Consider the following 71,439-nt stretch of genomic DNA (forward strand, 5'->3'; position numbering starts at 1 on the left):
AGAGCAGCAAGAGATGAAGCTGCAAGATCCCTTGAGGCCTAGGCTTAGAACTGGATCTCCTACTACTGTCACTCTACTACATGCTATTGGTCCAGGCAAGTCACAGGCCAGTCCAGGTGTAAGGGGTGGGGAAATAGGCTCTACCTCCTGATGAAAGGAGCCTTGGTGTATCGCGGCCTCCTCTGCAATCTGCCACACCTAGACAAATGGAATGCCTTCCCTGCCCTACGGTAGACGCTGCGATGTCCTATTCCAATATCCACTCTGCGCTTCTTCCTTAATAATGGAACCCTGATGTTTAGCTGGGCTCAAAATCATGACTACATTTCCCAGACTTCCCTGAAGCTGGGACAGGCTATATAACTAGATTCTGGCCAATGAGATGGTAAGAGAACCTGGCATACATCCTTTGTCCCTTTCTCTTTTTCTTCTTTCTTCCTGCTGCATGGATTCTGGATGCAGTGGCTGGAGCATGAGCAGGTATATTAGACCATCAGGTAATGCACTGAAGATGGCAGCGAAGCAAGACAGAAAGTGTCCACTTAACGTCTTTTATGTGAGAGTAAAATGAACTTGTGTCTTCTTTAAGCCATTGTTACTGTGACATTTTTGTTACTGACAATTGAACCAGATTCTAATGAAGAGACTTTCTTCCATATACTGATTGTCTTTCACCTTCTTTGTATTTCTTATAATTGTTCCCATCTTACAAAACCTTCCCTGATCACATGCATCTCCTCTTTTCTCGATTCTCAGAACACTGCCTGTTTGTATGAGTCCCTGACATCCTCCCACCAATCTGGCCTTGGTCTCTTGGTTCTCTGCTTTGTTCATCTTGGTGTCTTTTTTTGTTTGTTTGTTTGTTTGTTTGTTTTGCGGTACGAGGGCCTCTCACTGTTGTGGCCTCTCCCATTGCGGAGCACAGGCTCTGGACATGCAGGCCCAGCGGCCATGGCTCACGGGCCCAGCCGCTCTGCAGCATGTGGGATCTTCCCATACCGGGGCACGAATCTGTGTCCCCTGCATCAGCAGGCAGACTCTCAACCACTGCGCCACCAGGGAAGTATCTTGGTATCTTATATATATTATTGCTTTCATTTTATTGTAGAGCTGAGATCTGTAGTCTATTATACAGCTAGGAACTGTAATCTCCTTTGTATTTCCCTCAAATTAATTAATTAACTCAAAAATATTTCTGGAGTACTTACCATATGTCAGGTATTTCTAGAGTACTTACCATATGTCAGGCCCTGAGGACATAAAAGTGAACCAGACAAAATGAGAGTCCTTGCCATCATGGAACTGAAGTTTAGTGGGAGTGAATAGGCTTTGAACAAATAAACAAAGGACTATATAATTATAAAGTATGGTAAGTGCCCAAATGAAAAATACCAGGGGCATCTAGTTTCGATCAGGCACTCAGGGAAGGCCTCTTTGAAGAGACAGTACTTACAGTGAGATTGAAAGATAAGGAGAAACCATGTAGGTGTTGTAAAGAGTGTTCCCGCCAGAAGGATACCATGTGCAAAGGCCCTGAGGCAGAAAAGACCTCTGGGTATTTGAGGAGAAGAAAGAAGGTCCCTGTGAATGGAAAGCAAGGGAGGGAATGGAAGAAGAGCTCAGAAAGTTAGCCAGGTCACACAGGGCTGAGGGGGCCATGGCCTAGAATCCGGATTTTATTCCATACGCACCATATGGAAACCAGGAGGTTTCAGGCACCAATGTGGTCTCATTGTTAGGATTCGGTTCTACTGCCTGTAACTGAAAAACCAAGTATCATTGACTTCCACAGCCTGGAGGAAGGCAGTCTAGGGCTCGCAGGGAGGTTCCAGGGTGTCATTAGGGATCCAAGCTCTGTTAGCTTTCTTCTCCATATTCCTTATCATGTGACCCTATTCTCAAGTCTCTTCATGGCCCAAGATGGCTGCTGGAGCTCCAATCACATCCACATACCAGGCACGAGAAGGAGGGAGGTGGAGGAGGCCTCTGGGCTGGCTCAGTCCCCTGTAAAGAGCTTCCCAGAAGCCCTACCGAGTGGCTTTCATTGATGTCACATTGGTTACCCTGGGCTGCAAGGGACGTCTGGGAAATGTAGTCTTACAGTCGTGTTGCCACCCTATGTAAACTGGAGTTCTGCTAGTAAGAAAAAAAGGGAAAATGGATGTGTGACAGGTAACAAGAAGTCTTTGCCAGAATTGGGTTCACAGGAGCCTAATCATTAAAAACCTATTTGTTCCAGTAGCTGCACAAAACACGGATGTCTCACAGGCATAAGCTTGAGTGAATGAAGCCAACACTGAAAGATTTCTCTATGATTCCAGGCAAAACCAATCTGTGGTGATTATAGTCATCGAAAAGTGTTACTCCTGGGGCATCAGTGACTGGGAGGAGGCATTTGGGAGCTTTCTAGGGAGGTGGAAATATTCTAGTTCTTGACTGGGTGGCAGTTATAAGGTGGATCCTAATAGAAGAATTTAGTGAGCATCTACTTAGCATATATATGGTCTTTACTGCATACGTATTATGCTCCAGTCATTTTTTAGAAATCATGTTCGTTCCAGGATTTGTCCGTCTTCTGAGTATTAACCAGAACAGTTAGATATTTATTTTTATATTTTTGGCTTTCTGGAAGGCTCTAGCGTCAGAAAGCTTTGCTCTGTCCCTTTCCCTGGTCCTAGGTCTGAGCCTGTCTCCTGCAAACCTTTCTCCAATCTCCTGAGCTGCAAGTGCTACACCCACCTCAGAATTCCCCCAGCTCTACATCTCTTGATAGCATGTCAGACTTTCTCTCTGTCTGGAATGAGGCTCACTTTCCTTCCTCAGCACTATGCCTGGCACATGTTTGTTGAATGAATGGACAACTTTATGACCCACCCACGTAAGACTTGCACATTCCTTGTAACAAACCTTTATTCAGCCCTTTATTTATGACAGGCTGTATGTGCTGAGGGTAGAGAGAGAAAGACGCATGAACTGGGTCCATAATACGACCCTGTCTTGGAAACAATAGTGTTGAGGGAACAAAGACAGCAGGGAGGAAGAGGAGATTGATGTTATAGAAGCAAACCTGGGAAGGCTTCCTGGAGGAGGTGACACTGACCAGAATGTTGAAAATGAGTGGGAACTTGCTACTGGCAGGAAGGGGTTGGGGTGGGGGAAGAGGCAGTAGAGAAGATGATGGCGTGTGCATACAGGTGTGAAGGTCGAGTGGCTGGCTAGAAGCAGGTCAGAAGGGAGCAGCAAGTCTAAGACCATGGTGTGGTCTTCCTGCAACGTTGGTATCTGTCTGCTTGGGGAGAGTGGACCTTGGGGGATGCTGGGCTGGTGGCCTGTGTCCCAAGGCTGGCCAGGCTGGCCACTGGGTAGACCTTGTCCTGCTTTCTTTCCCGCTCCCCTATTCTCTGCTTCTCACAATGTGGTCCTGAAATGACACCAAGAGCAGCTGCTTAAGCAATTTTGCCAATTAATGGGTCTCTGAAATTAAACTGCCTACACAGTCTGGATGAGCCTTCTCCAGGAGGAATTTAGCAATTGTCTTCATGATAATCAGGCTTGACTTGCCTTCACACACATTAATAAAAAAGCGAAGGAGTCGGGAGAGGTGCCCTTTAGAGGGGAGTATCGACAATATCATAATGAGGCTGGGGGAGAAGGATGCTGAGGCATGGTGCTGCATGCTCAAAACCGCTCCCCTCTGCTAGCAAGAGCCAGCTCTGACTGGAAGCAGCTGGGCTTATAGTAAAGCATATCACCGCTCGGTAGCCAGTCAGGCTGCATCGGTCCAGAGAAAGGAAAGCAAAGGGCAGGAAATGCTTGGGAAAGGCAATCAGGAGGACCTCCTGGAGGAATAATCTAGGTGATGGCAGGGGGAGGAACAAGTCAGCTAAGTACCCAGCAACAAAAGCACCTAGGCTGCGGTCAGTCCTCTTCCCCCACACCCTACTAGACCCAACCACCCCATGTCTTCATTCGTGGACATCACCAGCTGACCAGGCATGCCCTCCGCCAAGCCAGAAGCGACCTCAGAATCCTCCTCAATGCAACATTCTTGACACAACACTCCCAGTACCCTCTACCGACTGGTTGGATTAGAACCAGAGTTAGAATACCCTTGCCATGCAGCCTAAGAATCCATATCTATAAGTTTGCTTTCAGCATCTTCCAGTCCCCCTTACTCTGTGCCCTTTCTACCAGGCACAGTCCCCCAGGTTTTCTCCCAATGGGCAATGTATTTTTACAAGGATCAAGGGCTTAAGAGATGAAGTTCTAATGGTGGAAATTCAAGAGCGGAGTACAGAAGCCAGGCTGCATGGCTACCCAGGTCCTTGAGAAATGATCACACGTGAGAAAAGGAAACTAACAGCTCTTTAATATCTACTAAGTCATCTTGCTTACCCCTTGCGTCAATTCTCCTGGCGGGTATGTCCTCCATTTGGCACGCAGGGATGTGAGTCTCCGGGAGGCTGCACAACTTGCACAAAGTTACGTTGAGTGAGTGGTAGAGTTGGGATTGGAACCTAGATCAGTGTGACTCCCAAGTCTGTGTCCTTTCCATCCAGTCAGGCTGAGGAGGGAAGACACACACACACACACACACACACACACACACACACACACACACCATTAGGCTCCTGTTGTGTTAGTGCCCTCAAATGAGTGCAGGAGAATTTGGTAAAGCAAAGAATACTCTTTACGAGTTGAGTGCCTCAGCTGCCTTGGTAGAGAGAGAAGAGGCAAAGGATGGGGCGGGGGGAAAACCCAGCAGCGTCACCCATGGCATTCAGTGATGTATTAGCCCTTACCGCGTGCCCAGCAGAGTCTGTAGAACACATGGGCCGCCCCTGAGAGCTTAATAGAGCGTCCTGTTCCTTTTGCATTAAGTGCGAGCTTCGTGTAGCTTGGGGTGGGCTGACCACTTGGGAGACCCTTGGATGTACCCTCTACACAGCTCAACTCAGATTCTTACAACCGTGATGGTCACACAGTTTTCAAGGGTCTCAGAAAGGATGGGAAAGCCAGCCTGTCTGAGGGGAAGCCAGGCTCATTTCACACCCCCACCAATGCGTCCCCACGCCCATGGCCAAGCAAAGGAGCCACAGAGGAAGAGTCAACTTGATGCCCTGGTAGGGGACCCAGCACAATGCCCTCTGTCCTCCCTTGGAGCCATCCCCCAGTGTGGTGCCCGTGTTTATTATCAGGACAGGGTTTCTTATTTAAATGACCCATACCAGGCTGTTCTTTCCCATGTCCCCACCGTCATCAGCAATTTGAGAGCTAGACAGCACATCTCTTATCTCTCTCTCTCTAAACTCCTAGCAGGGTAATTATTTGGGAATTGGTATACTTACTTAAACCTTCAAATAATGTAAGGCAGTATAAGATTATGCAAAACCTGCACTAAATATAGCACATTAGGCTTCCCTGGTGGTGCAGTGGTTAAGAGTCTGCCTGCAGATGCACGGGACATGGGTTCGTGGCCCGGTCCGGGAAGATCCCACATGCCACGGAGTGGCTAGGCCCGTGAGCCGTGGCCGCTGAACCTGCGCGTCCGGAGCCTGTGCTCCGCAACGGGAGAGGCCACAACAGTGAGAGGCCTGCTTACCACACACAAAAAATATACATATATATTATATATACATATACATATACATATATGTATATATATATATATATATAGCACATTACATCTATAGCTAAAACTGCATTTTTTTCTGAAAAACAAAGTCTCTGTTTCCTTCTGTCTGTGTGATTGTGTGCACACAGTCATTGTCTGAGGGAAGGTGTTTGGTGTCAGTTCAGTTTTGCTTGAGTGATTTTAAACCAAGAACACACACATGGTTCTAACTTACAAGGCCGTGGCCAGGCTCAGATGTAAAGACCACGGGCTTAGATTTGGGGACGTTTGTTAGGACAGAGGGCAGAGTAGACTATCTCCTTCCCACACCCACATTAACTGCCCCTTTCCCCGCTTCACTGACTCTAAGGGAGACCCCGCCCACCTTCATTAATTAACATTCATAGTGCAGGTATGTATGGTGGGCTGGGGGTGCTCACGTGTGTCATCTCATTTAACCCTCACTCAACCTGGGGAACTAAGTACTCTTAGAAATGCCATTTTCCAGTTGGAGAAACTGAGGCAGCCGAGAGCATCTGTGTGGAGTCACCCATCATTCTCCTTCCCTTCCCCCCCACCCCGGTGACAATGAAGCCTTCTGGTGGGGCAGATGCCAGGACTTGGGGCAGCCAAATTTAGCCCAATAAGATGGGGGCCTGAGACCTTGACTTCTTTGCTCATCCCTCCTATAGGCTGAGCTCCATAGCCCATGGCAGAGACGACGAGCTGTCTACCAGAAATTCATATCCCCCAGCTCATACTGAAGCCATTGCTTAGTCAAGGACTACATCTCCCAGGCTCCCTTGCAACACCATTGGGCCATATGACTAGTTCTCACCAATGGGGTGCAAGCCTGTCTTATCTCAGAGAACTCAGAGACCCTGGAGGAGGGCAAATCTACAAGATGGGTGGAGCCTGGATCCCAGAATCACCATGTGGAGGAGAGCTGCCCATCAATCAGCAACACACTGATGGAGCAAGAAACAAATTTATTTTGTGTTAAGCCCCTGATAATTTAAAGTTTATTTGGTATAGCAACTAGCATTTTTGCCTGACCAAAATGGCCAGAAAAGAGCCCAAGATTCCCAAAGGATTTGTCCTCACCTGCATTTGTCCAGTGCATACCTGGCCAAGGAAACCCTGTCCTCAGCACCTTAGAATCTGCTCATGGACTCAGAATGTCAGGACTGTGAGGGCCTCCATGTAATCTCTACCAAGGCCCAGAGAGAGCTGAAACATGCCTGTCACCACAGTTCCCTGTCCAGTGCTCATAATGTAAAAGGCATTCAACACACATGCATGCACACACATGCAACACACACTGCACTTGAACAGAAAGGAAATGATAAGGCTTCTTTATGCATCTAAGGTCTGTGCATGTTTCCTCCATACAAACCTTCCTCCCTGGCCAAGTGCCTCCACTATGCCTCCATCTCCTGATACCTCCTGAAAGAACCAGGAGGGGCTTGGGTGATGGAGGAAGTGGCCACTGGGGACCCCAGCCACCACGCCCTGCCAGTGTCACCGAGGGCCACACAAAGCAGCTGTGGCAATGGGACAAACCTGGGCTCTGAGACATAAAGACAGAAAACACAGTGTTTTATTAGTGCTCGAGACGTTTATTTCCCGAGTTAACAACAATAGTAAACTCATTTACTGCTGTGAGTTTCATTGCCTTCCCCGGTGGGGCTCCCACCTGCTGCCTCTGTTCAGATTCTGTGCAGCTCCTGAGCATACAGAGGCCAGCCTGGCAGCTGGCATGGGCGGGCACCGCCTCCTGGCAGCTGGGAGGGCCCAGGCAGGCGTCCCCGGAGTGCTGTACCATCAGCACGGGTCCTGCCTCGGTGCGGGAAGACAGGCTCGCTCCCCACGCAGGATCATCACAGCAGGTGTTAGCCTGAGGTTTCGGGGCCCTCACCTGTCTATTCTGCAGGTGGCTCTTCTCAATCAAAGAATAAAATGACTTAGAGACTTTGCACGTTCCCTGTGGCCCTTCTTAGGACAGGGAACCGAGAGGGGGTACACAGAGAAAGGGAGGTGTGTGAGAGGGGTTTTGTGAATTTATGAAGATACGACTCACCTTATGTTGTTGTTTTTTAAAAATTCACTCAAAATAACGATCCTCCTGTGGGTGCTAACTTCCCCCGTTTCTAATTGCTCCTTTGTGCCGCATCCTCTTGGCTCTTATAGATTTGCTTTACTGGTTGCTTCTTGCATGGAGTTTTGAAAAGTTCTGAAGTTTTATCTGAGTGAGGGGTGGGCAGGGGCGGTAGGGAAGTTGAGGGAGGGTCCTGCTGTATTTCCCCACACCGAGGTTTCTCAAGCTGGCGCACGGATCAGAATCCCCTGGAGGGCAGGCTGATCGCTGGGCCCACCCCCAGAGTTTCTGACTCAGTAGTAGATATGGGGTGGGGCTAGAGAATTGGCATTTCCAGTGATGCTGATACTGTTGGTCCCAGGACCACATCTTAGACCCTAAGGTGTTCTGGTAGACGAGCCCTAGAACTAGTCAGAACTGAGTTCAAATCCAGCTCTGCTGTTTATCAGCTGTGTGAGCTTGGGCAAGTCATTCATAACTCCCTGAGCTCATAATAATAACTCACATAATAATGTGCAAATGTGTTGATCTTGCGCCAGGAACGGTGCCCCAGTCTTTATTTGGCATCATCTCTTTTAATCCTCACAAGAACACAAAAAGAGGTTGGTGGTTTTAACAGCTCCATTTTATGGATGCAATGATGGGGGGCTCAGGAGTTAGGAAATGTTTCCAAGTTCACACCACTCAAAAGTGGTAGAGGCAAGGATTAACGATGTCTGACTGCAGAGGACACAGAGAGGGGGCAGGGATCGTAGATCTCTAGAGAGGTTACAAGGATTAAATAAGAAGATGGACTAAGCACCCAGCATGAGGCCTGGCACAGACTCTCTGCTCACGGAGGGTGAGCCCGATCTCCCTAAGCAAAGACCCTTGATGAGGCTGGAGGAGGCCAGGGGCTGTGCCCCACTGACGTTTTAGCCTCCTGGTGAGCCTAGGAAGGGAAGAAAACAGAAAACGGTGGGCTGAGTGTCTAGGGGCAAAGTGGAAAGAAGCAGACACAGCTCTGCTTGCCTCCCAGGGTGGGGTGGGGGGATTGGGGTCTGCTTCTGACACCTGGAGAAGAGAACAGCCCATCGTCATGGCAGGAACTGTATGTCCTTGTCAGGGTGCCCTTGACAAGGCAAGTGCTCTCCAGGTGGGAGACCTCACTGCAGCCTTTCGGGGTGCCCTTTGAGAACTCCCCTGGGAGATACATGGCCTCTGGAGATCTGTTATCCAGCCCTCCACCGGTGTCCTCTGTCCCAGGCAGCTGGCTCTAAAGCATTTTCCATAGAGATTGTCGACCCCGCATCAGCCCAGATGCGGAGACAGAGTCTCGTTATTCTTGCATCCTGTTTTCTCATCCCACTTCGCAAAAACACAATTATCATCTTGTTTGCCCCATACCTTTATTAGAGCCATTGTTCTGCAAAGTAAGCACCTCACATATACACATCTGGCGCCAGGCAGGCTTGTGTAAAATGGGGCGGTCCTGGGATACAACTTCCAAGCAGAGAAGCAGCAGGGCACTCCCAGCCCCGGAGCCTGGATTATCCCTCACAGAGCGCATTCAGGTCAGGCGCACAGGACTGGGGGAGCTGGGGAAAGACTCCTGTCTCCATACTCCTCCACCTTGTTAGGAGAAAGGGGTTCAGAGAGCAGCTCATCGGCCATGTGAAGAAGAACTGAATCTACCTGCTGGCCCACCGACTTGGGAATGAGTGGCAGGCCATGTTTTCTGTTTCTCCTCCGTGCCCCACCCCACCCCCGGAACCTTTGTGGAGCAGGTAGGTGTCAGGTGAACACATGTTGGTGGAAGGGCGGATGGGCAGACAGCTCTATAACACGGGGCATCACTGCCCGACTTCCCTGAGTTCGTTGCTTCTCCCACTGTTGCCTTCCTCCTTCTAACGGTCTCCATAGCATGTATAACAGCAGGCATTTTTAATCAGAACAAATTAAAATAAGTTGGGTTGAAAATGTCACTGCCCCTTTAAGACGCCTCAGGCATGATGCCACTGTCCGTGTAGAGAATCCTGGCTTCCGTTAAAGAAAGGCAAGACAGCAGGGATGGTTGAAGAGTAGTGGAAAGGGAATTTCTCTTAGAAGCACGTGAAACCCCGTCTCTCATTGATGGTATGACTTGGGCAGGTCGCTTATGTTTCCGTCTCCTTGTCTGTGAAATGGGAATGAGGATAGAGGGTCCCCCCCATGAGATGATATATGGCAAAGCTGCTGGCTTGGAGAGATGCTTGAGCAGTATTAGCGGGTAGAAGGAACACCTGTAATAATTATCTCCCATACTTGAATAGGGCTTTACAGTTTTCAAAGCAGTTTCTAGTATGTCACAGGGCTGAGTGACAATGATCACCAGATACATAAACAGAGGGACCCCCTGGCCCACCAACCATGGGGCGTAGGTTCTGTGGATCTCTGGGGAACAGGCGAAGCTGTGTGTGTCTGATTCCGGCACAAAATTTTCCTGACCATTGCCGTTCTTTTAGCCTTTCTGGTTCTATCAGGAATGGAAATCTAATTCAATGCTGCTTTGTCTTTAACAACTTTGGAACACCCTTTTCACTATGTGAGGTCAAAGCAGCTTGCCAGGAAATAGGAAGTTGCTTATCGGGGCACAGAGAAAATATTCCAAAGCACAGTTCTGGTTTTCTCTATTATTTAATCCTTGAGTCTCCTCTTCTCCAGCTCTGTGACACACACACACACACACACACACACACACACACACACACATACACACTCACACACACACACACCCCTACAAATATCAAGAGATAAAGACATAACTATGAGAAACACCCACACGTGGTCAAGTTCAAGAAAATGCCGCAGTCCTCCGGAACTATGTTCTGCACACTGGCAAAGCCGGAGATGATTTTTTTCTGACCACCAGACATCACTCCCACTATGAGTCTCTCAACACCATAAGCAGTTCCCAGACCCACTGTCAGACGTGCTGACTCAGGAAGTCAGAGTGGGGCTAGGAGTCTGAGTTTTAATAAACCTCCCCAGTTTTGCTAACGTTAGGGGTGACGCACCGTAACTTTCGAGAGCATTCTAGCCTCGGCCATCCAGGTATTGATGAATGTATGCACCAAGCCAGTCCCGGTAAATCACTTTCCCCTCCCCCACAATTGAATCCCTCAGGATTCACACCTTGGAGGAAGCAGAGCGTTTCCTTGACAACAGATGACTAATTTAGAAGTCCCTGTGAACAGGTGGGAGACAGGAAGGGACAAGAGAAGCAACATGGGCAGGTGCCAATTTGAAACAACAGGCTCTTGGCAGTCCCAGGAGGCTGGAGGGGAGGATCCTTGGGGTTCAAGCACAGAAGGCCACTGGCCAAGGGAGCCCACTTCTCCATCTGGAAGGAGGGGGGCCCCAATGAACTCTCATGCACAGGCCCTTGGAAATCATCCTGAAAGCTAATTTTTGGAATTAAACTATATTGAAAGAAGTTGTGGTCGGAAGGAAAATTTGGTTTCAAATAACTCGTTTGAATAGGAAACTCAAATGGAGAAGGCAGTACCTGAGGCCGGCAGCTGGCTAGATGCAAGGCTCCCAGCAAGAGGGCTTGGCAGGCAGAAAAATCTGGAGAGAGCTCACACCTGGTAGGACCTGGCCCCAGGTTCACGACCTCAGTTCTTAGCAATTCTTCTCGGGACCACGTGGGCCTGGTCCCAGGCCATCTCTGGTTTCCTCTCCCACATTCCCCTCTGGGGCCTCTGCTCCAGCCAGCCTCCAGCCGCTGCCCACATCTCATGACACGCTACCTTGTCTTATGCATGGTAATCTGTCCAAACTCTGCCCATCAACCCCAGGCCCAGCTTAGATCTGTCTCTGTGGGATCTGGCAATACCCTAACCCTCACCCCCGCCCAGATCTCATGTCCTTGTATCTTTGCCTTATGTCACCAGCTGAGCTTCCTGCACCTCCCACATGAGGACTAGAGCCTTCAGATGGCTTTCGAGGAACAGGATTTCATGATGCAGCCTAAGTCAGGGCTCCATGCTCCTTCTTCAGTTGGGCTTACAGTCGGCACAAATGTGCTTACCTTGACTGCCCATCAGAATCGCCTGGGGAGCTTTCGACAACGCTGCTACCTGACCCAATCCAGGATCAACTGAAACCAAATCTCTGTGGGGCAGCCATGTCCTTTCAAAAGCTCCCGGGTTAGGCTTCCCTGGTGGCGCAGTGGTTGAGAGTCCGCCTGCTGATGCAGGGGACACGGGTTCGTGCCCCAGTCCGGGAAGATCCCACATGCCGCGGAGCGGCTGGGCCCGTGAGCCATGGCCGCTGAGCCTGGGCGTCCGGAGCCTGTGCTCCGCGATGGGAGAGGCCACAAAAAAAAAGCTCCTGGGTTATTCTGATGCACAGTGAAGGCTGAGAACCACTGCAATAGGCCGTTACTCCTCCTTAGCCATGGAAGGGCAATTAGAGAAGAAAGCCACTTCCCCTGCATTCTAAGACTATAGGAGTTCAGTGTGTGGTAGCTTCTGTTGCTCTTGCCTGCTCTCTACTCCTTTTGGAATGGGGAAAAATAATCCAAGACTCCATGAAGGCTTCAACTAGCCAAAGACCCAGAGACAATTGCCAAGGATGGCAAATACCTATGTATCCACTCCGCCCGACCATGTCCTTGACAGGCATTGGTAATCAATCATGGCACATTTCCCCTCTGAACCAGAAGTGTCCTCACAGTGTTTCACCACCCTGTGTTCTAGGCAGCTCCAGTGAATTGGAGCCGGCATCCTAGTCGAAACCTATTTGTTATACGTGGTTTAGAGAGGTAATACCATAGGGTTAAGGAGAAGCAGGGTTAGTAAATATTATGCCCTGATCTTTTAAGATTACATCAGGGAGGCCAACCATAGTCTTCCCCTAAATGTCCTTTGAGGTCCTCAGGGTGTAACCTGAAATGAGAAAGGCAATTCAGAGTTTCTCTGAAGTGAGTTAATTTATTCATCTTTCTTATAAATTGAGTGTGGTTTCTCATGAGCTCTCTTGGCTGGCCTAGGGCGAGGAAGGCTGAGTAGAGAGAGTAGGGTATCAGATAAGGAGGGCCTAAGCATACTTTTAAACAAAATTGACAGCATTGTCAATTTCCTACCACTTGAGCGTGTTCTGGAAATAATCAGGCCTAATTCCTTCTTCTCTGGATGTATTGGCATCCTTATGGACTTTCTTCTCCAAAGGCCTAACTGCCAACTTGCTAACGTTAGCAGCACCTTTCAAACTGTATTCCAAATGCCTTTTCGTGTACTTCTCACCCTGGCATTCGAGGATCCCTAGTACCTGGCCCCAGCCTAACTTTCCAACCTGATCTCCCTCTTCACCCCATCCCAGGTTCTGACTCTCTCCTGAATGTGTCTTGTCCTCCATGCATTTATCTATACCTGAAATGTCCTGGCTTCCGTTTCTGTCTGCTTATGTCTTACTGCACATTAAGACACGCTCAAATCACGCCTCCTGAATGAGGTTCCCGTCTCACTGATTTTCCTCATCTCTCCTCCTATTCTCCCAGTATGCTCTCTTATCCTTCCATTTTAGCCAAGGGAATGGTGTGACAATTTCTTAGGCATCTACCACGTGCCAGGCACCATCCCAGATAGCAGTTTTAGGACTCTGATTTTATTTAATCTTACCAACATTTCTGTTTCGTAGATCTCACCGTCTGATTTTATTTATGAGAAAATCGGTAACCTTCGCAGTTCAGCGATTTGGCCGAGGTAGGAGCATTAGTAAGTGGCAAAGCTAGGAGAAGATCCCTCATCTCCTGGGCCTTTCCAGGCTCTGATTTTTATTCTGTCCTCCTTTGTCTCCAGGGGAGAATTTCCCCTTGTCTGCCTTGTACATAGGATTTGGAGTCAGATAATATAGGTTCAAGGCCCATATCACCTAATTAGTTGCTGTGTTGTTTTCGCAGTTGACTTAATCTCTTTGGCCTTGTGTTTTCATCTGTCAAGGAGGATTAAAATAATACCTGCCCTACCTAGCTCACAGAGGAGAGCTCCTCTCTCCAAGGACAGTGAGCCTCTTGGGCTGAGGCCCCCTCACACTCATCTTTGGGCCTCCACAGCACTTGGTGGGCACTGGGCCAACACACCAACACTCAACAGATCCTTCTCATTCAATTGCATGAGATTAAATGAAATGAGTCAATAGGTTAGGGGAAAAACCCAAACACCTCGTTTTGGGGTCCAGAATTGATTGTTCCCAACAGCATCCCTGGAGTGGGTTGTGATCACATTCACTTGTAACTTGTTTGCTATTTGCTTTGTTTAGCAAATTCCTTCACAGAGAGACAGGGAAGGAGCCTGGGAAGGCAGGGGAAGGGTGTGGGAAGATGCTGGAATCCGAGAGGGAGCTCAGACTGTTGGTTGAACATATTGCTGTCTGTGTGGAAAATGTTCACAGCAGTTACAACTTTGGATGAATATGCATTAGCGGCCGTGCTGCAATTTGCCGACGTGTGCCACGCTGCACTCAGAGATTTGGCAAGGTGGGTAATTATCTCCACATTATGTGCCTTGTCTCTTTCTCTTCTTAATTAAGTAACTAATCTGGTGGAGGAGAGCTCTGTTTGTGTTTGTTTGGCAGGTGCAGCCTCGTGACAGTTGTCTGGAGAAGTTTCTTGGAAATTTATGAGACTTTTCAAAAAACAAACTGCTCGGAGCTGAGCCGACCTCCTGGAGGCTGGGAGGATCAGAGTTGGGCTCTGCCGGAGCACAAGGCAGTGTGGCAGTCGCTGCTTCTCCTAGACAGCGGGCTTCCTGCTGCAAGGCCCATCAGGGGCTCTGAGCTTCCAGGGTGGCAGGAAGCAGGGTGATCCAAAGGGTGGGCACTCCCCGTAGAAAAGAGGGAGAGGTTAGAGGCCAGAATTAGAACATCAGTGTTCTCCCTTCTACCTTGTTTCCCTCTGGATTTCTCTGTTTGAGCAGATTTTCCCTCTCAGCTCTTCCAAGCTCTCTGTAAAGGAATTGATGAAACGAGCTAAGTGACAATCATTTATTGAAGACTGACCACGTGGCTCACAGGCAAACCTGCTGACATAAAGGTGCTTGGCTGGGTTGGATGGGACCCAAGGTGAAACTCCTGGGTCCCTGGTAGATGGTGCAGGCCAGTGACCCAGTAGGTGTTGGGTCCCATAGTGCTGCAGCACGGTCACCAGCCAAGTGCACAGACCACCACTCTGATGCCTCCTCCAGGCTGTCTGCAAAGCAGAGCAGGTTGCTCAGGAGGGCGGGGGATAGAGCATCTTCTTTTGAGGTTCCTAGTTGGTTGCAAGAGAGGGTTGGAAGGGGCCAGGCCACAAATGGTAGGAATTGCCACTGGCTGCACTGAATTTTACAGGCACGCCTGAGTGGGTCACAGTGTGTCAATAGTGAGGAGATTCCACTGAACAACACAGGTGCGCAACCCAGACGCAGGGTGGGCTGCTCTTTTCAGAAGGCTGTGCTGGCCACTGGGCACTTGCTTTGACCCATAAGCTCTGTTTTCTTATTTGAGATGATGGGCTTGCCTTCTGTATATGTATGTTTCCTCCCAATACACATACACACACATGCACATACACCCCAATTCAGTGAAATAAGCTGTTAGACACCCCTCATGAGTGGCTCATCCTAGGGGTCACTGTGGTATTGTGGGGATAGAATTCAGAGGTGACCCCCTAGATTACTGGACCCTACTGTACACATAACCTCTCTCCATCAACCTCTAATCTTAGTACTGTTGTGAAGGGATTTTTCAGATGTAATTAAGATCCCTAATCAGTTGACCTTAAAATGGAGATTATTGGGTGGGGTTGACCTAATCACACCGGCCCTTTAAAAGTAGAGAGTTTTCTCCAGCTGGTTGCAGAAGAGAAAGTCAGAGATCTGAAGCATGGGAAGGATTCAACACACCATTTATGGCTTAAAAATGGAGGAGCCACATAGCAAAAACTTGGGGTGACATTTAGAAGCTGAGAGCAGCCCTCCAGTGACAGCCAGCTAGAAAGCAGGGTCCTCAGTCCAACAACCACAAGGAACTGAATTCTGCCAGCAGCAAGAATGAGCTTGAAAGTAGACTTTTCCTCAACACCTCTAGATGAGAACTCAGCCTGACCAATACCTGATTCTGGTTGTATCATACCTTGAGCAGAGAACCCGGCCATGCTGTGCCAGACCTCTGACCTACAGAGCCCTGAGCTAATATATGGGTGCTGTTGGAAGCTACTATGTTTGTGCTAATTTGTTATGCAACAATGGAAAACTGATACATGTGTTAAGCCTCCTACCTGGCGTATAAGAAAAGCTGCACAGAGAGACTCTGCCATTTCTTTTACAATCTAGGCAGGTGGGGACTCAGACCTTAGTCCAGGTTTTGCCACTGGCTTGTTTAGTGATGATCTCAAGAAAAACATATACCCTCTCTGGGCCTCAATTTCCTCTTCTGTAAAAGTTGGAATGGGACTCCATGCTTTTTAAGATCCCTCATAGAGTGCTCATTCTGATTGTGACTATAGACACTGACATAAAAGAATGCATGGGGGTGACCACCTGGGAGATGTAGCTTCCTTTGTATGAGATTTCTGGCTTCAAGGTCAGAGCAATCCTCCCATGAGACGGTTTCTGTATTGACATATTCTGCTCAAACACTGTTCAAGGATCTCTATTGTCTATAGGAAAAAAGAAGACCCTCCTCTTTGCTATTTAGGGTCTAGATAACTTGGGCCCAACCTAACCTCTGACCCTAGGTCTCACTGCTCCTCTCTGCACTCCTGCACATCCCCACATACTGCATACCACCATTGGTACCTGCATTCATTTTTCTCTCCTCAAATTTATATGTTCTCCATCTCTGTTAACCAAAAACTTAAGCAAATAGACTTCCATTTTCCAAGGGTTAGCTCCAGACCTACCTTCTCCAGGTAAACTTCCTGGCATTTCTATATAAGTAATTTTCTCCTTTGATGGTAATGATAAGAAACTCATCTCAAAGTAGCTTGAGAAGAAAAAATGGAAACTAGTGATTCATGTCACTGTGAAATCTAAGGTTAACTTTAGACACAGATGGATCCAGGGGAACAATTTGTGCCTTTGGAATTTTGCCTCCATCTATCTCTTTTCTTTGTTTCTCTCTGTAAGTCAGGGCCCTTCCTCATATGGGGTAAAAATGTATGGCCCCCGGCAGCCCCAAACCTGGTTCTTTATAGCTTGAAATTTAAAAGCAATATGTATCCATTTCCCCTGCAGCATCTTTATATTAAAGATCAGAGAAGACTGATTGGTCCTCTGTGGGTCAGTATCCACCCTGAGCCAATCACTGCATTCAAGTTGATAGACACTTCTCTGATTGGTCAGGGGAGTATCTGCCTAAGCCTTGGTTGGAGCAGGGGGGCTGTGACTGATAACCTCACCCTGACCACATGGACTGGGGGACGTGTAGTCCTTCAAGGAAAATCAGGATGACCAGAGGAACTGAGAAAGGGGAGTTGGTCAGAGAGAAACAAGAAATGCCCATCCTATCCTTGCCTTATTCTGTTCTGGACTCCCAGTAGCTTCCCATCTTTCCACTTATTTGGCCATAATCCCACTCTGCCCTGCATAGGAGATGTGTATATAGCTGATCCGATTACTCGCAGAGCAATATATGTATGCGGATAAAGTATAACCAGTTGGTTCTTTCCCTGTGCCTAACCAGATTTCCCTCCCAATCTTGATGAGCAGTGGGGAAAAAAAAAAACTAATTGTCTAACATGATTGAAGATAGTTGGCTCTGATCATTTTAAAAGGTTCCATTAGGAACATTTTTACTTATTTGAGTAAAAATACTTAGCCACTGCACTTGCTAAGATGGGGTCCAGGTGTATATATAGACAGGGGCTTATAACATCTTTATAAATCTATGTGCGTGTGAGGGATGAGTCCAAGTCCCTGGGCAGAATTTCTTCTGTGCTCCCTGCCTGGGAGCATTCACTGCCAGAGCCTGTGGCAGTGGGAGATCTTGGCTTGGCCTTGGCGGGGGGCTCAAGGACATCCCTGGCTGACTCAGCCTCTCTTTAACTCTCACGGATGCAGTCTTAATGGGGGAGGCGGAGGGACAGCCAGATCTGTGTCCAGACCGCTGGTCCTACAGTCTCCTCCTAGCCTTGCTGATGGGCTCACTGCTCCCTGCTGCAGTGGGCCATATAGTGTGGGTGGGTGGGGGGGAGGGGGACAGTAAGGGGCTCCACTCATATCTACCCCTTTCTAACTCCAAATCTTTGCTGAGCCTTAATGGCAAACTGGGCCCATGATTTGTCCACGCATTAGGGGGACTCTGTGAACTGAGGCAATTGGTTTGCAAATGAAGGAGATAAAGGAATTTAGAAATCCTCTTTGAGACAATAGCTTGGCTTACAAAACTATTGCCCCAATGCATAATCCTATTTTGTGGGTCAATAACTGAATATTGCCTCAATCTTTCTTTCCGAGTCCCTTTTGAAACAAAGACTAAGCTCCTTCCAGGCACATGGTTCCCTGGGATGGACAAGGAAGGTCACCCTCCAAACAGGCAAAAGAGGAAGTACGGGGCTTCCCTGGTGGCGCAGTGGTTGAGAGTCCGCCTGCCGATGCAGGGGACGCGGGTTCGTGCCCCGGTCCGGGAAGATCCCACATGCCGCGGAGCGGCTGGGCCCGTGAGCCATGGCCGCTGAGCCTGCGCGTCCGGAGCCTGTGCTCCGCAACGAGAGAGGCCACAGCAGTGAGAGGTCCGCATACCGGAAAAAAGAAAAAAAAAAAAAAAAAGGAAGTACGTTAAAAATTTAAAACCTCAGCCACACCGAGTGTGTGCCACTTGTGTCCTCTGTCAAATCACCTGCTGTCGAAGGCAGGAGCCCAGTGGCACCCTTCCGCACCCTGCGCAATGCCCCTTGCCGAGCTGTCACTCAGTAAGTGTCCTCTGGTTGGCTACAGCTTCATTCTTGAGCAAAACTTGGATCACTTTATTTTGTGAAGTGCCTTATGCCATTAACCCCATTATTAATTCCCTCATCAGACAGCCACTGGGTACCTGCTGTGTGGCAGGCACTGTGCTAGGCGCTGTAGGAATACAAAGATGGATGGAAGCTGGGAGGCGTGCTATTTGCTGAAACACCCACGATTCAAGTAACCACCTCAAATTGGAGGGGCTACTGGCTAATGGAGTGGACGTTAAAAATCCCCGTGGGAGCTTCCCACGCTGCCCTCCAGGTCTTTGAAGGCTGCTTGAAATGTTCTGCAGATCTCCCATGCTCCATTTTCTTCATCCTCCCCTGTTGATGTTGAGCATGGAAAGACCTCTGTGTCTTAGAACATCCTTAACGTGTCATTGCTTGACCCGATCTATAAATATTGGTGCCCGGGGTGCCAACTCCCCGATGCTTGGTGGGGAGGCCACCCTGGAAGTGTGGCTCAGTTGAGCACCTGATTTATTTCCTGGGTTACAGATGAGTGAGAATTCTTAATGGAAGTAGCTTCTCTAGTGACCCAGGAAATGTGGAGAGGGCAGAAGCTCGCTAAATCCTTTCCTCCTTGATTTTTTTGGCCGTAACTGGTCTGTACTTCATGGCCTCCACTCAAAGACAGGCGCACCTGGTGATAGAGTCTGGCTTGGAGAAGCTCACACAGAGCGAGTGTAAATTTCAGACCCACTGTAGCTAAAATAAGCAAACGAGACTGCAGTAATTTTAAGACCCCGAGTGGACAATTGCAAAGGGGACTAGAAGAGTGCTGTTTTTAAAGACAAAGGAAGGGTGAAAGTTTGCCAAAGGGCTTTGCCAGAGATGACAAAACTGCTGAGCGATTTGGTATGGGAAACGTTCTCCAGCGTCGTGGAATGGGAGGAACACCACACCTGGAGAATCAACTTTAAACTCTAGGTCTGGATCTGCCACTGACTAGCTGTGTGACCTTGAGAAAGTCACTGTCCATCTCTGGGGTTTTCTTCATGGGCAAAACAAGGTAACTGGACTTAACAATTTCCAAAATTCTTTCCAGATCCAGAAGGACATGGTTTTGTGTCTGGATGAGAAATCCTTGTCTTGGCACATTTGCAGAGCTTCCTGGTCCTCTAACTGGCTCATTGTCATGGTCCCTTGAAGTACTGTATCATCAGTCTTATGCCTAGAGAGAGGAAAGGGCTATTGCTCAGGAGTGAGTGGTGGGGAAAAGTAGAGCTCTACCTGGTCCTGTGTCCAATGGGCCTTTTTAAAGGCACTTTCTAGAGATGTGACTGGGTTAAAGCATTATGTTCGGGGGTGGGTGGGCCTGGGCAGGTTGCTGACCAATCCAAAGGGAAGAGGAGACAGGCTTTTGTAACCGAATCTCTTCCTTGACGTACTGGTCACTAGCTGTGTGATCTTGGACAACCTGTTCCGAACTCGGCATCCTCATCCAATGAGGAAACTCTCTAGAATCCTTTCCCATACTCACGTGCTACCGCACCACGATGGTGCCAGGAAGTGCCTCCCTCTTTAATACAAAGCATAAAGGCTTGAAATCTCCAGGGCTTGAGTAGAGCAAAGGCTGCTGCAGGAGACTTGACATCTCTCTGGGCAGCAGAAATCAAAGTGCACCCTGCAGGGAGGCAACACTAAGTGAGAACAGCTGAGAACTTGTCACCACTGCCACCCCTTCCCATGGGGAGTCTTCCCTGGGCGGGGGAGGGGGGGCTTTACTTTGCTTTAATGAGGGCTGCTGTTCCTTCCAGAAATCCACTGGTCAGTCACATACGAGGTATGAGAACGGGACAGGCTTCAGAATGGTGTAGAGAAAGTCAGAGTGATAACTTCATCAGGCGCCACGAACTGCTGGTCATCGAGCACCTACCAAGCGTCAGCCTTTGCACTGGGCACATTTCACACGTTGTCAGGTAGTGGTTGTTCTTCATTCTTTGGGCTGCCTGATCCCAAATTCCTCTGGGTGAGTCTTAGTGGGAGGCAAAGCCCTACATTTCACCTAGGAAAGCAAATAAGGCAAGATGCTTCCTCCTAGTATCTAGTTGTCCTGGAATATTGGCCCAGGTCCCATCAGTCAAGATGCTCCTGTCTGGCCTCTGAATCATGAACAAATAATCAAAGACAAAGATACCATTTGGATGGACTCATGACAGAGTCCAGTGGCCCTGGCCACGGGGCCTGTATCCTAGGCAGTCTGTTCTTACAAAAACTGGTTATGCCTTCTGCTCTTTGTCCATCTGCAGCTACCTTCGTTTTTCTTCTTTTTCCCCCCGCTTTCTAAGTCTTACTCTTCAGATTCCTGTTGGCTCTGAGAGTCCTTTCTGCTTGTGGTAACCAGAGCTGGTTTCTGTTGCTTGCAGCTCAGTTTCCAGGGTGAAACTCTGTTCTTATCCTGTAATTCCTATAATGACCCTCTGGGGAACTCTATCAATCCATACTTTTTGGTATCACTGAAAATCTTTGTCTCCGTCGTGCTCCAGTCACTGTGATGATTAGTTCTGAGCAGGTTTTACTGGCTTGACTCCGGACCTCTCACTTCCTACCCTGGGGCTTCTGTGATGCCAAAGCATGAGGCATCCAGGGAAGCCAGTGTGTAGGAAGGCAGCCGTGGAGCTGCCCTTGACCAGTGATGAGTAGAAGCCAGTGGAGGAATGTTCTCTCTGTTCCTCCCCCCAGGGCAACTGTTGTACAGATGTATTTCATAAGGCTGCTCAGACAGTCGCACCTGTCAGTGGCTGACAATAATACGGGATTATACAGGATTATATGGGATTCCACCCTGTTCCACTGGCTGGTCCTTTGCTCCAGTTCCATCATTCCTTCCAAAGTAAATGACCTGCGGGCCAGCCTGTTTCCTGGGCTCTGCTTCTGGGGGGACTGAGGCTCAGATGGGAACCGAGATGTGGAGATGTTAGGGAGCTTGTTCTCGGCTCCCCCAGAGCACAGAACCATGGCTTGAACATGAGACCCTCGGACTCTGAACTCTTTGCTCTTTTCCTTCCTGTAGTGGTTAGTATTAATGATAGGTGGGGAGCATAGCGGGCTGATCTCTATGAGTCTGTGCCCTGGGAGGGGGTGCAGAGGAGGACTCTGGTTGGCCCAGGGAAGGGGGCGGTTCTGGAGTCCTTACCGTGGTGCTATCAGCTTCACATTGAAGACTCTCTTCTGGATATGTCTTCTTGCCTAAGGAAGTTTATCTTTTATTTTGCTCTTGGATTTTTTTTTTTTCCTGCTTTTCTTTGCACCTGGCCCTGCTTTGAGAGCATACTACCACTATATAGACTGTGAGGCAAGAGACCCAGCATTCTCAAGCCCAACACCAACTTGCTGTTTGATCATGGAGCAAGGCACCTCCTCTGACCCTCTGGGTTCCCATTTGGCCACTTGAGTGGTCCCCAAGTGTTCATCTAGGTAGGCTGTGCCAGTCACCTACGAGGGTGGGGGGGGTGGAGCTCACTAAAAATGCAGATTCCCCAGCTCCACCTCCCGGCATTCGGATCCGGCGTACCAGGTGCGGGCCGGACTTCTGTATTTTTAACACGTTTCTCACATTTTCACAGGTTTCTCTCTCTCCTTGTCTATCTTGATCTCTCTCTCTCTCTCTCAACAGATTGATCTGGGAATGAGTAAGGAATCCCCAAAGGCCATTCCACTTCCAAGTATCTCCCCTGTTAACTGTGACAGGCCTGCATGCAGTTCCACTTTTCAGAGTAGATATCATCTCCAGGAGGCCTCTGTTAAAACACCAACGAGTTATTCCAGAGGGAGACATGTTATCACTTTAGCATCCGTAACATCACACAGATCACGTTACCGTATCAGAGAGCAAATCACCTTCAGAGATCGGGGGCTGAGTTTGTTAGCACTAAGGAGCCCAAGTAATGAGGGTGTTTTCTGAGCCATGCGGGGACACTGAAGGCCAGAGTCTGGGCGCTAAAAGGGAGAGGCCCGCATGAAGAGAGGGGAAGGGGGCTGATGAGAAGTTCCGCTTACCTCACACAGACCAAAGATGGGCAGGGATCCAGGAGGATATCAACGAGGAGGCTGAGGCTTGTACTGGGCACCTCTGGGTTCAAATCCTGGGGCCACCACTGTGTGATCTTCGGCAAGTTACTGTACTACTTCCCTTTCTCTGAGGACACCTCTCTCTTTCTGTCTCTGCCTCTCTCACCCTGCCACGCACCAGAGTGAGTTCCCCGTAGGCATGGCTGTTCTACATGCTCTGACTCCCATAGCTGATTGGATCGAGTGGTCACCGTCCAAATAGATCCAGGGTCTCTCACCTTGCATTTGGAATTTGGCCTCAGAGACAAAGTCTCTAGGTGGCTGGCAGTATTCTGTGTCCCTGGGTATCGCTGGGCAGGCAGCTGCAATTTCTGCAACCACTAGAGGCAGAGAGAGCTGGTTTGCCGAGAGCATGAAGCAGAGACTGGAGAGAAGCAGAAGAATGAGGGGGCGGGGGAATCCTGGGGGTTGTCAGACCATAGCCCAGTGCTTTCCTGAAGCAGCATCCGTCTGTGGGGTCTGGGAGGCTCTCTGTAAATTTATGAAAAACAAACAAGCGAATAACTCACCTTTTTTGCTTAGACTAGTCTAATTTCTGTTGCTTTCCATTCAGCAGTCCCACCAGGCCCTCCCTTACACTCAGGACACAGTGCAAGGGGGCACAGCAGCAGACAGGCCCCGCTGAGTGGACTGCGTATGCATGCTTCACTTACCAGCGATGTGCCCTGTGGTCCTGGTTGAAACTTTGCAGCAGATGTTCCCCACCTAGCGACTCGTCCCAAAGCAACTTTTTCAAAGCATTTCTTACAGAGCTTTACCTTGAAAAATGATAATGGCTCTTCCCCCCTCTTCATCCATTTGCCAACTTGCCTAGGAAATTTTACAGGGTCCAAACTACACAAATCAGCGCTTCTCAAACTCTCCCTCAGATGAATGTTAAAACGCAGATCCCGATGCAGCAGGTGTTGGGCCTCCCGCATGACGTGGCTTTGGACTAGCATGTATTTAGACTCCCTATGCGGGGAATTACAAGTGAGTGGCCAGTGAGAACCCCTGAATCAGCGAGCAGGGTTGAAACCAAGTAACTACTCCAAGTAGGGTCAAAGAACTCACTAGTTTTAATTAATGAAAAGAAAAGTCTAAATAGAGCATTCTTGCTAAGAAATACCGTCTTATTTCTTCCAACAGTACATCGGGGAATATTTGGCCTCTCTTGAAAAGAAGGAACAGATAAGCGCACGTTGTAATTAGCATATCAATGACTAATAATTAAAAAGAGGTTTCTAAAGAGCTGGAGGAGATTTGAACGGTTTTTTCTCTCCCTCTCAAATCCACCTTCCTTCGACTTGCTTATGTTTATCCTGTGTGTAGAGCCTCTTGTACCAAACAGAGCGATACTAAACTTCCATGTATCCCTAACGCAACGTTCGCAGATTCCTCAGTAATGCAGCCCCACTGGCGGTGCCAACCTCCTTACCGAAGACATTGCTTTTGTTTTATTTTTCTCTTTCAAGAAACTGACATCTTAGCGCCTCATATCCATCTTAGTTTAAACAAATGTTTTGATTACATCCAAGCGAGAGCCCAACAAAAGCTGTTGGGACTGAACTGAAGCATTTGTTATTAGTTTTAGACAATTTGTTCTAATATTGTCTGGAATCATTCGTTTATACACCCATACAGATTTGATTACTTTATTTGTTTCATTAATCTTTATTTGTTTAATCATCTGTTTCATCTGTTTAATCATTGGTTTAAGTGGAAAGATTACATGAAGATGTTTAGCGTTGGCTCATACAGGCATTCTGACATGGGGCTCAGCATTCCTTTTCGACTATTGCATTCTTTTATGGGACTTCATGAGCTACTTGAAAGCCTGTAGGATGCTTCAGGGAATTCAATAATTTAGTAGTTCTTCACCACTGAACATGATATATTTTTTAAAATGTTATTTAAGTAGGCAATATTTGTGGAATAATTTGACTTCCATTCTGGGTTTGTGGCTCCTCCTCTCCTAACCAAATGCAATATTTAAGGTGGAACCGAGGCCATTCTTGAAGAGATTGGGAAGGTCTGGGAGACTGGGCATGCTCTCAAAGTTGAGGGAGCAGTTTCTTCTCTTTAGGCTTGTTTGCTCTGAGAATCCAAGTTGGTTCTTGTTTGAAAGTGTAAAGCAGTGCCCGAGGTCTGATATCATACTGTAACTATCAGGGATGCTGTGTCCCCCCCATCCGCCTCCATGCTGGAGGTGTCTATCAGATGTGGAGGCTCTAACTCCGACTGGGACACCCCTTGGGAGCTGTTTAAACATGAATAGCTTCCTTTCATCTGATCCATTTAATAAAACGGTCACCACTCTCTGTGGTGGCAGTTTTTTATGTTATTCTCCAATTTGGCTTGAGGATGGGAGTTGTGTGTGCTGGATAGACCTTGTGCATCATGGTCAGTACAATAGGTGTTACTTCAACAAGAGTCAATCAATGAACATCTCGGGTAAGTGCGTAAACTCTAGTGGGGGATGACGCCACTGCAGACAGTGTTGTAGGCACAGCTCATCTACTTCTGAGAATGGAGACCCTTGCTTTCAATGGAGAGGTCTGCCCACCTCCAGACCTTGTCCTTGGCAGCCCTCTACCCCATCTTCCCCAAATCCTGCCATCTTCCAAGGCTCAGGTTATGTTTCACCTCCTTTCTTGGACCCCAAAGCCACACATAGAGCAGGTGAGAGCAGAATTGAGATTGGAATTCACTTTTCTGAAATTCTGTTGGAAAAGAACCCGTTACCCCAACCCAAAATGTTCTGAACTTTTGGTCCCTTACGACAAGAAGCTGAAAAGAGAATAAAAATGATACTGCTCTGTGCTGCTGTTGCCATCCTAATTAAGTACCATCCTTTCATGCTTTCCAAGTACATTGATTTTAATGCCCCTCAAACCTTGCTGGCGTGTAGCTGGGTTGTTAACCTGGCCATTTGTACCCTTGGATGGATTGAACCTCATGGGATCTCCGACGCCTCATCCAGGGCTTCCTCGGACGCGATTCTTGGGAGAGCATGGCACCCAACATACCTGAACACGTCTGGGTTCACGCCGCCTCTTTCATGGGGTACGTGACCTTGGGCAACTCCTTTAACATTCTGAGCCCTGTTTCTGGTCATGACAATGAGGATGATAATGGTCTTTACCCCACAGGTTGTGGTGAGCACAAAATGACAAAACAAGCGTCAGTGCCTGTCCAGCCTGGTGCCTGGTGAGAGTGAGCCCCAGGGTCTGCTGTTGTGGGGGAACCCCCGCAGGGGTCTCTTCTGTGGATCCGTGTGCAGAGGTCTTCAGAAGGGAGAGTGGGCTGCCAGAGGGGACGGATTCCGAGAGGAGGAGGCACTCGTCCCCTGTGTGTCTTTCTGTCTGTTCCAACGTCACCTGGAGGGTTTGAGTTGTGCTGTTTGTTTTCTGTGGCTGAAACAGTGCCAGCCCCCAACACAAGTGCCTTGTTCCTTCTCTGAGGGATACCTCGCTCTGGATTCCCTCTGTCGAGCTTACAGCCTGAGGCTTCTCTTTGATTGGCCCTAAGCATCCTAGACCCTGGGAGCCCCCTACCCACACGTCCGAAGGAATCACTTCTTTAAATAAAATCCTGGATGGTATTTGAAAGAGACGTTTTCATTAAGAGGCTCCCTCCTGGGCCTCCAGATTTCAGTGTCCGTAAACTGCCATTGCCTGAAACGACTTACTCACTCTTGCCTCTATCTGGGAACTTCCTTGATGCTCCTCCCTTTCATCCTCTTTCTTTGCATTCCCCGAAGAGCTGCCCAAGCAGGTTTGGAAGAGTCTGGGAGAAGCTGGCCGCCAGCCTAGCTCAAGACACCATTCCCAATTGGGCATCCTCAGTCTATTGTTGGGCTGTGGGCATCATGCAGTGGCATGCTTAGTAGAGCTGCCTGGTTAACTCATAGCTTTTTGACTGAGGACAGGGCCTCCACACTCTGAAGGGTTTACCTTCTTCCATCAGGCTTTGGGCTCCGTGCTCAGGGAGAAATGTGGGAAGTGGGACAACTGTTCAGTCAACCAGTGCAGCTAACTTAATCCTGGTGCTCAGTGGTGTGAGCTGCTGTGGTCAGACACACTTGTGTCCACGGGAATATGGGAGAATGGAGTTCGCCCTGTGCAAAGAGCCCACCTCCCACCCCTACCACCCTACCCACGTGAGTCCCAATAACTAGGGGACTCATTCCCCTAGTTAAGGATGTGTCTTGGTTAACAACCTTTCTTCTAGATCCCGGATTTGATAGCAGGCTTTGGAGAAGAGGAATGGAAGGTTCTGATGGTTCCTGGTATTTAAGGAAAGGAGGAACAGGTTGACACCCAGTCAACATCCCAAGGACCATGGGAACAGGGAGAAGGTCTTCAGCAATGAGAGGAACTCAAGGAAGAGGGAAGAAGCCAAGATGAACTTGGAAGTTCTGTCCCACTTGTTCCAGGTCATCTTGGTGCTACCCTTGGCATCCTGGCCATACTTTGCAGATGCCTGTGGTAGAGTGGCCTGGCCGTGAGGCCAGACCTCCAGCTTTGCTCTCCACAGCCACAAGGAGGGACTTTGACTTCACCTTTGCATCCCAGTCCTTCTACTTGCTCTTTCACCTGAGGCCACATTTCTCATAGGGTGGGCACATCATAAAGGTGAGATAGATTGAGACTTGATATAGGTCATAGAAGAAGGTGTTCAGGCAACTTTCTATGAATATTTATTGAACACCCACCGTGTGCCAGACACTACGCCAGGTCCTGTGAGTCCAGCAGTGGACCTGCTGGACCCAACTTCCTAGGGCTATCGGAAAGATTAAATGAGAGAATGTGCATCAAAAAATACTGCTGATGCTGTAATATTGAACCAGAGTGTAGAGGGTTTGGCTGCCAGGCTAAGGACTATATACTTTCAAAAACAATGATGAGTCATCAGGTGGTTTGGGACAAAAGAGTGGGATGAACTGATTTTGTTATGAAATTTTCCATTATAAAAATACTCACGTTTGTAAAATGATGATGTGTATTAGAGTATTGCTTCCAAATACCCCAGAAAACACTGTGTTTTATAAATCTTGTTAATATTTGTAAATCTAGTGGGTGAGAAATGATGGCTTTATTTTATGTGTTTTTAATTATAAGTAAGGTTGAGCATCTTTTCACATATTTATTTGTACTTCATTGACTTATTTTCATTTGCTGGTTCACATCTGCTTCCCAATGATCTAAGAGGTTGATTTTTTTTAAATTATTGATTTGTAAGAGATCTTTTTATTCTAAGAAAAATAGTTCTTATTATCCATCATATGTATTATAATTATATTTCCAAGTTTATTATTTTTTTACAAAATTATATTCAATACTTTTATTGAGGTACATGTTCCATTCAATAAAATTCACACATTCTGTTTTAAATATAAAAGCTGTTGACTTGACAAATGTCTGTACCCACATAACCATTGTTATCACAGCCAAGATATAAAACATTTCCATCTCTCCCCAAATTTCCTTGTACCCCTTTACTGTCAATCTCCCCAAACCCCATCACAATAATTATTTTGATCTGTTCTTAAACTTCATATATATGGAATAATAAAGCCTGTATATTCTTTCATATATGACTTCTGCTCAGCATAATGTCTGTGAGATTTATCCACGTTGTTGTGTTTATTAAGAGTTTATTCCTTTTTATTGCTGGTTGTGTCCCATTGCATGAAAATATCACAATTTGTTGAACTGCTTACCTATTAACAGACAGTTGGATTGTCTTCAGTTTGGGGCTATTCCAGATAAAGCTGCTATGAACATGCTTGCACAAAATCCTTATGTGGACATATGTTTTCATTTCTCTTGTGTAATTACCTAGTGTTGGAATGACGAGATCATATAATAGATGTATGTTCAGCTTTCTGAGCAACTGCCACAGTGTTTTCCAAAGTGGTTGTGTTATTTGACACTTCCACCAACAGTGGATGAGAGTTCTACTTGGTCCTTGCCAACACTTGGTGTTGTCGGTCTTTTTTATCTTAGACATTCTAGGGATATAAAGTGCTATCTCCTTGTGGTTATAATTTGCATTTCCCTATAACTAATGAGGATGAGCATTTTTCATGTGCTTATATGAGTTTTCATATATCTTCTTTGGTAAAGGGTCTTTTCAAATATTAGCTCATTTTAAATTTGGTTGTCTTTTATTATTGAGTCATAAGTATTCTTTTTATATTCTAGATACAAATCGTTTGTCATATATTCATATTGAGTGTATTTTCTCCCATTCTGTGTTGCCCCTTTTCATTTCTAAACCTTTGCTTGCTCTTATCTAATAAAACTTTGCAACAGGTTGCAAATATGTTCTCCTATGCTCTGTTTTAGAACTTTGAAGTTTTCCCTCTTAGGTTTGGGTCTATGACGGATTGTGTGCTAACTTTTGGTTTTGGTGTACCTTTTTGGGGGGAGGGAGGCTTTATACATGAATGGAAATTTTGCTTGGGCATAAAATTTGGGGGTTACTCCCCCATTTCCAAACTCTGTAGATATTTTTACATGGTTTTCTGGCATACGGTATTTCTGTGAAGACTTCTGTGAAGTCATCTGACTTTGCTTCTTAGAAGTGATTTGTATTTTTAGTCCGAATAACCTTACAATTTTGTTATACTCTTATCATTTCGTAACTTCATCAAGATATGTGTGGTGTTTTTTTTTTTTAAAGGTGTCTTTCTCCTTCTTGACCAGTGACTTTTTTAAAAATAAATTTATTTATTTATTTATTTGGCTGTGCTGGGTCTTCATTGCTGCGCTCGGGCTTTCTCTAGTTGTGGCGAGAGGGGGACTACTCTTCGTTGTGGTGCGTAGGCTTCTCACTGCGGTGGCTTCTCTTGTTGCGGAGCATGGGCTCTAGGCGTGCAGGCTTCAGTAGTTGTGGCTCGTGGGCTCTAGAGGGCAGGCTCAGTAGTTGTGGTGCACGGGCTTAGTTGCTCCGCAGCATGTGGGATCTTCCCAGACCAGGGATCAAAGCCATGTCGCCTGCACTGGCAGACGGATTCTTAACCACTGAGCTACCAGGGAAGTCCTGTTGTGGTATTATTTGTTCCGCATTTTTTCCCCTTTAAAATATAGACTTATAACTTTTAATTTCACGATAGTTTTCTTCTAAAATTTTATGAAGTATTTTTCTGATTTTTCTTTTTGCTGTTTTATTTTGTCACTTAATTAATAAGGTTTTGGAAGAGATTTTGTGATTCTCACATCTATCCGGGTATATTCCTTAGGAGACTAAGAAACTAATTTAGGATAATAATAAATTCTTCCCTGGAATAAAGAAGTTCCCCAAAGAATGTAAATTGGAAATAAAAGTAGATGTAGGTCCTATACTCACACAAGCACACACACCTGCCTGAAATGTATACACTGGGGCGCTAAGTGGTTACCTTGCCTGTATGTGTCTCACCTATATGTATTTTTGTTTTCTTTTTTTGTCATGCTTCCTTATTTCTATTTTGTCTGCAATGAGCAGGTATTGCTTTTGTAATAACTCACAACACTCCAGAGCAGAGTTCTGGGAGCAGAAAGGATGAACCTGGTTCAAAAGCTCATTTACCAAACATTTCCTGGGTACCGACTTCTCTTCAATCAGGAATGTAATACCTTTCCTCCCATTTAGGCTGGAATGGTTATTCCAAAGTGAAAATTTAGGGATGAAGATTTGGCTGCGGGTGTAAACAATCTCTCCAAAATGAGGAAAGTGTCCCTTATCTATCTGTCCTGGGGGCCAAGGCCCTGGACATTCTCCCATGGATTAGGGAACTGGCTGCCAGGGGGCCAGTTTTGGCTGGCAGATATGTTTTGACCGACCAATGCAGTGGTTACTTTTTTTTCTGAACCTTTAAGTGGGGTATGTGCTCCCCAGTTTTCACAACCCCTCTCTAGGGTGCCCTAGGCCCGTTCCGCTCACTTATGTAATCTGCCTGGTCCCTACAGGCATTTGAATTTGTGACCTTCTGGTCCAGGAGTTGATAGACAAGTATCCAACAGGTACCAAAACAAGCTCCTACTTACTTAATTTTTCTTTATCCGTATTTACGTACCTACAAGGCAGAAAGGGGAGATGAAGGTTAGTATACACAGCATATACCATAACGTTGCTTATTGGAAATGGCAAATTTGGCCCTGAGTTTCCCAGTAGCTCAAGCAAAGAAGTTACCGCAATCAGTTTTACAATTCATATTGCCACTAAGTCTAAAATTAAGCTACTTGCTCAAGAGAAACAAGGTTTTAGTTGAAATCAAGCTTATAAGATGAAAACTGCCTTTGTATCCTTCTAGACTTGGGAACTCAGAATCCTAAAATGATCCCAGTAGAAGCTATACAAATATATTAAATGCAGAACGTATGCCCAGCAAGCTTGATGTCTACACAAGCTAATTGAGAAGAAAAAGGATTTTGCATGTAGCATATAAGAACATCCTTCCCACATTATAGATAGCATTGCTATTTTCCAAGTAAAAACTGAAATATTTCATCTGTGCATGCAAATTACCCTGGACTCTCTGTCCAGGACTAAAATAAAGAGGATCATGAATATATATTTAAAGTAATTCATGCTACCTCTTTTATTTTTTTTTCTGCCTAGTTTAGTGGCACTGTATAAATGGGTGTGTGTGAGATCATATTTGGTAATTGGGAACTGGGGCATAAAATCAGGGAGACTATTCTAGTATTGTCATTTCTGAGTGTTTCTCAAACCTGGCTACTCACTGGAAACACCTGGAAATCTTTTAACACATACCAGTAACCTGGGTCTCATCCCGGATCAGTTGAATCTGTATCTCTGGGGTGAGGCCTAGGGAGCTAGTTTTGTTCACAAGGTCTTCTGGTGATTCTAGAGTGCAGCCAGGGCTTTGAGCTCTGATCTCTCTGGGCCCGTGATTCTCAAAATGGAGTGAGTGAGACTCACCTAGCAAGCTGGTTAAATGCAGATTCCTGGGCCCACCCCCCTTCCTGAGATTCTAATTTAATAAGCCTTCGGGGTGAGGCCAGTGCTGAGAAAAGGTGACCTAGTCTTTCTTCCCACCTAATATCACAAAGTACGTGATGTGGCTTAAAATATGGACTCAAATGAAGAATAGAACAATTAGTACAAATGGCATCAGAAACTAGAAGGAAAAAGAATTGCAGTAGAAACCTGAGAGAAGAATGATCGATCATTATAACTAAACCCAAAATTTGACTTGGCTTTTCCTGCAACCGGGACCTCTGTCCCTGCTACCCTTGAGACATCAATCTTACTCTTAAACTTGGCCAACCACAAGTTTCCTTGCCTGTCCAATGGGGATGGTACTATCTGATACACAGGGATGGGTTTCTCCTATCGCCACAGAATGGAATTCCTGGGAAGGGGCAGGGGGCCTCGACATTTCAAAAAGAGCCCAGGGTAAGCATTGGAGATCTCAGCTCTCTTGTGTCCTGCCATCGTCCCACACAAGCCATCACACCTGCCAAGCCAGGAGCTACGTTTCTAGTGGAAACCTCCAAGCTGCTTCTTGCCAATGCTTGACAACCCATTTTGTACGGGAGGTTAAAGAACACTTCCGTCTCAAGCAGGCCAAGGATGGGGATGGGAAATGTCTGCTGATACCACTGGGTGTCTAGGGAGCCAGCTGGGGCGGCGGGAGCAACGTCAGATGCCCTGGTCCCTCCGCCTGCTTCCCCAGCCAGCCTGGCTGCCCACAGCCCAGTTGCAGGATGAATTTTCATGTGATGTTGTGTTTTCACTCGGAGAGACCCGATAGAAGTGGCTGCAATATTTCACCAGCTCCTCTGTTGTCGGCTCTACTAATCATCAGCCTCGATCACTGGTGCGATATTTTATGAATTAATAAAAATGATCATGGGCAGTCCAGGGGGACCCGGGAAGAGACGCGCGCAGTAGAATTTTAATGAGCACCGTGGGGAATTTCAACCTTTTCTCGCCTTTTATTTTATTTTTTATCATCCTTTCTCTCTTCCACGCCCCCTCCCTGAAATTTTTCTTGCTCCCCCCCAAACCCCTTTTAGCAAAATCATAGCTTGAGCTGCTTTAAATCACTGTCACGCAAATTAGGTGTTTTCCCTCAGCCCATTTTTCTGGCCCACAACAATGCCGTCCTAGGCTGCAAACGTGCCCCGTGCACCTGCTCTCGGTCCTAATTGAGCAGATGATCTGCCGATTTGTCATGCTTAGCCCAGACCCCCTTCCCGGCACCCCTCTCCCAGACTGCCAGCCTTGGCGTGGCTCGAACAATGGGCAGATGTAAAGCTGTGTGTGTGTGTGTGTGTGTGTGTGTGTGTGTGTGTGTGTGATGACAGATCTTGTACTCATTACTGAATAATTCATTGTTGCGTTAATGTCTTCAGATACCATCTCTCACTTTCTTCACTCTTCCTCCCTCATCTGGCTCGCTTGGGAAAACTTGATTATGCTTGCCCCTCTGACGACAGAATATACAGATAAAAGATAATTGCTTGGCTTGACTCCTCCATTGATATGAAAATAAGATTTAAATTATTCACTCCGGTTTAAAGGTTAGTTGAAGGTTATTACAGGGGATGAAGGGAAAAAAAAATCACTCTTCATAACGTTCGGGGTGGAGATAAGACAGGTTTGAAAGGGCCTAATTTGCACTGTAGGCAGAAGCGTCTTGTGAATAAACTGGTCCCTCCAGAGATTTTAATCTAGGAAAAGTCAATTATTTATAAGCAAATTATGGCCGGCTTTTCATGTATATAAAAAGCTCTGTGTCATAAATAAGGACGCGGTGGTGTCTGTTTTCTCAGTGCTTGGTGTTTCTTGCTCTCCAAGCCCTGGCCTTGCTTGCGATGGGAATTTAATGAGGCGCCCCCATTAGGAAGGTGGGCTGCCTTGGTGGGGACTCTTTTTAATAGATGATAATGGGGATAATCTAATAATAATTTGGCTCTGGGGGTCTCTGCCTCTGCGCCTGGGGGGAAGGCTGGCAGGGCAGGGGCTGCGGCTGCATGTGGCCCCTCCTCTGCCACCAAGTGGGTGATAACCTGGTGAGCTGCCGCAGCTCCATATAGGAGAGCGTCTCAGGGCCGACTCTTCCCACAGAGGTAAAGCTCCTGCCTGAGGATCAATAATTAATGGCCTTCCACGCTTCTGGAAGTCGGGTGCTGCTTCAGAAAGTATCCAGGAGCCCCTCCTCAGCAGTGCTCCCTGTCGATCATGGGTGGCCATGTCTATCAAAATAAAGAGCTGGGGAAGAGAGATCTCCCCTGGGCCAGTATCGCCAAGAATGCGCTTGAAGTCCCTGAGGGAGGGACTTGTGTCTGGGCCTCTTCCTCTCGGAACTTCCTCTTCCTGTGCGTTCAGAGGACCCTCTGCCCCCTTCCTTCCTGCAAGCAGGACACCAGCCACACCAACACCACAGCCTCGGGGACTGGCTCAGGAAACCACGTGCCCTCAGAGAGCAAGGCTGCTGGGTCTCCACACCCAGGGTCCTGGCCTGGAAGCCTTGGGCTTAGCTTCGCACAGGGATGGGGGTGGAGGCACCGAGGCTGCACCAGGCGAGGGGCCAGGGGACGTTGCCCTCTGACGGGCTGCGAGGAGCTTTCAGTCAGCTGCCGCCTGTCCAGATGATTCCAAAGCTGCCAGCCCGAGGTGATTCTCCACGAGGGTCCTGTCTAGAAGGGAGCCAGGTCCCACCACGGCCCTGCCTTGCCAGGTTTCGGGGAAAGTCGGGAACAGCCAGGGTTTGCTGAGGTGCCTGCCTGGTGTGGGAGAGGTCTGACCTGCCTGGCTCAAGGGCGGTGCGGGGAGGAAGGGGCGGTGCGGGGGAGGAAGGGGCAGCCTGGGGAGGAAAGGGCAGCTGGCAACAATGGTGTGGGGAACGCGAAGCTGCAGATGGATCGGTGCCGTTTCTGAGCAGCTTAGATTCAGGAGGCTTGTGGATGACATTCTTTCTCCCCTGCTCAGCCTGGAGCCAATGCCCTACAAAAGATCTGCAGGCAAAACTAATGGGCTGTGTGTGTGTGTGTGTGTGTGTGTGTATTCTAAAGCAAAATGCACACTTTGGAGTACATTTTGTACAGCTTCCTCACTGAGACCCAGAGAGGGCAAGTGACTTGCCCAAAGTCACACAGCAAACAAATGGCAACACTTAAACCCAAACCCAGTTCTCCTGCTACCCAGTTAATGCTCTTTTAGTTGTTGTTGTTTTTTTTTCCTATCTAATGTTTGAGATCCAGAAAAAGTGAATGTTACTTCTTACCCTACAATCTAACCTCTCACAGAGATGGGTTGAGGACAGGGCTTAGTTCTTCATCTAGACAGGGGTCTCTTGGGTCCCTCTGAGCTCTAAATTCTGTGGATACAAATTTAGTAGAATATTCCTGAAGGAATCTTCTCAAGGGCAGAGGCCCTAGCACTTAAAGAAAAGGAACATTAGCTGTGTATTTACCCTGAACGAGGCACTCTCTCAGAGATCTTATCAGTCTGCAGAAACAGAATGTTCAAACAGAAAAATTAAAGGGAAATGAGCAAGTGACCCTCAAGTAGGTCGGAGTCTGCGTGAATCTGGGAGGTCAGTGCTGTAGGGGCGGCAGGAGTTCCCGGTCGGAGGCACCCGAAGGAGACCGAGCAGGTAAGTCCAGCTTCTGGGAGGATGACTTGCTGAGACTAGCAGGAGGATGATGGAAGGCGTGGGGAAGGGCTGAGAAGCCAGGGGAGAGGAGCGAGTGGAGCCTGCAGGTGATGGGGGTGTCGAGGAAGGAGAGCAGCTATGGTGACGGTGCCGGAGGGCGTGTGTTGGGGGAGCTAAGGAGAGCTTCATGCTCCATGGAGCCCCTGCTGGTCGAGGAGCAGAAGGGTGATATGTTGAAAGCTGTGTCTAAGGGGAGATTCACTGGAATGAAGAGGCCTGGCGTAGGAAATCTAAGAGGAGGAGCCTGATGTAATCCAGACACGGATCAGGTGGTGGGATGGATGAAGTTCTGCAGAGACAAGATGATAGGAGCTGCAGAAGAAGTATAAAGGGGAAGGAAGTACCAACATGATTACAGAAAGAAGAATGATGGCTGGGTAGGAGCAGGTGAGTTTTGGGTGGGGAAACACGAGGCGCTCACTCTGGAACATGCAGGAAAATTCTACAGGTCGACAGTGACAGAGGACCAGAAGTGACCTGTTCCTCTTGTCCCCACACGCAGGGTCTGGGAGGGGATGTGACTTCATGACATGGTCACTGGCAGTTGAGCCAGCCCCAGGGCTCTGGTGCTCCTTTCACTGGACCACACTGCCTCTTTGGAGCACCTCTACATCCAGGCATGTAAAATCAAACAGAATCTGCCCCAGTGCGTTGGCTGTGGTCCCACTTTCCTGCTAGGGGCAGGAAGGTTAGAGCTATTCACTCAGGTAAGACCTGCAGGGTTATCCGAGTTACGCTTAAGGGGAGCTGGTTGCAGCACGCCACACAGGATTTTAATTATTTCAAATCTCTGGGTTCTTGGAGGCCCCCCGGAGACGTCTGGGACAGAGGCCACTCCACCAGCACGAGGGATTGATTGCCCGGGCAGGATTACTAGGTTAATGCGTCTGAGGTCGCTGCAAGAGATGGGTATCCATCCGATCAGTGGATGTTAAAACCATCTAATCATTTTTGCAAGCTGCCTCCCAAATGTGATTGGGGGATGCACCGGGATTTAAGTTCTCATTACCCATTTCCACCCACGGGTAACAGGTCCCGCTCATTCAGCACAGGCAATTGTCTGCCCCATTACCTGTGAAAATCAGAGGGCGGCCGGGCCGTTTGGAGAGCAAAGGAGCCCATTTTCCCCTCTTCTGAAAATCACAGTAAAGTAACCCTTCCTGGGAGACTGGGCTTTTGTGGATCTGAGTACCAGGCAAGGGTGCATTGCGCCAATGTCCGAGGTTCCAGAGCCGTAACCTCGGACAGCTACCCGTCAAATGTGGATGAGCACGCTTGTTCACTGTCTCCTCGGTGGCAGGGCCCGGGATCCGACTCTCAGGCCCGAGACAGGCATTTCCTCTTCCTCTTATAACAACCCTTCACGTCTGGGCAGAGAGTGTACGTTCCGGGATACTTTCTCATCCATCACCTCCCAGGCCTTTGGATGGAATAATCGCACACATTATCCGTCCCACGGGCCTTGTACACGGAGAAGCTCCTGATGCTGTGATGGGCTGGTCTCAGACCACACGCTGCCTTGCTGCCTCCTGTTTCCGCCTCTCCGTGCGCTTTTCTTTCCTCTGAAACCAGGTTAATGAGGGCCGAGACCTCATCTGCATTCGTTATCTATTGCTCCGTCCGTCACAAACGTAAAAGCAACAATAAGCATGTGTGATCATACACAACTCCTGTGCGTCAGCAATCCTGGAACTCTGTGCAGGTGGAGGTGGGAATGAGTCGGGATGGTGAGGTCCACGTGAACTGCTGTGTTTAATGCGCGCGGAGCACGTAGCGTTAGCTTTCGTGATAAATGTTGAAACAGAGCTAGGCGTGCCAGCGGCCCAGGATAGTGATAGTCACGAGTGGCTTCGCTGGTGGCTCTGCCCAGGGCCTCTCATGAGGTGGCAGTGAAGATGTCAGCAGGGCTGCTGAAGGCTTGACTGAACTGGAGGATTCATTTCCAAGGTGGCGCTCTCACATGGCTGGCAAGGTGATGCTGGCTGTTGGCCGGAGGCCTCAGTTCTTTGTCACAGGGGCCACTCCACAAGGTTGCCTGAGTGTCCTCATGATGTGGGGGCTGGCTTCCTCCGCAAAGAATGATCCACAGGGCAAGGCAAAAGCAGCAAAGTCTTGTACGACCTAGCCTCGGAAGTCATACCCCATCTGTTCTGTAAACTCAGTGGGTTACAAAGGTCTGCCTATTCAGTGCGTGAGGGGTACCAGCAGGCACTGGGGACAGTCTTGAGGACTGGCTACTGCAACATCTGGTAATTCCATGCCCTTCCTAGGGCCTCGCTCATGGCAGGGAATCAATAAAGGAAGCAGAAATTAATGAGTACCTATCCGGGTTTATTTAATCTTTACATCAGTTGCCGGGCAGGTTTTACTTCCCAGAGGAAGAAGCAACCCCAGGAAAGAGTTTGTTCAGGATCCAGGGGCACGGAAGCTCCTGAGCTAGGATTACCAGAACTCAAGCCTCTATTTTAGAAGTTCATGCCCCTTCTGTTCTAATAAGCTGCTTACCTTGTGTTAAAAGTTAGTTCTTCCTGAATAAGATTCCCGTGATATAAATAGAGTGGGTGGTATTGTGTCCATTTTACAGATGAGGAAACTGAGGTCCCAAGAATTTCATGATGTCATGGCAGCTGGGGACAGGGCTGGCACTAAAATTCAGCACTCCTGTCTTCAAATCTAATGTTCTGCCCACCAGAAAAACTGCCTTTCAGTGAAGTGTTTGGAGGCCAGAGTGTCCTCGGTCCTCTCTGCTATACATGGGCAGGGAGGCAGGGGCAGAGGCTTAGGCAGGAGCTCTGGGCTGGAGAGAGCCCTGAGGGAGAAGAGGAGGCTGTGTCCTCCCCATGGCAAGGAGGGTGGCTGGAGAGAGAGGACAAGGGATGGGGGGCGAGTGAGTCTTCATGGTAGCTGGGCTCAGCAGTGAGAGTGGCTGGGGTGGGGTGGGGGCATCCCTGCCCTGAGTTGTGGCCCTGACCACAGCAACAGGAGCTAGCATGCCGTTTGTCCCTTTCATACCAGTCATCCCCCGGGTCCTGTTTCACCCTTCAGACTTTAAATCCCATAAAGCCCCAGGGACCGTAACTATTCCCTGATAAAACCCCGGGACATGGTAAGGTGGGTGGTCTTGTATCCGCTTTGCAAATGAGGAAGTTGAGGTCCAGAGACAAGTTTCTTTTCTTCCAGCCCTGTTCACTAAACCTCACCCACCCACCCCATTCTCCCTTTCCCTCTTTGGTTTTTCTCTACAATGGTTACCACTCCGGACATTCTATTTTTCTTATTAATTTGTCCCTCTGCCCAATCTTCTTTTTTTTTTTTTTTGCGGTACACGGGCCTCTCACTGCTGTGGCCTCTCCCGTTGCGGAGCACAGGCTCCGGACGCACAGGCTCAGCGGCCATGGCTCACGGGCCCAGCCGCTCCGCGGCATGTGGGATCTTCCAGGACTGGGGCACGAACCTGTGTCCCCTGCATCGGCAGGCGGACTCTCAACCACTGCGCCACCAGGGAAGCCCCTTCTGCCCAATCTTAAATGTCCATCTGTGAGGGCAGGATGTCTGTTTTGTTCACTGCAGTGATTGGCACTTAGGAGGCCCTCACTGCATGCTCACTGACTCTTTCTAACCACCTCAGCGGGAGATACCACCCTTAAAGCCATTTCAGAGGCGAGGAGACAGGCTCCGAGAGACCACGTAATCACTCAAGGCTGGACAGTGAGTGAGTGAAAGATCACTCAAGGCTGGACAGTGAGTGAGTGAAAGGGGGCACAGCTCACCCCTCTGCCAAGCTGCCTCTCCAGAGTCACCTGAGTGTGATTAGGAAAGTGAAAGGAAGCCTTTCCCTCCTCACTCACAGTAGGGGGTAGGGATGGGGGTCAAGGAGAGCCTCCTTGTCTTAGGGACATGGCCACACCTCCACAGAATCTCTCCACTTCCTCCTCTCCATCCCCAGCTGCCCAGAAGATGATAGCTCACATCAATCATGCCCCAGGGATGATGCAGCCCAATCGCAGAGCATCAGACTGGGGGGGGACTATGGGTTCATACAGTCCATTCTTCCATTGTATGGATGGGTAAACTGAGGCCAGGGAGGGAAAGAGGTTTGTCAGTGTGCTTCCAAAAATGCAGCATTTCAGAGAACTGGGCACCCATTTCTGTACCCACTTCCCTGATTTCCCCAACACCCAGATGTCAGTTAGCCCCTCCTCATAGCCCCAGGTCCATTTTCCCTCCCAGCATGCTTCGTGGCCCACTTTGTGCTCTCCCACCCACTGTCAGGGAACAAAACCCCACCACTAGACCCACATCTCTGGGTCTGATGCAGGCCTTGGCTCTAGTTCACCTTGGAAGCCTCATTCCTCCTCTGTAAAGGAGGAGGGGTTGCACCAGAGGGTTTCCAAGGCCCGTGACCCTTACACTATGTGTCTGAGGTGCTGGACCCCTGGCTTACCCATGCAAGCTGTCCCCCTTGGCCTGGGAGCTTGTAGCTGGTTGAAAGCAGCATCGCCTGACTATGAAGGCTTATAACTACCTTTCCAGGGAGCCACTCCTGCTAGCCAGGGAGACAGAGGTCTGTCCAAGGGAGAAGGGGCTGGGTCTGAGGCTGGGGCCATAAACTCTCAATCCCCTTGGGATTTGCCTGTTCCCTGGGATGTGTCCACTCTTCCTGGAGGAGCTGGGAGGGAAGTGGGAAAGTTCCAAGACCTGGTTCCTCAGTGGTTCCTGAGGAGCAGGGAGAGGTTGGAGTTCTGGGTCTCGGCAGCCAGGGAGATGTCAGGAGCTCAGGGGTTAGTAACCACAGCTCTGGTTCAGCGGAGGAGCCCGCGGAAGCCGTGCTGAGCGCGTTCTGTGCATTCACTCTCAGCCCAAGCTTCTGGGGCATGTTGACATCTCCATGTTACAGATGAGGCAACCGAGGCCCAGGGAGATCAAGTCACTTGCTCTTCCAGGTGGCAGGGCAGGGCCCAGACCCTGGGTGGGGAGTGGTCTAGCTCCAAAGACAGTGTCCTTCCAGGATGCCGCGCCCAGGGCAGTGACCACCACAGCTCCCCTCTTCCCTTCTCCGTCACCTGGGGGAGATGCTCTCAGCTTTGACCTTTGGGTTCCTCAGCCCAGGGTTATGACAACAAACTGATGCGGGAGGCTGGCCAATCGTGCAGGATGACAGCGTTCTGAGAGTGATGGGAGCACACGGACACGCCTGCACTCATATACACACAGGTATACGCCAGCATGTACACATACACACACGTGTAGATGCATACATGTAGGTGTAGGTCCTTGGCCTTGTTTATGCCCTCGTGTACCAATGTGCACACACACGCACGTGGTATCACCCCACAGGCTTAACTCTGTGGAGGTTTTCATCTCCCAGGAGCCTCGAGATGTTCCCTGGGAAAATCCATTGTGCGGTTGCTAGGAAATCCGGAAGAGGGGGGAAGGCTGGGCTCCTTCTTTTCCCTCCTGGATACAAACCCCCACAATGCCTGTCCCTGTGCCTTTCTGTCTCCCTGCCTCTGTGTTTCCATTTCTCTTGTTCACCACAGCCTTCTCCTCTTTGCTTGGAAGGGCAGCAGGGAGGAGGGAGGCGCGGGCGGGCGCTGGTATCCTGGGCCCGCTGGGCTCCGCGCCCCATGCTGGGCCAGGCTCCTGCGCTGCCCAGCGGTGTTTCTCGTTGGAAACAGCTTCGTTTGACTGTTGCTATTGATTATGGCAAGATTGTGTGCGGCTAAGAGCTCCTCGGAGCCAACTGGTATATTAAGTAATCACTTCTATAGCAGATGACATAACTCCCCCGCCATCGGTTTGTCCTAATGGGCTTGGTATTACTCATGTGCTAATTGATTGGGCACGGAGGGAAGAAAAACTAAATTCACTTGTGAGGCGATTTTATGGCAGGGCTCATAACAGAGGTAATTTGCTGAAAATGTTCAGTCCCGCTTCGGTTATGTAAGATCATCTGTGTTCCTGTGTTTTATCTCCCCCGCGCCTGGCTGGGGGAGCTGGCCTGGCCAGCTGAGCGCAGGAGTTAGACTCCCCCAGGGAACGGGCACTGCCGGTGTGGGGATGCCCCCGGGGAGTGCTGACAATTAGTGCCTTATACACAACCTTCTTGCCTCGGGGGTGGCTTTCAAAATATCTCAGCTTCTCCCATTTAAAAAAAAAAAAAGGATTCCGTCTAAGGGCAAAATAGTTATAATTTCAGATCAGCCATCTAGTGTTACAAAGCTCTGGTTCAGAAACGGAAAGGATGAATTATTATTATTTTTAAGAGAAAGAATATTTTGCCAGGAAGAGGGAGGGATGGGGAGCTTGAAGAGGCTTGAAGGGCCCCTCTCTCCTTCTCCTCTTCTTTTTCTTTCCTCCGTCCCTGTCTCCTCCATCCCTCCCCCATCCCTCCCTGAAGCAGCCTGTCTTACCATCAACATCTGGAGAAGTCTTGAGCCTCTGCTTGGCCATCCTCGTGCCACACTGCCATCCCGGAGGGGCAGAACCAGTCCTTCTAGTCTTATCTGCAGTGATGCCAGGTTGCCATGACTTTCTCCAGATGTGTGCAGCTGGCTGAGCTCCGCAGGCTGTGTGGCTGTCCACCCTTCTGGGCTGGGTTCTGTGCTCAGGTGGTGTTTGGGGTCCCCCAGGGCAGGGAGGTGAACTTCTGAAGCTGTGGTGCTTCCTCACAGCTCTGAACCAGGTTTCCAGAAGGGAGGCTGGGCTGCCCGGGGCCATCCTCAGGGCTTCCCCCTTCCTGGAATGTGTATAGATGGGCAAGGGAGACACGATGCGCTGGTCTCGCTGAAAGGGAGGGGGGGTCGACTACGAGTAACGTCAGCCTGAGTCCATCGTCGTGCCTCTTCCTTTTGACTATGAAATGAGGGTCCCTCCAGTGATTTACTAGTTCCAGTTGGAGCGGCCAGGCTGCGTGATCCAAGGAGGTTTCACCCAGGAGGAAATCAAGAGGCCGCGCATCCCTTGGCTTCATTTGAGGCTGGCCGTTGGGATCCTGGACATCCCCAGCTGGCCCCAGGCTGTTTAGGAGGTTTCACTGGAGGTCCCTGGATCTGAGACTCAACCAAGCTCCTAATCCGGCACTTGACCAAACTTGACTAAACTCAACTCAACTCTACCTCCTGGGCAGGTGGTTGTCCAGCTTCTGCCCAACTCCTAGACCTGCCGGCTTCCCGGCAGCCCACTTTATCTCGGCTGGCTCTGACCCTCAGCAAGTCCCTGCACAGAGCCTGGGACTTTTCAGCCTCATCCTTCTGTTCCCTTTCTATGGGCTAAAATCCTGCAGAGCGGTCCTGCCCCCACCTCATCTCATAGATGAGAAACAGGAGTCCTGAGAGGGGAGGGAGCTTGCCCAGCCCATGGGCAGTGTCAGAACTAGGGGTCAGCTCTCCTGAGCTCAAAAGCCCAGCGAAGCCTGAGCTCCCCCCGCCCCGCCCCAGCCCCTCAGCAGGCGTCTCTGTTCTCTGGGCCCACTGGACCCCAGCAATATCCCTACCATCACGTTATCCTCCAGCAACAGCAATTTTGTATTCTCAAAATCCCTTCCCAGTCTCTGCTCCAGAGAGGGCTCCCAGCTAGGGATGTGCTACGTGTGACCTGCCCTGCTGCCCCAGAACAAGTCGATTAGCCTCTCTGAGCTCCAGTCTCCTTTCCTAAACGGGGTGGTAAATGGTAGTTAACGTGTATTGAGCACTTACTATAGGCCGGGAATACTGTTTAGTACTTATCCTGGTGAACCACTTTTATTTTAATCCTTCTGATAATTCTGTGTGGTGGAGACAATTGTGATTCCAATTGTTTCTTCCAGTTTTCTTGAGATGTAACTGACATACAGCACTGTATAAGTTTAAGGTGTACAGCATAATGATTCGACCTGTGTACGTCACAGAATGATTACCAGAATAAGTTTAGTGAACATGTATCACCTCATCTCTATAAAAAAATTAAAGAAATAGAAAAAAATATTTTTTCCTTGTGATGAGAACTCTTAGGACGTACTCTCTTAGCAACTTTTGTATATAATGTCGGGCAGGGTCAATTATGTTTATCATGTTGCCCATTACATCCCTAGTACTTATTTATCTTATAACTGGAAGTTTGTACCTTTTGACCAGCTTCCTCCAATTCCTCCTCCCCCCACACTTCTGTGATCCCACTTTTCAGATAGGGAAACAGAGGTGCTATAACAAATTGCAGCACTGGAATGAAACTCAGGCGGTCCAGCGGCGGGTTGGCGCTCCCAAACCACTAATTCACAACCTGCCTCTCCAGCAGTTGCAAGCCTTAGAGGAGTTCACAGATGCTTCAGTTCTTTGTAAAGTGTAATAAGGGGTGGTCTCAGTGACGCCTTAGATTCTTACCCCTTTGTGGGGTGAGAGGGGAGGTCCCAGGGCTTTTCAAGGGTCTCTTGCAAGCTGTGGAGTCTTCCCAGATGAATGCAGATATGTTCACGTGTAAAGAATTTTGCCGACTATCTCAGGGTGAGGGTGAGGGTGTCCTGAAATCGAGGCCCATTCTTAGGTGCACGGATGCCTGGTTAGAGACCCTTACCCTATCCAGTGTTTTCTACTCTCTGAGTGGGGAGGTGGGAAGGGTGAAAGACAGTCTGAGCCTTGCGGGTGAGGAACAAGGATGAGGCTGTTGGAGATCCCAGACCTCTGGGGAGGGCAGGAGAAGACTTTCTGCAGGACTGCCATGTTGACATGACTGCAGCAGCTTGGGCAGGCCCGGGCAGGGCTCAGCTCTCCTCCGGGCATTTTGGCCCTTGCTTGGGTTGGTCTTGTGGGAGCCGTAGGGTGGAGATGACAGGAAAACACAGCACACCCCGATTTCCAGAGGGGAATGTGAGGGCAGGTGGGGGAAGGCCCCGATTTTACCTGTAACTGGATTTCCCCATTCCTAATCATCCTGTGATAATTAGTAGGTCTAGAACATTTGCCTTGGAGGTGAGTTAACTCCCAAGTTAGGTGAGTAATGAACAAGGGAACAGAGGGGTCTGATTGCTTAACTTGGAGGGGGAAGGGTGCAGTTTTATGAGAAAGCTGAGGAGGAAATCTCCCGTATGGGATGGTTGTGGGACCTCTGGGAAAGCCCTGTTCCCAAATGAAAATGATCACTTTGCCCCTGTCTGTCTGAAATTCCACCGTTACAGTTATATTATCTAGGTCTAGAAAGATATTCAGTTACTTGAAGTGTATGAAGTGCAAATACCCCTGGGTGACAAATGTAGTGGCCTTTATTGGTCACCACTTGAAGACAAAAGAAGTTCCCACGGAGGAGAGGTTGGGGGAAAACAGTAGAGACAGGGTCGACAGCCTGAGCTTGCGGGTCAGGCAGATCCGGGTTCCAGTCTAGGTCTTGCTACTTTCCTATTCTGTGATCTTGGGAAGTCCCCTTGAGCTCTTTGAACTCACTGGGGAAGTGAAGTTATGGTAATGGTACCCACTGCACCTGACTATTGGGAGGGTTAAATGAGGCGATGCTTATTAGGGCTTAGCTAGATCCTGGCTGGGAAGAAGCAATCTCTACATGGCAGCTTTATCATCTGGGGACCAGGAGGGTCTAAGGGATGTTTAAGGGCCCAGGAGACCCACCTGACTGACTTTGCAGGGGGGCCAGCCCTTGTCCCCAAGCCGGCCCTCCGAGCCCACCCAGCAGCTTGGCTGCAGTGGGCAGAGTTGCTTCCTGAGGTGCCTGGGTAGGTGTGAGCCCTGAAGATCAGCTGACTCCTGCCTTCCGGGTCCCACTGGGAGAGAGAGAGAGAGGTCTGGGGAGTGACCTAGAGGTGATGGGGGACGTGCAGGGAGCAGGGTGGGGCATGAAGAGAGGGAAGAAGAGTTAAGGCAAAGCTAACTGGGGGAGGGGGACAGGGCAGGGTTGTTGGTCAGGGCCTTCAGTCTCTGAAGGGTCTGCAGCGGGTTCTGGGCAGAAAGAAGAGTGTAATTAGTGGCCTGTGGAAATGAATTTAAATAGTGGACAGTACAAGACCAAGTAGTGTCGCCTTTCTCATTGCCATCCTTTTGCAAAGAATGTAAGCGCTCTGAGGGCAGGCTTTGTTGTTTTGTTTTGTTTCGCTTTCTCTGTTGTATTCCCGACACCTGGAGCAAGCTCTGGGGCAATGTGCTGAATAAGTATTTCCTGAATGAACATGTCTGTGTGTGCATGTGTGTGGATGCACACGTGCTCAGAGGGGAGCGAGACCACCCCCGAGAAAGCAGAAGATGTCCCGAACGGGCTCCTGAGCCCCAGCCATTCTCTGGCCGCAGCTGAGGCCTGCACCCAGGCGCCCTCCACCCACAGGAGGCGGAGCCCCCGATCTGGAAGCTGGTGGGTGGGCAGGTGCAGCAGCCCAGCACGGCCACATGGTGGGGGAAGATTCCCTTCCTCCTTCTGGTCCCCCTCCCCCTCCAGGCCGGGCCTCGCTGCTGCATCCCACTCTCTCCATCGTGGCTCCCCCTGCTTGGGGGTCCTTCCCTTAAGGGCCACAGACGCCCACTGAGCAGACAGGCCTCCTTTCCAAACTTGTCTTTGCTCTGTCACTTTTTCCCAGGCCCACTGGAGGGGATCAGCCTGGAGAGGGTGCTCTCTGGGACTCACCTGGGGCCCTTTACCCTTCTCAGGAGGAGGACCCCCTCACTCACCCTCTCTCCCCATCACTGCCCCATGTGGTTTAAGGAACACCCCACAGCCACACTGCACTCCGCTGGCCATGTCTGCAGGGCCAAAGACCCAGATACCCAACCCCAGGTAGCTACGAGCAGCCCGTTTTATTGGTTTGGCAGTGCCCTTATTTTTCTTTTTTTTTTTTTGCTGTACGTGGGCTTCTCACTGTTGTGGCCTCTCCCGTTGCGGAGCACAGGCTCCGGACGCTCAGGCTCAGCGGCCATGGCTCACAGGCCCAGCTGCTCCGCGGCATGTGGGATCTTCCCAGACCGGGGCACGAACCCGTGTCCCCTGCATCGGCAGGCGGACGCTCAACCACTGCGCCACCAGGGAAGCCCCTGGCAGTGCCTTTTTCTACAGGCGCCAGCCCCACAGGGGATCTGTGCAGACAGATGTCTGTTCAATCACTGTGTTTACATCCTGCACCTGGTGTCCTCTTGGGATCTCCCGACTTCAGGGAGCTGTTTCTTTATCTGTGTGCCCTCTGAGAGCAGCCGGGGTCAGTCCTCCCAGTTGGATGGGGCTCTCCCCTCTGCGGGTGGAGACTCTGGAACTGGAATCTGACTCAGAGCCTGGAAGGCCAAGGCTGCCTGAGGAAGCCGGCCAAGCGACCCTGGTTCTTGACCCTTGATCCTAAGGAAGCCGAGAAGCTTGGCCCCGGCGTCGTTCCCATCTTTATCCAGCTGTGCAGGTTTGGAACATTTATGGGGAAGCCATCACCCTCAGCTCCCAAGCTGCTCCCTGCTGCTCCTCCTGGGGGCCCTCTGCATCTGCGGGGCCCGGGCTTCAGAATTCAACCTCCCTCCCACCCAAACCCAGCCGGCGTTTGGCCAGCTCCTGAGGGCACAAGCTAACGGTGGGAAAGTGCTCTGTGAACAGCTTCTGTACAGGTTTGCAAGAGCGTTGCTACCCCGAAGAGGTGCTGGGCAATAACGCCTGCCAGGGCCCTGCTCCTCCGCACTCAGCCCTCCTGCTTTCATTTCAGTAGGGGCTGTCACCCCTTATCTGTAAGGGGGTGTCGCTGATAGTGGAGGTTTAGGGTATCGAGGGCAGGGGAGGCTGTCTTTGGGAATTCTCCCCAGCAGTGAAGCTGGAGGGAACGAATGCACCCTCCCCTGGTGAATTAGGAGCCCTGGTTCGTCCACTGACCAGCCATGGGATGCTGGGCAGGTCCTTCCTTCCTGGGCCCAGTAGCTTTGAGGCGGTGCCTGCCAGGGGATGGTGGAAGGCCACTCCTGGCTTCCCGTGATTGGCTTCTCCATCACAGACCAGGTAGGTAAGGCTGAAGGACACCAGCCTTTGGCCCAAGAGGGCTGGGACTTGGAGCAAGTCTCCAGACATGCTTTCCCTAAAAGGGGGCAATCATGAGGGGTGTGGTGACCTTTGGGTGTGTGACAGGCCCCTGAAGGGAAAGGGATGCTGCCCCTGAATATAAGGGGGCAGAGGCCTAGGAAAGGGGCCCTTGGGCCCCCCAGCTGAAGGCACAGTGGGACAGAGCTAGAAACAGGAAGCCCGTCCCAGCTGCATGCCAGGACTTGGAGACTGGTGGCACGCCGTGGGGTCTGGAATCCTGCCCGGGAAGTGGGTGCTCTTGTTTGGACCAGTTCCTGCTGCAGCCCCCTGAGAACCGCTGAGGTGGCTCTTTCTCACTCTTTCTGCCAACCTGCGCCTCTTCTCATGCTGTTTTCTCCATCTGGAATACCCTCCCCATATCTCTGTAGGAGCAAACAGGACCCTCTTTCACCGCTTCAAAGAACTTTTCCTGTTGTGTCCTCCACCTGGAAGGAACCTTTCCCATCCTTCTCTGCATCCTTGTAGAGCTTAACTCTGTCCTGGAGCTGTTCTGTGTACCAGGTTAGGAACCCCCTGAGTCAGGGTCTCTGTCTCAGCTCACATCCCCTCTGAGTCCACAGCTCTGCCTTGTACACAGCAGGCACTTAACGCCTGCTAGAATGTCCCAAAGACAGGAGGTTAGTGGTGTGACAGTCATACAAACAGAGGGTGCCCAGAACGGCTTCATCTCTGGAGTGATTTTGACCCCGCAGTTTTCCTTGGTATTTTGAACGCTCTGGAACTGACCCCAGGGGAGAAGTGCAAAGCAGGGACAGCTGAGTTCTCGTGATGACTTGGATGCCACCAACCACCTGCAAGGTAGGGTGGCCAGAGCAGGTGTTGTTTTACAGATGCGGGGGTGAGGCCCTGGCAGTTTAAGGACTTACCCCTCCCATGGTAGAACGGGTGAACCCAGGCCTTTGACCTTTTCATAGCAGGGAACAGTGATGAGCAAATCCACGCCTAGACTCAGGGCAGTGCCTCTGGAGTCAGGGGTTGTTTTACAAAAGCTTCTTGTTAGGGCCTTTGTTGTCGTGTTGTTTAACAAGGAAAAATAAAGGCTAGAAAACCAAAGGACCCAAAATCCACTGTGCAGATAATCCTGTGACATTACTTTTTAAAAAAAGAAGTCGTTCATTTCAGAAAGGTATAAAATAAAATGTTAAAACCTCCTTGCTGCTACTGCATCCTCCTAGGCAACCTAAACAGGTTTTTTCTAGGAAAAAAAAGTATACATACCAGCCTTGATACTTCTGTATATACATGATATATTATACTTATTTACTTACACAAAAAGGGTTGTCCAATAGCCATTGTGCTAAGCGTTACTATCTTCGTACGTCTGTCTGTTTCTGTATGTTTGTTTATTCCTGTATAGCTGTATCCCAGCATTCAGAGCAGCCTCTTTTGGTTAATGGCTGCCTAGAGTCCATTGTAGGATGTGCTGATTTAATTTGACCATTTCTGAGAGATTGTATCCAGCTTTTCCTTTGTCAAATAAGGCAACAAAAATATCCTAATATTTTGGCAAATATTTTGGCATGCTTCTGTGAATCTAAGGGAGTAACTATTAAAGTAAAGCTCTGACCTTTTATTAAAGTCATTGATACTGGAAAATATTTGCTGAGCTGTGTCCCTGAATAATAATAATAATAGTAACACATACAGCACTTAGTACGTGCTAGACACCGTCCAGACCCTTGCACATCTAGCTCATTTAGTTTTCACAGCAACCCTAGGAAGTAGGTACTAGTATTATCTCCCTTTGACAGAAAAGGAAACTGAGGCACAGAGAGGCGAAATAACTTGCCCAAGGTCACACAGCTAGTGTACAAGTTTGCTCTGGCTACCATAACAAAGTACCACCGAGTGATGGCTTACCCAACAGAAATTAATTTTCTTACAGCTCTGGAGGCTAGAAGTCTGAGATCAAGGTGGAAGCAAGGCTGTTTCTTCAGAGGCCTTTCTCTTCGGCTCGCAGATGGCCATCTTTTCCCTGTGTTTTCACCAAATCTTCCCTTTGTCCCTGTGTCCTAATTTCCTTTTGTTATAAGGCCACCAGTCCTATCAGATTAGGGCTCACCCTAATGACCTCATTTTACCTTAATTACCTTTTTAAACACCCTATCTCCAAATACAGTCACGGTCTTGGGACGTTAACATGTGAATTTGGGGTGGGGGACACAGTGTAGCCTATAACAGCTGGTAAGAGGCAGAGCCAGGATGTAAACCCAGTCATCTGTCCCAGAGCCACATTCTAGACTAGTACACCATGAAATTCCCACAACCAGGAAGTGATAAGCAGGCTGGTGTGAGTGGCCCTGGCCACAGGATCAATGCTGATTCCAGGCAAAGGAAATCTCCGGAGATCTCAGACCCTGGAGCAGCAGCCCTCCTACCGGCTCCAGCTGCGGGAGGCTTCAGCTGTGGTGGCTGGTGAGACTGGTGATGAAAATCGGGGAAACAGGGCACACTGGGTGGGGAGCCCAGGGTGCGGTGGGCAGAAGCATCCACGTGTAGGAGAAGGTGGGTAATTGAAGCATGGGAAGCTAACTAGTGACGGATTTGTGTACATGGGTTAAAGGGCAGGTTAAACACTGCCATCAGGAAGGGCAAGCCAGGTGTCAGAGACCTTGATGGCCAAGATATGTGCATAGACTTGATGGGTTTTTAACAGTTTTAGTGAGATGTAATTCATCTATCGTACAATTGACCCATTTAAAGAGTACAATTAAATGGTTTTGGTATAGTCACAGCCATTTGCAACGAACACCGTCATCAATTGTGGAACATTTCCATCACCCCCAAAAGAAGCCCCATACCTATGAGCAGTCTCTCCCCATTCCTCCCAAACCCTCCAGTCCACCCAGCCCACAGCAACTACAAATCTATTTATCCATTATTTCTTCCCAGTTCCCTTAAATTCTCAGAAAACAGTGCTGGTGCTTTGGCCTAACACATTCCTTCCAAAACACAAACAAACAATCTCAGTTCTGCACCCCCAGCACTTGCATACCAATAAGTTATTGAATAAAGCTACATTCCAGAATACAACTTGGGTTCGGGCAGATTTAATGTGAAAATTGAGTTCTGTCCCTTACAAGCTGTGCACCTTTGGAAGAGTGAACGTCCCTCTCTGGGCCTCCTGTCCTCCCTTGGCAGTGGAGATACTACTGCCTACCTCATGGGTTATTGGAGGATTCAATGAGATGGTTGATGCCAAGAACCCAGCACAGTGCCTGGCACACAGCAGCATTGGTGAATGTTCTATTCTCCCTCCCTCTCTCTCTTTACTCTGGCTTTTCTCCCTCCCTCTCTCTCTTTACTCTGGCTCAGGTTCCACCTTTTGGCTGTCCCCCCATCTTGGATGCTGACAATTGCTGGAGAATTGGCACACAGCTAACACCTGGGAACTGTGGGCCTATCCCCTGTCTGACTCTCACGTGTCCCTCTGTCCTTCCTTGGAAAGATGCCCTTTGCCTGCCTGGCTCCCAGACGGGGCCACCATCCCTTGACTCCACCGGGGACTGGCCTTGCTTCGCCGCCCTCCGCTGATGCAGGCAGAGGGCTGCTCTTCTGCTCTCCCACAAGCTTCACCAATGAATAATGAAGAAACCCTCAGACCCCGGTCCTCTCCCTCCTGGCTCCCAGCCTCTGATATATTTGATCCTAGATGGCGTAATTTTTCACCTAAATGTGAATGTATTTGCGAATTGATAGAAAATAGTTTTTGCTCTGGTGATGTGATATAGGACTGCCTCATCCTGGCCGCTGTTTTGATTGTGACTTAAATGGATGAGGCCATCAATAATTATTTTATTGAACAGGCACATGAAAAATGATGCTGGGCCAAAGTAATTTCCCTGACAAAGCCAGCTACTGCACCGTGGGCAGTCTACCTTTGCAGCGCCGAGCTGCATCCACTTGTCCCCTTCTCTGGGTTTTCCCAGGGGCTCTGGGTGGTGGCAGGATGGAGGGGTCGGGGCTGACCTGCAGGCAGGTGGGGAAAGAGGGCAAGTCAGACACTTGCCACGGCGCTGTGGATTTCCCACGGTCCTCCCTGCATCATCTCACTCCCCACTCAGTGCAAAATGAGCAATGTGACCCCCATTTGGGGGAGGAAGAGAGTGAGCCTCTGAGGGATTAAGGGGCTCCACCGGGGTCCCCCAGCTGGTTATGGGGCCTCCTGGCTCCTAAGGAAGGAATAATCCAGAAGGAGAGCATCTCTGAAGCCTCTTTTCTCTTGCACCTCCGCTCTCTCCAGCTGTAGCTTTTGGTGGGGAGGACCACGGGACCTCCCCAGGAAACCAGCTTCCCCAAGATACTCCCCTCGAAGGGGACAATCACAAGGGTGAAGGCTGCTGGAGGAAAGATGTAGACATAAGCCCCAGAAACAAGGCTCCCTGAGCATCTCCTCTGTCCTGGGTGAGCCCAGGGCACGTCACATCCTCCACACGTGTACTCAGTGCCAGCCTTTTCCAGCTCTCCTGAGCTAAGCCCATCTTACATGCTACAGGTTGGCATCAGAATGGCCCACAGTCCAGGTGGAGGCTTTCCCCTTGTCTGGGATAACACAGGGTTTCCCAAACTTCAGTCTTTTGCAATCCACCACCATTTTTAGCTTTACCTACATAACACCTGTACTGTTATTTACTTAATATACTTGCTTATACGGGCACAGCTTGGAGATATTGCGGGTTCGATTCCAGACCACCGCAGTAAGGCAAATATTGCAGTAAAGTGAGTCACACGAGTTTTTTGGTTTCCCAGTGCGTACAGAAGTTATGTTTACACCATCCTGTAGTCTGTTAAGTGTGCAGTAGCATCATGTCTTAACAAACAATGTACATACTTTAATTTAAAAAATACTTGATTGCAGGAGACCCTGCAGAGTGAGCGCTGAGACCCCTTCCCGGTGCCCTTCGTGCAGAGGTCTCGCTGTGACATGGGGCGTGGGATCAAGGTGCAGGAGGGGGCGGCTGGGCCCGAGTGCCAGGCGGAGGGGCGAGTGCAAGGCAGCGGAGGGGCCGCGGCAGGGGTCCCCTGTGCCCATGGGCAAGGCCTCAATGGAGGAACTGCTGGACGGCGGGCGGGCCCACGGGCCGAGCAATGATGTCAGGCCCAGCCAATGCAGCACATAATCCAGGGTCTATGAAGATCTTCTCCTGGCGAGCCCACACCCTAACGGTGCTCTTCGTCCTCACGTGGGTATTGGGCCACGTGACTCTGGTGGCACAGACGCCAGGGGATAACAGCCTGTAACACTAAGAGAGGTACTGTGTGGCCAGCATTTTGGTTTCCTTATGTTTGGGAATCACACAAGCTAAAGACAGGCTGTTTTCCAGACCTCGTCCTGCTTACTGGAGGTTTCAGCTCTGCGTTAGTGAGGTCTACGCGCTGCTTCTCTTCTTTGTACCCTTCCAGACACCACAGTTGGGCTCAGAGCCATTCCATTGCCCCCATGCCCCCTGGGGTGCCACCTCCCCTGCCCTGACCCCAGCAACCACCATCTGTTCCTGCTGCGTCACCACAGTTTTGTCTCTTGGAGAATCTCCTGTGAATGGAGTTGTACAGTGCGTGACCTTCGGCGTCTCTGAAATTCATCCGAGCCATGTGCTGCCAACACCCGCTCCTTTCTATCGTGGGTGGTGTTCCTGGCGGATGTACCCCCGTCTGTCCGTTCACGGTGTCGAAAGACATTGGTGTTGTGTCTAGTGTGGGGTGAATACGAGTGGAGCTGCTCTGAGCCTTCTGGTACAGGCTTTTGTGTGGACCTGAGCTTTCATTTCTTGAGGATAAATACCCAGGAGGGATTGCTGCGTCATATGTCAGGTGTCTGTTTCACTTTCCGAGGAGCTGCCGGCTGCGACCCAGAGGGGCTGTGTCCCGCCAGGACTGTTGCAGAGCTTCTGTTGTCTCTCATCCCCGTCAGTACTTGCCATTGTCAGAATAGCTTATTTTAGCCAGTGTCTTATCATGGATTTAATTGCATTTCTAGAATGGCTGATGATGTCGATCAACTTCTCTCGTATTTATGAGTCGTGAAACAAACATCCTCTTTGGTGAAGTGTTTTTTTTGTTGTCTGGTTTTTTTTGCCCTTTTAAAAAATCGGGTGGTTTGTTTTTATAATGTTGAGTTATGACAGCTTTTTATATAGTCCTAGTACAAGGTCCTTTGTTGGATGTAATTTGCAAATATCTCCTCCAAGTCTGTAGCTGGTCCTTCGTTCTTTAACCGTGGCTTTCGTTATGTCTTTTTTTCGTGCTTTTGATGTCATGTCTAAGGTTTCTTTGTCTAACACCAGTCCATTTTCTCCTGTATTTTCTTCTAAAACCTGCGTGGTTTTATATTTTACCTTTAGATTGCCCACTCATGTTGAGGTTTTTTTTTTTTTTTTTTACATTTTGTTTTGAAATAGTTTAAGATTCACAAGAAGTTGTGAAAAAACTGTACAGGTAGGTCCCATGTTCCTTCACCCAGTTCCCCAATATTTTGCATAAATATAGGACAGTATGTACACCTCAAACTAACCCAGTATAGTTGATTGTAAATCAACTCTACTTCAATTTAAACAAATATATAGGACAATATCAAACTAGAAAATTGATATTGATGCAATCCACAGAGCTTATCACAGTTCAGTTTTACACGAATGCATGTGCACACACACATGTATGTAGAATTCTGTGCCCTTTTTTTAGTTTTATTGCAGTGCATTTAATTTAAAGGTTTTTAAAATTATAGTAAAAAAACACATAACATGAAATTTACCATCTTAACCATTTTTAAGTGCGCTCAGCTCAGTGGCATTAAGCACATTCACATGACTGTGTTACCTTCCCCACCATCCATCCCCAGAACTTGTTCATCTTCCCAAACTGACACTCTGTCCCCATTAAACACTAAGCCCCCAGCCCCTGGCACCCACCGTCCTACTTCCTGTCCCTATGAATCTGACTCCTCTAGGGACCTCATGTGAATGGAATCAGATACTGTTTGTCCTTCTGAGACTGGAGCATTTCACTGAGCATAGTTTTCCCCAAGGTTCATCCATGTCGTAGCCTGTCAGAATTTCCTTCCTTTTTAAGGCTGAGTAGTGTTCCACTGTGTGGACGGACCATGCTTTGTGTATCCACTTATCATGGGTGGGCACATGGGTTGTTTCCACCTTCTGGTGACCCTGAGTAATGCTGCTGTGAATGTGGGAGTGCGAGTGTCTGTTCCAGTCCCTGCTTTCATTCCTTTGAGGCTACACCCAAAAGTGGAATTACTGAGTAATTCTGTTTAACCTTTAGAGGAGCTGCCAGACTGTTCTCCACAGCAGTTGTACTCGTTTTACATTCCCACCAACAGTGCACACGATTCCAATTTCTGCATATTCTCACCAACACTTGTTATTTTACTTTCTTTGTGTTTTGGTGCGAAGTGGTAATCTCTAGTTGCAGCGAGTGGGGGCTACTCTTCATTGCGGTGCACGGACTTCTTATTGCGGTGGCTTCTCTTGTTGCAGAGCACGGGCTCTAGGTGGCTGGGCTTCAGTAGTTGTGGCTCCCAGGCTCTAGAGCACAGGCTCAGTAGTTGTGGCTCGTGGGCTCTAGAGCACAGGCTCAGTAGTTGTGGTGCATGGGCTTAGTTGCTCCACGGCATGTGAGATCTTCCCGGACCAGGGCTCGAACCTGTGTCCCCTGCATCGGCAGGCAGATTCCTAACCACTGCACCACCAGGGAAGCCCCTCGCATGTGGTTTTGATTTACATTTCCCTGACTGCTAGTGATACTGAGCATCTTTTCATGTGCCTGCTGGACGTTTGCATGTCTTCTTGGGAGACCGGCTTTTGTTCTGATTGATATTTTATGGTCCGTATTTTATTTTATTTATTGAATATAAACTCTATTTTAAAACAGAAAAAATACTTGGCTGCTAAAAACGACTAACCATCATCTGAGCCTTCAGTGAGTCATAATCTTTTTGCAATAGTGACATCAAAGGTCACTGATCACAGATCACCGTCACAAATATAATAATAATGAAAAAGTTTGAAATATTACAAGAATTACAAATATGTGACCCAGAGACACAAAATGAGCAAAATGCTGTTGGGAAAATGGTACCAATACAGTTGCTCGACGCAGGGTTGCCACAAACTTTCTATTTGTAAAAAACGTAATATCTGCGAAGTGCTATAAAGCGAAGCGCAATAAAACAAGCTGTACCCACATCAGCTAATGCCTTTAACTCAGCCCCATTCTAGGCAATAAGTCCATTAAACCACTGTTCGATGTATTCGTTCTTTTTTTCTGCTGCATACCAAGAATAAAAGCACAGCTCAAGTAAACACGTGTGCATCCAGGTAAGGGTGACAACCACCTGGTAAACACCACAGAGCTGTGAGCCTGGGTGAGGTGCTACTCTGCAGAAGCAGAGGTGAGCTGGGAGGAGACAACAGACGTGGCATCCACGTCGTCCATCTCCCCTGGGGGCACCAGCGGAGCGTGAGGCCCTCAGGAACAAGCATCTCACCCTGGGCTTTGATGGGAGGGCAAGCATCCTCATGGGTGGGATAGTCTGGGTCACCAGCGTCTGCCGGGACCCACCCATCCCAGGGTCTGTCGGCGTGGGGACCCCCTGCACACAGCCCTGGTGCCTCCCCTCAGTCCCTGATGACCCCTACACTGACCCCGTTTATTCTTTCTGGGGCTGTAATCTGCTTTCTTTCGGAACTAAAGCCATCCCCTCTCTGCTGTGCAGAATGGAGCCCAGCCTTCCCCTTCCCCCCAACTCAGATCTGGGAAGACAAACACCCACGCCTTGGCATTTGAGGGCTTGTATTGTTAATCTCCACAGGGAAATGGCCAGAGGGGACAGAGAGAACAAACTGGGCAGCAGGGAATCAGAGGGGCGAAGATTCCAGAAATCTTAATGCCCTGGACTCCAGCCTGAAATCCCTGCTGGCCTCCAGACAGTTTCACTTCCCCCGGGAAGGGGCTCATGGGGTCTCCCTGGCTCCCCCCGGCCCACTCCTTCTTCTGTTCCCTGTAGACCCCATTTCCCCAGAGGCCTCATCTCAGGGAGCAGGGACAGCCCAGGCTGGGGACAGGGGACAGTCTGGGACCCCATGCTGAGCTAGGAGTTTCCAGCCTAAGTGGACCTTTGCTTGGGGGATGACCAAATGCTTGCGTCCTGCACAGTTTTCCCAGATACGAGTGGGCTGCCTGAGGCCATCTGGTTCCTCCAGGACATGAATCAGAGTTCAGGGCTGCAGGGGCAGACAGGCAGGACAGGAGTGAAAGGCGGGGACTGTGGCCTACAAGAGGGCACATCCTCATCTGAAGGCACTGGAGTTCAATGAAAGAAATGAAACCTGAGCGGGCAAGTGTTCAGATTCAGCCAGCGTGTGGCCCTGGCCTGGAGTACAGAGGTGTTTTGTAAAGTGCTAAGTAGTGAGGGCTTGGAGGGCAGGGGCTGGGCTTTCTACAGGAGCATCCACGATGGCGGTGTGTCCCTTTGGAATCCAAGGTCCCGTCGCCCCGTGGGGCAACTTTGTGCAAATTAGAGAAAGGGTCCCTTCCTCCGGGCGGATGCAGCCTCTTCCGGGATGTTCCGTTTGGTGCGCAGAGTGTGGCTGCCCCCATGGACCCCCTTCCTGGGGCCCTTGTATGGGACCCAGCTGGGCAAGTGTGTGCGTTGGTCAGGCCTGATTCTTGGCACTCCCGGGGCACGCTCCCCATGACCTGCTGTTGTTCAGAGGACACAACCTCTTGATCCACAAACTGCAGGCAAAGCTTAAAGTGGAGGTGACACGTGACAGTCACGGGCCCGTGCATCTCAGTGGCACCGGCAGGGGTGTCAGGAAGCACATCGCAGGCCCTCCGCAGAGCCCAGAGGTGCAGCCAGCTGGGCAGAGCAGAAGGCCAGGATCCTTCTCCATCCCCAGCAGCTGGTGAAAGCCAGGGTGGAGCCGGGAGACAGCGCTGCCCCAGGCTGTGGCACGTGCTGTAGGAAAGGTGGCCTGAGGCCCACTCTCCCCTCCACTCCGTGTGAACCACGCTCCTGGTGGGGAAATCAGCCTTGGGTCAGAGCACCCGCAGGGCTTCCTCACTGGGGACTCAGGGTCTGGCCGTGTGGGCCGCGCATGCCCAGCCCCTCAGCAGCTCCCTGGTCAGCCCCAGCTGGAGTGGCTGCCTTTGGGTCTCCAGAGCGGGTATGAGTGGATTCACTTGTGTCTTGCTAAGGCTGGGCCCCCCGAGAGGCTGAGCTTTTGCTCCCAGACACAGCCTGGCTAAGTGATGTGCTGCAGAGGGACAGGGGAAGTGAAAAGTGCATGTCTCGTCTGGAGTCTCCTTCTGGCCAACTTCCGCATTCTGTCTCCTGTTCCCTCTCTCCCTGTCTTTGTGTATCTTCCCTCCCCCCGTCCTCCCCCTCTTTTCTTTCTCTGTGTCCCTTCTCTTTGTCTTCATCTATTCTCCTCTCTCTCCCCCCTTGGAGTCCTTTCTTGCTTCTCCACGGCCCTCTGCTCTCTCCTCTGGGGAGCAGGCCAGCTCTTTGGGGCCACCGCCTCTGGTAATCACAATGGTCCCACAGGGGACCAGTAGCTGCCCGGATCTGCTATTCCATTCAGGCCGAAAGTGGCAGTGACAGAGCTGCGTTGCCATCTCCAAGCCTCTGCCTTGGGTTTCCTGCTTCTCCAAGGACAGGAGCCCTTGGATGGGGGCATCTGCAGAAGCACGGAGCCCTGGGCCCAAGGGAGGTGGCTGAGAGCGCCCCTGGCGGTCCCTGGGAGAGGGACAGGGTCCTGTTCTAAGAACTTGTACGCACACTGATACTTTAATCCTCACAACAGCCCTATGAGATAGGTCCTATTACCATCCCCAGTTTTCACGTGAGGGAACTACAGGGTAGAGAGGAAATGACTTACCCACGGTTGCACAGCCAGCACCGGGCCCAGCTGGGGCCTGAACCCAGGTGTTTTGGCTCCAGAACACACACTTCTAGCCTCTGTGCTTTTCTGCCTCTCAGATCCCAATTCTCTGAACCAGCAGGAAGAGTTGGGGCCACGAGGTGCTCCTTCACCCACCTCACCCCATAAAAGGACCTCTCTCAGCGGACACATCAGTCTCCAGGGCTGGAGATTCAGTACTCTATCCTCTTTTCAAGTGGAAACCCTTGTCCATAAAGGAGGAAACTTTCAGCCCTAGTGTTATCTGAATTTGTCAGGTATTTTTTGACAGAGAGGAAATATAAGGTTTGAAAACCCAGGGTGTCTGAAGACTGGTAGGGGGGTGGGAAGGGTGCTGTGTGGAGCTGGGGTTCTCAGGTGGAGGTTGCATTGGAATCTCCTGAAGGAGATTAGAACAAGAGCTGGACCCGCCCCCAGAGTCTGGGGGTCCCCAAGAAGGGGTGGAGTTCAAGAATTTGCATTTCTAACAGGTTCTCAGGTGGTGATGTTGTGACTGTTTTGGGAACCCCACTTTGAGAACCATTGCCTTAGAGAAAGGGGAAGCTAGGTCACCAGAGACAGACATTTCCGTCTTCACTGGAGGCTGAAGCAGACAGGGGAAGTTGGGGCTCCCTACTGGAGGCTGGCAGCGATTACACACCCCCTCCTTTGTGTCAGGTGCTCTGGGCATCCGTGCCCAGCCACGATGAATAACACTCATGTAAGCAGGGCCCGCACCGTGTGGAAAGCACCTCTATACAGATCTATCCGGGTTTTATTAACCATTTTACTGTCACAGTTTCAGAATCAATCCAAGTGTTGTCCTCTGGAGACTCACTGGGGGTTGAGGGCCGGGGCTCCTGGACTAAATGCAGCACGGAAGGGTGGGGGAGCTCAACCTGCAGTTGGGGGTGGCTGAGAACGGGCAGTGGTGACTGTGTCCTTCCCCTGCCATGTGAACAGTGGCTTTGTCCTCTCTGAACCAAAGCCCAAGCCCAGGCCAGAACTGACTGCACCCACTTGTTGATCCTTGAACCAAACCCAAATATGAATTGCTCTTGTGAGCAACTTTCCAAACCTACATTCAAAACAGAACAGGCAGGGGCAAGGAGAGACCCTTAGCAAACCAGTGTGAATCAGAAGGGAATCTACAACTCCCTGAACCATTAAACTAAAACAAATCTGGGACATCAAAACCCTTTGAACCTGACATGAGTCAATATTTCTGTTGGTCCGGCTCCCTGGCTTGAGAGGAGCCAAGCCCAGGTGTGAGAAGGTGGCTCTCTGAGCTCCAGGGAGAGCGAAGGTCTCTGTATTGACTGAACCCTCCCAGGGAAGCCCCGTCCTGCATCCTGCAGTGAGGGAGCTGCACTTCCCCCCCAACCCCCGACCTCCCTGCCTAGTGTGTGAGGTACCCCTGCCCTGGCCTGTCTCCTGAGTCCTGGGGGTGGGGCCCCAGCCCTAGCCCGCAGCTAAGTAGTAGGCGTCCCCGCCTCTCTGATCCCTGCAGAGGGACTACAGGCAGTCCCGCCAGCTCCTGCAGTGACCCTGACCCTCCCTCAGCCTTCCCTAGCAGAGGAAAGGAGGAAGGTCGCTCCAAATCCGGGGGCAGAGTCGGAGGACCAGGGGACTTCCACTGTCTCCACAGGCCTGCAGATGCCAACCCTGCCTAAGAACACGTGTGAAACAAGTAGAGAAGGTTGTGAGAAAAGTGGGTGGATGGGGAAATACAGGACAAACTGTGATTTCTGAGGCCTTGTGCCCAGCCGGGCCACCTAACTACTATTTCCCGACACTTGAATGTCACCAAAATACACCCTCCTGGCTTTAAAGCTGCATCTGCTGGAGCCCTGCTACTTGCATTCCTCCCTGTTCAAATGCGTTTCTCTCCCTCCCTTCCTCTCCTCCTCCTTTTTCATCTCTCTCTCTCTCTGTCTGTCTCCCTCTTCCCTCTTTGAATTCCTTTCATGTGCACCTGCATCCACCTGCCTGGCTCCAGGGAACGCCCTGCTCAAAGGTGGAAGGGACCCTTGCCTTCCATTTTGATTAGGAAGTGCTGCTGAGGAATATTATAGAGCCATGAAAAGGAACGGAGCGCTGACACACGCCACACCATGGATGAACCTCAAAAACATAATGCTAACTGAAAGAAGCCAGGCACAAAAGGGCATATATTTTATGATTCCATTTAAATGAAATGTCCGGAATAGGCAAGTCTATAGAGACAGAAAGTGATTGCCAGAGACTGGGGTTGGGGAAGGGAATGGGGAGGGACTGCCTCATGGGGTTTCCTTTGGAGCTGATGAAAATGTTCTGGGACTGGATAGAGGTGATATTTGCACCAACATTGTGGTGTTTACCGCTGATTTGCACATTTACAATGGTTAATTTTATATGATGTGAATTTTATCTCGAGTAAAGAAACAAACAGAAAGGACTGCTGTGTTCCCTTTCTCCCACCCACAAGGGCTATCAAATAGTTGATCGGGCCGGTGCCGACAGCTGCGTGGAGAGTAACTTGCAGAGGACGAGAGGAGAAGCAGGAACCCAGCAGCCCTTTCCCAGTCAGTGCTTTGGCCCTTTGGGTCCTGGAGAGTTTGCAGCCTCGGAGGCTGTGAAAGAGGTGACAGTGTGTGTGGTGATCAGAGCACAGGTCCTGAGGCCAGCCTGCTGGGTTGTAAGCCCTGCCCTGCCACGTCTAGCTGAGTGACCTCGAGCAAGTCTCTCAACCTCTCTGCATCTCTGTTTCCTCATCTGCAAAGTTGGAAAAATAATAATTTTTTTATAATTATTATCAAATAACCTCATAAGTTTGTTGTAGAATTAAGTGCTGAAATGTAGTCAGCCCTCAGTGCATGTTAGCTGTTGTTATCACCTTATGAATGTGTAAAGTTTCCAGGCAGGAGGAGGATGAGTTTAACAAGTGGTTCTGCCACTAGCCCATCTGCCTGGGTCTCAGTGTAAAAAGAGAATTAATTAGCATATCTTTAAGGCCCCCTGAAGCCCTAACACCAGAATAACTGGAACCAGTATCCCCGGCATACAACAGAAAAAGCAAAAGATGAAATACCTGTAACGTGCCGGGACAGACCACATCGGCTATGGCATTTAAACATCCCAATAAGCCAGTGAGACAATTTTGTCCCTTTCCTGGAAAAGGACTAATGTTTTTATCTCTTTCATTAGTCACATTAGTATATTTTGTTCACCTGTTAGATCAATGTATTGGAGGATACATTTCCATTTTATTTTTATTTTGTAAAAAGTGCATCACTCCGGGATCTGTGTCCCTGGAAGAAAGGGTTCCTGAGGTGCGCAGGATGGTCTTTGCAATGGGGTTAGGATTTAGTAATACAGAGAGTGGAAATAAAACCCAGTTCCTAACCCGAGACTAAGGCAAAACAAGTTCAATGATTTTTTCCCTTGTTCCAAGATCAATGGGCGTTAATATGGAGTCCCCCACACCCCCACACCCCACACCCCCCACACCCCACCCCCACACCCCCACATCCCATCCCCACCCCCGCCCAGGTCAGGCCCCTGGGAACCAGCCAGGACCACTCAGTGAGCCCCTAGTGGTCAGTTGAAGAAACACGTGTGCCACAGAGCCCTCATCCCATTTCTCAAAGCCATGATTATCAGGTATAACAGAAGACCGGACTTAGGAAGCAGAGACCATTGTCATAGCAAGGTTGAGATGGAAGGAAGAAGAAACAAACGGACTCATACTTTGCTGAGCCTTCAGGCCAGACACTGCGCTAGGTGTTTCCACAGGTAGGAACCAATGCAGGAGAAAAGGCAGAATAAGAAACAGAAGATGGACCAAAACGTAGGCTGGATCGTAAATCAGGAAGGGGCTCAAGGAACAAACGTAGCCCCAGTGCCTTGACGGATGGTTCCATTTGACCCCGAGGGAGGTCACTGGCGGCCTTCAGGTCCTCTCCCCCTGGGTCCCGAGCTCGTCAACACGCAGGTGCCAGCAGCTGGATGGGGGCAGACACAGAAAGCAGGCCTGTCACACAGCTGGGAGGGACAGGGGCAACCCAGGTGTTTCAGAGCCATTCCTCACTCTAAGAAGAGACAGGACTTGATCAAAGTCACACCGCTGGTTGGTGGCAAAGCCAGCCAAGGGCAACCTTCTCCACCTCCCCTGTGCTGACCAGCTTAGGATTTGCATTATGCTGCAGGCCTTACCAAGCGGCCACTCTAGCAGGACAGAGCGTAACAGGGATGAATGTTCAGGAAAATCAATTGCCTAAGTACAGGACGGGGAGGCTGGTTCACAGCTGTATTGTGTAAAAGACCTGGGCTGGGGTGAGGGGGTGATGGTGGCGTCTGTTGACCATGAGGTCAGTAGAAGCCTGCAGCGTGATCCAGCCGCCAGCAGGGAAGTCTCGCCTCTTACACAGACAGCCTGGAAGGCAAAACACCCTGGGGAGTGATTGCCTCACCGTCCTCTGTGCTCGTGGGCAGCTTTTTGAGATCTGTTTATTTCTAGGTGTCGCAGATGAAAAGGTGTATCAGGGTTTGCAGACTACTGAGAGGAGCGTGGCTGAGCTGTCAAAGGGTCTGGGAGAGCCAGTCCAAGACCTTATTGAAGGAGCTGAAGACCCTTAACTGGAAAAAAAGGGGAGAAGAATAAGGGCCATGAACGAGGCCTTCCGTTTACAAGGAGGTTGTCATGGGGTAAAGGAGAGGCCGGTCCCGGGTGGCCCCAGAGGACAGAACTGGGAACAAGTAGCACGGGGCATGTTGTGGTTTACCAACTGTGTCCCTGAAATGCCAGGAGGTTAACAGGTGTCTCCTGAAAAAGGGGGGGTCCAGAGTCAAATAAGAGTAGAAAATGTATATATATTATATCAACCTCCCTCTTGGAGATTCAAAGGCATCTTAGCATTTAGACACGTATAGACGTATGATATATCACATGGGACAAATCTAAAGGTACAAAAGGGCTTGGCTTTGCCCGAGTGCCCAGAGAACAGAGCCTGGGGCAGAGGACCTCTGTGCTCTTACTTTATCAGGAAGCGCGATCCTGGGACACGGTGCACAGGGGCAAAACTTTCCAGACTAGGGTGTGTACCTAGGATCGGAACTGCTGGCTCATGGGGTATATGCGTTCTTAGGGTCTAAGAAAGTACAACTTCACCCATTTAAAAATTGGATTTCTAGTCTTATTATTGATTGTAGTGGCTCTTTAAGTATGGAAGAAATTATACTTTGTTTGTGATTTGGACATATAAGCATTTAAGTGCTCAGAAAAGTCCCACAGTAAATGAAACCTGTGTAGCCAAGTGTTTCCCTAACTAAATGGACCATAAGTCCTTTTTCTCCCTTGACTCTCTCATAGGACTAGCTTGGGAAAGGCTGGTGTAAGGCAGTTGGCATCAGAACCTGGTCATCAAGATGCTGACATCTGGGCAACTTCCAACTGTATGACAAGGTCCCTCACCTCTGCCCAGGGGACCTTGAAGCTCTCAGGGGCCGAGCCTCGTGAGGAGGCTTTCTGGGCTGCCCTCCATCCTACAGCTTAAGGGACCCATTCTTAGCATTCATCCACCAGTGTCAGGCCTTGCATGAGCCTGTCCCGTCTGTCTCTCCATCCTCGTAACCCCATAAGCAAGGCTCAAGCAGAGAACTTTCTCAAAGAGAGACAAACTTCTGCCTGATTCCAAAGGCCATCCTTGCTCCATTACACCATGTCCCACCGGACTTGTTTAGAACCAGTGCCCAAGACCCAACCCCCAGGAAGCTGGACACTGGCTTTGTCCCTCTCCCCTCTGGCCTCAGCCGTCAGTTCTTGTCTGTTTCTCTCCTCTGGCTTGTGGTCTGTGCAGCCTGTTGGGCTGGTTATGTTTAACACCCATGCCCTGGCTGTCTCAATCCTGGGGTGGCAGTTCCGCCCTTTCCTCTTGGGCTCCCGGCACTTGGCACACAATCAGGTCAATGATGGTGATCATAGTGAACATGTATTGGGGTACTCACTACAGACAGGCTCTGTGCTAAGGACTTTCTGAGGATCCCATTTCACCGTTCACAGCAACCCTATGTAGGTGCTATTACCATCATCCCCATTTTGCAGATGAAGAGACTGAGGTCGAGGGAAGTTTGGTCGTTGGTCTAAGGTCACATAGCCTCTGAGTGGTAGAGGCAGAATTTAAACTCTGGAGCCAAGGGCTCCTACCTGCCTTGCACTACACACCTGACTAGACGGATGAGCCAGGAGGTCCCAGTCTACCAGAGGCCACATACAGAACAATTGCCACAGGTTGACAATGACAAGAGCCTAGGAAGCTTTCATTCAACACTGCAGGGAAGGCTGTAGGAACAGGCCGCCCCGGGTTGGGGAGGACCCCAGGCCTGGTCTTCTGCCCCTTCTCTCCTCCCCTGCTGCCAGTTGGGGTCACAGGCCAGCCCAGGGCCACCTCAGGTTCCCGCGAAGAAACAGCCCCGTCCTGATCTGCAGCATTGGCAGTTGCTCTGGGCAAGCTGCAAGCAAACAGCTGTGACTCCAGTCCCCAAGGCTCCCCCGCCCCCATTACCTGTGTCAACACTTTTATTTTTAAAGCGGCAGAGCCAAGGTGGGGGCTGTGGGTGGGCGATGGGGAGGGAGGGAGCCGGGCCCTTATCAGCACTGGGGTCCTTGCATATGTAACACCGTCATATAATTAACAGTGAAGATCATTTACATTGTCGCTTAGCTAATTTTCATAATGTTTTCTTTATTATCAGAGGAAGAAATTAACCCAAGAATTTATTTACATAGCAGCCTCAAACAGTAACAGCTTGCTAATTGCCTGTTAGGTGATTAATAAGCTTACAGCAGATGCTAATGCGTCCTGGGCTCCCCGTTTCAAAGGTGCTCTTGCCGCACGCTTGTGTTTTTGGCAGCTTAATTAGTGCAATAATTATGTACTTGTTGCTCCTTCTTTCAAGCAAATACTGTCAAATGCTTAAAAGATTAAAGTGAATTATATTCGGAGAACTCACAGTGCTTGAGGGTGCCCGTTCTCCCTAACTTCTCTGCTGGTTCAAAAGTAGAAGAGAATAAATGAGAGGGGGTCTAACTGGTCAGCGGGGAGCCATGGGAACCTGAGTCCGTTGAGTTCTAGTCCTGGCCTTGCCCGTTGAACCTTGCCTCAGCTTCCTGCTGACGCAGGGGACGCGAATTCGTGCCCCGGTCCGGGAAGATCCCACATGCCGCGGAGCGGCTCGTCCGTGCGCCATGGCCGCTGAGCCTGCGCGTCCGGAGCCTGTGCCCCGCAACAGGAGAGGCCACAACAGTGAGAGGCCCGCGTACCGAAAAAAACAGACAAAAAAACAAACAAACAAACCAAAAAAGGAAGGACATTTTACGTTTGGTGGTCTATATATGTCCATGCCACTCTCTCACTTTGTCACAGCTTACCCTTCTCCCTCCCCATATCCTCAAGTCCATTCTCTAGTAGGTCTGTGTCTTTATTCCCGTCTTACCCCTAGGTTCTTCATGACCATTTTTTTTTTCTTAGATTCCATATATATGTGTTAGCATACGGTATTTGTTTTCCTCTTTCTGACTTACTTCACTCTATATGACAGACTCTAGGTCCATCCACCTCACTACAAATAACTCAATTTCGTTTCTTTTTATGGCTGAGTAATATTCCATTGTATATATCTGCCATATCTTCTTTATCCATTCATCCGATGATGGACACTTAGGTTGCTTCCATCTCCTGGCTATTCTAAATAGAGCTGCAATGAACATTTTGGTACATGACTCTTTTTGAATTATGGTTTTGTCAGGGTATATGCCCAGTAGTGGGAAGCAGCTGCATAGCACAAGGAGATCAACTTGGTGCTTTGTGACCACCTAGAGGGGTGGGATAGGGAGGGTGGGAGGGAGGGAGATGCAAGAGGGAAGAGATATGGGAACATATGTATAACTGATTCACTTTGTTATAAAGCAGAAACTAACACACCATTGTAAAGCAATTATACTCCAATAAAGATGTTAAAAAAAAAAAACAGGAAGGACAAATAGTTGGCATGGGAAAGGGGGGAGGGGAAACTAGCATCAGATAGATGCAAGCAACTAAATGCATTGGGTAGCTCTTACTTAGGTCCTGGTTGGAACAAACCAATTGTAAAAAGACATCTTTGAGCTAATCAGAGAAATTTGCAGTAGAAGACCTCCAGAGGTCAATGTTGATTTGGTTAGGTGGGATAATGGCATCACGGTTATGCGAAAGACACATTTTTTGTCCGTTAGATACCCATACTGAAGTGTTTAGTGCTGAAATATGATGTCTGCGATTTGCTTTAAGATATTCCAGCCCCCTCCTAAAAATAGTAGGTCTGTAGATTAAATAAGATTGCAAAATGTGGATCGACATTAAAGCTGGGTGATGGGTACACTTGGGATCAATATAACTGTTTTCTCCACTTTTGTGTATGTTTGAAAATGTGCATACTAGAAAAGTTAGGACCTAGAAAGGAAGGGGGTGGGAATGCTATCAAGACATGGGCTTTAGAATCTAGCTGCCTCTGTTCAAGTTCAGCTCTACCACATGCTAGCTGTGTGACCTTGGGCAAGAATCTACCCTTTTTGTGCCTCAGTTTCCTCATCTGTGAGATGGGGATATACTTGTTGCTAGGATTTACCAAGACAATGCGTACCAGGTACTGGGGAAGCTTTTTCTTGTCATTCTTGTTATTATTGATATTGTGATGCCACAGCCCCACCTTTTTCACTCGGGACCAGCCCTAGCACCTCAGTGTCTCCAAGGCTGGAACCCTGGCCTCTCCAGAATTTAATCACGAAGCTGGGTCTTTCAGTAAAGTGCCCTCTTTACCTCCCACCTGCTTCCAGCCAGACTCCCAGGAGCCTTTGTCCTGTGGTAGCAGGATGCTGAGCTTGCCCTGTGGCCAATTGTCTGAATTTAGCCTGTTGCTGATTTTTTCAGCCCCTCCCAGCCCCTGAAGCTGCACCCGACCCCCAGCACCTGTCCCTGCGTCCCTCTCCTACCCGCTGAGGCTTGGGTCCTTTAGGGCCCCAGCCTCCCAGAGTCATTCCCATTTTGCTAGCGGGGACATGCCTGTTCCTGACACGTCTTGGGCAGGCCGCTGACCTGCTGTGTGCCTTGGGTCTGGCCTTAGTTTTCTCATTTGTAAAATGAGGGGATGGAGACACTCTCTAAATTTCCAGCATTGACTGCAGAACATTTGAATAGGCCTTGACCCAAAGCAGGAGCTCAGTGAAGGTTTGGATATTGATGGAACGAATGAACACATTGATGGGAGAGGCCACCCTCCCTCTCCCTCCCTGCACTGGCCTAGGGTTTACTCCCAGGCCCCCCTCAACAGTCCAGATCCACATTCCAAATTCCTCTTAAATACCACGCAAATGGCCTGGGATCTGAGCCTCGTGGAGGTTGGTCCAGCCTCAAAGGTGGATTTAATCACAGCATCACACTCACCACCCCCTCCATCCAATCCCTGTGCCCATCCAGATGTAATTCTGAGCACACAGTCTGACAAAGCAGGCCTTCAGCTGTCTGGGGCCGAAGAAGCAAAATTTTACTAAGTGTGGGATAGGAAGCCAGGGAGAGCCAGGGAGCCTCATCGATGTTCCCCAACATGCGGGCTAAACCCAGCCCCTCCTCCAGGAAGCCCCCGCTGGTATCCTGGTACTTACAGGGCCACCATGTTTGTGTCCTGCACCCAGACTGGGAAGTGTGAGCAGCTGGCCTGGTTTTCTGTCACCTGAGTGAAATCTCTGTTCTGTGTATAACTTGACTGTAAAGACGGGGGGACGGGGGGCGGGGGGAGAGGAGGGCAGAAACAACCTTTCTTTTTTCTGTATGACCCAGTCTCAGCTCAGTGTCGTGCAGAGAGTTCTGCAGACCCAAATGAGGATTCCAGGGTCCAGACTCCTTAGCCTCTCATTTGGAGAGGAAGAAATCGGGGCCCAGGAAGGTTCACTGAGTCTTGCAGGGCCTGGGCTCTGATCATGGCTGGACCACAGCTCTGTCCATCACCCCCTGCTTGCTGCCCTCATGAATATGACCTGGGTGGAGTCAGGACGGCACTGGCCACGGAAGCAGAGGCGTGGAGACCTTGGCAGGTTGCCTCCAGCCCAAGGGGCCTCAGGAGCTTGGGCGGAGCCGGACAAGGGACTTTCAATGCTAAAACTGAAAAAGTCCCATGAAAATCAGAATGATTTGGTCACTCTACGACGCTGGCTCTCCGTGATGGCCCAAGACCCTTTTCTGGGGTGCTCTCCTGCCTTTCCGGTTGCGGCTGAGTCCCAGGTACAGAGCACCTGGCTCAAGTTGGGCCAAGCCGTTTCTTCCTCCCTAGACTCTGACGCTTGAGTGGAGGGCCTTGAGAAAAAACATTGACAGCGTGTCCCTTTAAAGGCAGAGCCCAGGACAAGGAGTCCCCCGGCCCTGGCTGCTGTGGTGCTCAGGGTGGCCCTGGTTGTGGTTTTCCTGAGGCCAGGAGCTCAGATCTCCTTTGATTCTTTGATTCCAGAGGTTTCCAACAAATCCGGTTTCTGCCTTTCTTATCTCCTTGCGTTGATAAATCCCTCTGATATACCCTGGTATTATACCAGCATCTTTCATTTGGGGAACTTCCCAGAATGGCCCATTTTCATTCATTTGTCTGATGTCTTTGATAGTTGCTAGTCTGCGGCTCCAGAGGACAGAGACCGGATCTGTGTTTGGTTACCTCCCAGGGCCAGAACTTAGCACAGTGCTAAGTTAGGAATCGAAACAGCTAACTTGTTTTTTCAAGCACTTACCATGCGCCAGTAGAATAAGGGAAGGAAGCCTAAATACATGCTTAAATTAACCAGAGTAAGTTCTGTTGCTGGCAACCCAACGGACCTTGAGGAGTGAATGCCTTACTTCAAAGGGGCAGCTCAGGGCCTCCCGCTGTACATTCATTTATTTGCTTATTTCATAGAGTGAATATTGAATGCTAACAACAAGAGGAATATGAAATACCGTTCTTGCCCTACAGCAGTGGTTCTCAAGCTTTACAGCATCAGAGGTGCCTGGAGGGCTTGTTAGAACACAGATTCCTGGGCCCCAACCCCAGAGTTTCTGATTCAGCAGGTATGGGGTGGGACCCCAGAACAAGTGTCTCCTAACAACGTCCTAGGTGACGCCTTTTAGGAGTTGGGGACCACTCTTTCAGGCCGACTGCCTGGTTGGAACTAAACACCTCTCTGGGGAGCCAGGGCTTTCACGGAGTTGACATTTAAATGCATGGCAGAGAACAAAAGTATGTTAGTTAGGTTTGGGGCTCCTCAGTATCTATTTCTTCTTTTGAAAACAACACCGAAATTTCCTTTTGAAGATCTATGTCTCCTTCACTCTGAGGCCATGTGTTCCTGATAGGCTCCCACCTGGCTCTGTGGTAAAGCACGTGCCTCAGGAGCGTCCAATCAGGGAACTGAGTCCACCCAGTCATGTGACTTACATGGTCCAGTCAAGTCTGATCTTAGGACCTTTGTCAGAACCACTAGGAAGCAAGCCTTTCTTCGGATGGACTAGAATGGCCCGTGGTCATCTTGCTACAGTGAGGAAAGAGCCTCTGAAAATGGAGCCCAGAAGACAAAAGCAGAGGCGAGGGCATCGTTTAATGCCCCTGGATCCAGCCATGCCTGAAGTCAATAATCCTTGGACTTGTCAGTTACAAGAGTCAATAAATCCCCCTTTGTGCGTAAGTCATATTTTGGGGTGAGGTTTTTTTGACATTTAACAGAAAGCTTCCCATTTGATACAAAGTGTTGCAGGAATTTTGAAGCGCGTCATCCTTTCTGGGTTAGGAAGCTTCGTGGATACTCAGAGAAGTGAAAGGAGACAGCCTTCTAGGGGCAGAGTTGAGAGACTGGACAATATAAGCAGAGATGTGTGGTGGGGAAGAGCAAGAGGTCACGGCAGAGACCAGAAGGGTGGCCCTCAGTACCCAGTGAGAAGCCTCTAGAAGAGTTGAGCCTGAGAGCAAGGGGGCATCTTGCCACTCCGATGGGAAAGCACTTTGCATTCTGTGGTCCCCTTTCCCAGAAGAGTTCACCCTCAATGCCAGAGGTTCCCAGAGCCTGCTGGTTCCTTGGACTCAGACTTCCTGCTCAGACGGGGCAGCTGGGATGAGGTCATGGCTGGGGAGAGTCTTTTATGCTTTTGCTAAGCTTCTTCTTTCAGTAGCAATTGCTGTCTTGCTTAATCTCAGAATTATCTGATTGTCACAGTCGAGTTTTCCACATTAGGCAGTGAGCCAACAAGTTACTTAAACTATAATTGCCCTTTAATGAAGCCCATCTTCAAAACTGAATTGTCAAAGGGACACTTGTAAACACACAGCGAGGTCCAAGACCAAGCTGGCCCCAGACGTCACAGCCAGGCCCTTGACTCCTCTCTGGCGACAGCCGCATTTGTCTGAGTTCTTGGGGCTGTATCGCCGGCTGCCACCCAGAGTAGAGAGGAGTCTGGTGCTGGCAACGGTCGCCAGAAGCAGGTCGAGCTTTTTAAAAGCAAGCTTAGGGGGCTTGGTTTTGGTGCACACATTCCCCTTAGCCGAGTGCCCCCTCCTCCCCAATGTTCTATGAGAGGTGAAGGTAATGGCCAACTTCTCGACTTGAACTTTACAAAACCTACCGCAACGCTTGTCTTCGGTGAAACCATAAAATGATGGAAGTGTGGCTGGTGAACGGTTCACGTGATAGAAAGAGTAGGTGAGGGAGGCTGACATCAGTGAGGAGCTCTTCCTGGAGCAGCTGTCTGGGCTGGGTCTGCACTGTGCATGGGCAGGTGTCTGCCCTCCGGGAGCTTCCACTAGCATCTTAGAACATCATAGGTGAAGTGTCATTGTCAAGCATACTCAGTCGCTTTATTGCACTTTCACAGTCATCCAGGGCAAACCAGGACAAGGAAAGAAATATTTGCAGAGCACCTACTATGTGTCTGGTATCGTGTTAGGCACTTTACATGCTTTATCTCATTTAATTTTCAGAACAACACTAGGAGCTAGTCATATTATCCTTATTTTATAGATGAAGAATGCGAGACCCAGAGAGGTTAGGTAACTTGACCAATATCACACAGCATGTGGGTATATGGGAGA

The 71,439-nt window shown here is 49.5% G+C and overlaps 1 long non-coding RNA gene across 2 annotated transcripts; it reads left to right on the forward strand.

Moving 5' to 3' along the window:
* The first annotated feature begins 9,277 nt into the window (after positions 1-9,277).
* On the forward strand, positions 9,278-27,938 carry LOC117203826 (uncharacterized). 2 transcript variants are annotated; one of them, XR_007475498.1, is made up of 2 exons: positions 9,278-9,478; positions 20,424-27,938. It is a non-coding gene; the product is annotated as an uncharacterized LOC117203826 (long non-coding RNA). The 2 variants fall into 2 exon arrangements; XR_007475497.1 differs by lacking the exon at positions 9,278-9,478 and adding an exon at positions 13,533-19,675.
* The last annotated feature ends 43,501 nt before the right edge of the window (positions 27,939-71,439 follow it).

This window comes from Orcinus orca, chromosome 2, assembly GCF_937001465.1.
Source record: "Orcinus orca chromosome 2, mOrcOrc1.1, whole genome shotgun sequence".
Classification (NCBI taxonomy): Eukaryota; Metazoa; Chordata; class Mammalia; order Artiodactyla; family Delphinidae; genus Orcinus; species Orcinus orca.